Source organism: Henckelia pumila, chromosome 2, assembly GCF_033568475.1.
Source record: "Henckelia pumila isolate YLH828 chromosome 2, ASM3356847v2, whole genome shotgun sequence".
Taxonomy (NCBI): domain Eukaryota; kingdom Viridiplantae; phylum Streptophyta; class Magnoliopsida; order Lamiales; family Gesneriaceae; genus Henckelia; species Henckelia pumila.
The window spans coordinates 22,027,517-22,099,605 of NC_133121.1; the positions used below are offsets into that span (position 1 = coordinate 22,027,517).

General features: G+C 36.9%; 3 protein-coding genes across 4 annotated transcripts; 1 reads left to right on the plus strand and 2 right to left on the minus strand.

Annotated features, from left to right (window-relative positions):
- Nucleotides 1-13,119: 13,119 nt before the first annotated feature.
- LOC140883395 (copper transporter 6-like) lies at nucleotides 13,120-13,869 on the minus strand. The gene has a single exon (XM_073289841.1). It carries the CDS (start codon nucleotides 13,790-13,792, stop codon nucleotides 13,322-13,324), a length of 471 nt encoding a protein of 156 aa, XP_073145942.1. The 5' UTR covers nucleotides 13,793-13,869; the 3' UTR covers nucleotides 13,120-13,321.
- Nucleotides 13,870-27,679: 13,810 nt separating this feature from the next.
- LOC140881181 (UDP-glucose iridoid glucosyltransferase-like) lies at nucleotides 27,680-33,950 on the plus strand. 2 transcript variants are annotated; one of them, XM_073286281.1, is made up of 3 exons: nucleotides 27,680-27,803; nucleotides 32,047-32,733; nucleotides 32,857-33,950. In XM_073286281.1, the coding sequence occupies exons 2-3, from the start codon at nucleotides 32,262-32,264 to the stop codon at nucleotides 33,771-33,773; spliced, it is 1,389 nt and encodes a 462-aa protein (XP_073142382.1). In that variant the 5' UTR covers nucleotides 27,680-27,803; nucleotides 32,047-32,261; the 3' UTR covers nucleotides 33,774-33,950. The 2 variants fall into 2 exon arrangements, with proteins under 2 accessions (XP_073142382.1, XP_073142384.1); XM_073286283.1 differs by having other exon boundaries at nucleotides 27,703-27,803; nucleotides 32,065-32,733.
- A 194-nt stretch (nucleotides 33,951-34,144) lies between these two features.
- LOC140883409 (vacuolar protein sorting-associated protein 20 homolog 1-like) lies at nucleotides 34,145-37,545 on the minus strand. Its single transcript, XM_073289856.1, has 6 exons — nucleotides 37,276-37,545; nucleotides 35,779-35,931; nucleotides 35,546-35,698; nucleotides 35,257-35,340; nucleotides 34,871-35,018; nucleotides 34,145-34,531 (listed from the first exon to the last, which is right to left on the minus strand). Exons 1-6 carry the CDS (start codon nucleotides 37,375-37,377, stop codon nucleotides 34,506-34,508), a joined length of 666 nt encoding a protein of 221 aa, XP_073145957.1. The 5' UTR covers nucleotides 37,378-37,545; the 3' UTR covers nucleotides 34,145-34,505.
- Between the last annotated feature and the right edge of the window lie 34,544 nt (nucleotides 37,546-72,089).

Genomic DNA, 72,089 nt, shown 5'->3' on the forward strand with positions numbered 1-72,089 from the left:
AAAAGGTGTCATCCCAATGCTAGTATGATAGATGTTGTTGTACGCGAACTCGATCAATGGCAAATGATCCTGCCAGGCTGAACCAAAATCCATAACGCACGCTCGAAGCATATCCTCCAAAGTACGGATAGTGCGCTCTGACTGACCATCTGTCTCCGGATGATAGAGAGTACTCAAACTGAGAGTAGTACCCATCGCACGCTGAACACTCCCCCAGAACCTAGAAGTGAACCTGGGGTCTCGATCGCTGACAATGCTCACAGGCACTCCATGAAGTCGAACGATCTCCTGAACATACAACCGTGCCATGCGATCCACAGAGTACTCTCGACTATAGGCAATGAAATGTGCTGACTTGGTGAGTCGGTCCACCATAACCCAGATAGCATCACAATTCCTCGAGGACATCGGCAAATGGGTCACAAAATCCATCGTGATAAACTCCCATTTCCACTCAGGAATAGGAAGACTGTGAAGCAAACCTCCAGGTCGTCGGTGTTCGGCCTTGACTTGTTGGCACACCAAACATCTCGAAACATATTGATACACGCTGCGTTTCATCCCCTTCCATCAAAATCGAGTACGTAGATCCTTGTACATCTTGTTGCTTCCCGGATGAATACTCAACTTGGTGCGATGTGCCTGAGACAAGATCTCCTCTCGCAACTCTTCATCCTGCGGAATCACAAGTCTACCAGACAAACACAGAAAACCATTTGACTGATAGTGAAATCCAGACGAGCTACCCCCGTTAGCTAGGCGAGCCAAACGCTGGGTCTTCGAATCAGACATCTGAGCATCCCGAATCCGTGAATACAAAGCTGGCTCAGATAATATCGCAAACATCTGGATACTCTGCATACCTTTCTTATGCTTGAAGGTATACCCCAAAGTACAACAGTCACTGATCGCACTAGACATCGAACAAGTCTGCAGTGCGGATAGTCGCACCTTGCGACTCAAAGCATCAACGGTGAGATTAGCAGCTCCCGGATGGTACTTAATCTCGCAATCATAGTCCTTAAGCAAATCCATCCAACGTCTCTGCCTCATGTTCAATTCCGCCTGAGTGAACAAATATTTGAGACTCTTGTGGTCGGTGAAGATCTCAAATTTCTTGTCATACAGATAATGACGCCAAATCTTCAAAGCGAACACAATGGCTGCCAATTTCAAATCATGAACTGGATAGTTGTCCTCGTGAAGCTTTAGATGTCTAGAAGCGTATGCGAACATGCCCATTCTGAGTCAGGACACAACCTAACCCCTGAAGATAAGTATCAGTGTATAACACATACCCTCCAGATCCTGATGGTAATGCCAACACCGGCGCAGAAGTCAACTGCCGTCGAAGCTCACATAAATTCTCCTCACACTCGGAGAACCACTCGAAATAAACACCCTTGCGGGTAAGCTGCGTCAACGGTCGAGCTAGCTGAGAGAAGTTCAAAATGAAGCGTCGATAATATCCTGCTAGACCCAGAAAACTACGGATCTCAGCAACCGTCGTTGGACGCGACCAATTCAGCACAACCTCAATCTTGCTTGGATCAATTGAAATCCCCTCCCTGGATATGATATGGCCAAGAAAGACCACTCGATCCATCCAGAACTCACACTTGCTCAGTTTGGAGTACAACTGCTCATCCCGAAGAGTCTGCAGTACCACTCGCAAGTGAGAAACATGCTCTTCCGCATTACGCGAATACACCAAGATGTCGTCAATGAAGACCACGAAAAACTTGTCTAAATACTCCCTGAAGTCACGGTTCATCAGATCCATAAATATAGCCAGCGCATTAGTCAATCCAAATGGCATCACTAGAAACTCATAATGCCCATAGCGAGTACGAAATGCAGTCTTGGCTACGTCCTGATCTCGGACTCTCAACTGATGATAGCCAGATCTCAAGTCAATTTTGGAGTAAACCGAAGTACCCTGCAGCTGATCAAACAAGTCATCAATGCGAGGCAACAGGTACTTTTTCTTCACAGTAACTCGATTCAGCTGCCGATAGTCAATGCACAACCGCATAGACCCATCCTTCTTCTTTACAAAAAGAACAGGAGCTCCCCAAGGATATACACTAGGACGAATGTACCCCTTGTCCAAAAGATCCTGTAACTGATTCTTTAACTCACGCATCTCTGACGGAGCCAGACGATACGGTGCTCGAGAAATAGGCGAAGTACCCGGCATCAACTCTATGCCAAACTCGACTTCCCTAGCAGGAGGAAAACCCGAAATCTCATCTGGAAATACATCTGGGAATTCATCCACAACAGGAATACTCTCTATCCCAATACTCACAGTGGACAAATCAACTGCATAGATAAGGTAGCCTTCTCCGCCAGACTCTAGAGCTCGACAGGCTCTCAAAGCTGATACCAAAGGCATCGGGGGTCGCGCTCCCTCACCATAGAAAAACCAGCTATCAGTCCCATCCGGATGAAAGCGTACTAATCTCTGATAGCAGTCTACTGAAACTCGATAGGTAGTCAGCATATCTATCCCTAGAATACAATCGAAATCGTCCATCGCAAGGACCATGAGATTCGCCAACAGAATATTTCCTTCGAACTCTAATGGGCAACCCATCACTAAACGCTTGGCCAAAGCAGATTGACCCGTCGGAGTAGAAACAAAAGCTACTACGTCTAGTGCAATGCATGGTAACTTATGCCTTTTAACAAAACGTGCAGAAATGAAGGAATGAGATGCACCAGTGTCAATAAGTACGATAGCAGGTATACCATAAAGTAGAAATGTACCTGCAATGACCTTCTCATTCTCCTCCACAGCCTGATCATGCCTCAAGACAAACACCTGACCAGAAGCCCGCGGCCTCAAATAAGAACTTCCAGCAGGCTGTCCCTGCGACCTCTGCTGAACGGTGGCTTGAGAACCTGATCCTGAACCAGAACCGCCTCCCCCAGATAGTGGACAATCCCTCCGGATATGACCAACCTCTCCACATCGAAAACAATCTCCAGAAGCTCTACGACACTTGTATGACGGATGGTTCTTCCCGCAATGGTCTCACTTGTCCTTCTTCCCAAAGCGAATAACACCTCCAGAACCAGAGGAAGAAGTAGATCCGGACTTCTTGAAAGATTGGGCACGGGGACCCAAAGAACTAGCAGGCCTCGATTGAGAGAAAGACCTGTTCCGCCGAATGCTGTCCTCTGCCTGGTGACAACGGCTCACCAAACCCTCGTAGGACATGTCATCACCGACCGCCACACGGTCATGGATCTCAGGGTTAAGGCCCTGAAGGAACAGATTATACTTCATCTCAGAGTTGTCAGCAATCTTGGGGCAATAGGATAGCAGATCAAAGAACTTCTGCTGATACTCGTCAATAGACATGGCTCCCTGTCGCAGACTCAGTAGCTCGTCCGCCTTCGACTGGCGGAGTGCAGGAGGAAAATACAGCTTCTGAAAAGTTGTGCGGAACTCGGCCCAGGTGGCCACTCCTCTCGCCGTAACAAAGGGTGCAGAAGTAAACCTCCACAACCTACGAGCTCGCCCATCCAGAAGATAGCCAAGGGTCTCCATCTTCTGCTCCTCGGTGCAGTGGAAAGTCTGAAAAGTCATCTTCATGCGGTCTAACCAGTTCTCCGCATCCTCCGGAGACTCATCTCCAACCAAGGGCTTAGGACCCATCTGCAAGAATCGGCGCATGCTAAAACGGTCCTCATCACGACGACGATGATGACGGTCCCGACGACGCTCACGATCGTCATCTCCCCAGCGTCCACCTCCACTACCATGGCTACTCTGGTCATCGTAGTTCCCCATCTACAAAAGTACCTCACGGTTACCTTATGTAGAATCTAAATCCCAATAATACTATGCATGCTCTGATACCATAAATGTAGTGACCCTTACCCGGATCACCTACTAAACAGAACTTAGGCATGCAATTAACTTAATTAAACAGAAATCAGATTTCAACTGCGGAAACCATACCATTTATACAATCCCAAGAAAATGAATCTGTAAATATCCAAAATAATATACAACCAAATCGAATAGCTGTATAAACCCAAAACAACAGGATAAAAACCTAAACGAAGCTCCAGCTGATCAACCACTGCCTAGCCCCTCTTGGATCCACCCGCCTTATCCAATCGCAAACCTGCCCCATGGAAATAGGGTGTCCAGAAACACAGAGTACGAGACGTGAGCATAAAACACTCAGCACGAGAGTATGAGTATACATGCATGCAAATTAAACTCCCTATAAACTCGAGGTCAAGGATCAGATAACAGAAACAGACCGGGCCCTAGTATGTAGCACGCTGTTCCGTCGCTTCAGGAGGTGGCTCCCATACCAAAATACCAGTGGATATGCCCACCCAAATCGATGGAAGTCCAATTACTAACAGGATAGGGTAAAACCCTACTATAGACATCTCGAACGAGATAGCTCAATATGCAAATTTATACAGCATAAATCAATGACATATAAATCATGCAGTCACATAATACATGCATACTCAGTCAGGATATCTCGAACAGTACTTTCGTACCTCAAATACTAGGCAAGTGCTATCAGCCCTAGGTCCACGCCTATAATCCGCGCTACACTGCCAAATGATACTAATATCATTATAGCGCTCTAAAATCCTTAACTAAGCTAAAACATACTCCTAAATATTTTTAGGAAGCAAAAGCTATACCTTCGTCCGTCGTTAGCCCTTTGCTGTCGATTGCCTCAAAACTAGGCCAAAGCTCCGCTACGACGCCTGGATCGCTATGCCACTTCCGGATTCCCGATGGGAGCCTAGAATTCCCTAGATCTGAGTTAGAAGGCTAAGGAATCGAGAGAGAAGAGGTGATTGGTGCGTCTAAATCTGAATCTCGGCCCTCCTATTTATAGACGGAGTTCGGATCGTCCGAACTGGACTTCGGAGCATCCGAACACGATCGGACCGTCCGATCTCGACTTCGGGTCGTCCGAACCCAAAAATACGTCATTGCTTACGTCAGCACAATGACATCATCCATGACGACTGTCGGCAGCACGTTCGGAGCGTCCGAACCACTCTTCGGATCGTCCGAACCCTGACTTCGGACCTTCCGAACCCTGACTTCGGAGCCTCCGAACTCGACGACCCTCGAACCATTTTCGAGCGTTCTGAATCCATTTCCAAACTCTATTAATCCATCTCGGACTCCCTTAATCATGTTTTATTACATCTAAACATGATCGTATTATTAATTACTCAAAAATCGTTAATTCTGGATATGGGTTACTACATGGACCATCCAATTAATCTAATTGAGGTCAACCAAAGTCTTCATATATATATAAAATTTTGATCACTTGCAGGGTTTTTCGTGTGCGATGTAAAAAAAAACACTAAAACCCGATATTGGGTTTTAGTGGTCGCACACGAAAAATCTTTCATCCTAAGGTGCATATGATCATTATTGTATATATATATATACACAGATACAAAAACTAAATCAATTTCAATCAATGATATAGATCATGTTTCTTTAATTTCAATTACAAGTAATATAGATCATGTTTTCCCCTTATTCTAAATACAGGACTTGCATTATATATATTTAGCAATAATTTCCATACTCTTTTACTAATCACAAAAACTGCTATGAGGTAATATCAACTGATCAAAAGTATTATTTTTCATTGTAAATATGCGTCAGATCGATTCGTTTTAAGGATATAAATATATAAGGCAGTCTAACAGAAAACCTATACTTTACGAATATACCTTATTACTACGTTTTGAAAATGAAGGAACTATTTTTTATTGCATTAAATAGAGATAAAAATAAGAATTTTTAATATAATTAATTTTTCCAATGATTTTTCTTAATCTGTAAGGTAAAAAAAAAACAAATCTATGTAATCGAGACAAATGAAATATATTATTTCTGAAACAATAATTTTAAATAAAAAAAAACATAAATCAATAAACATGAGTAGGGGAATTAAAATATGGAATTTTCAACAAACCAGGGGAACATAGGTTTCTGGCTTTGTGCAAATTGAACTTGTGAATCAAACGTATATATCAAACTGCTACTTGGACAAATCACGGGTAACTCAAAAGATGTGTAGTACTCTTAAGTTGTCGCGTCCTCACAACGTGTAACTTTTCAAAGGAAATAAAACTCACGTTTATTCTCATATTTTTTACTCGATCTATAAATAACACTTTCGAACAGATCTCATGAATATATAATGTTTTGTTCATTTTGAGATCATCCAAAAACTACTCAAATATCCCGACCACGTGCACATTTTAAACTTTAATTAACCCTTTTGAGATCATGGCAATGTTTTAATGACAACCTTGAGAGAATATTTAGTTGAAATAAAATAATCTTTATAAATCGCAAATCACATTCCATAATTTGAGCCCCATCAAATTAATCTTGAGCCCACAGCTCATTGATTATAGCCGGCTGGCCAACAATCCATTGATTGAAGGTGATAATTTAATTTGCCACGGCTCAAGCATGTGTTGGATCATAAATCCAACGTTGGGCTTATATGTAAATAATTATGTATTGTGGACTGTCAAATAAAGTTAGCCCATAAAAGTGATCTAAATAAGGTTTCAGTTTAATTGGGCTTTAATGTATCTAATATGATGTGGCCTTTAATGTGTAGATACTAGTGGGCTTTTCTATTTGATTGATGGGCTTAAATAGAATCCCAAAATATAAATATAGGGTTATAGTCCCCAGATCACACGACGTCTAAATCGACATAGTCATTCTATTCTATTCTCATCGATAGATAGAGAGCGTGAGAAAACTGAAGGAACTCTCAAGGCAAATCGTGTTGATCTGGAAGGTCAAACCACGCAGATCTACATCAGTCAATTGTAAAAATTAAGGTACGCTTCCGCTTAAGTTTATAGTATTTAATCTTAATGATTTAGCATGATGATTCTGTGTTTAAGTTTACTGGGAATTTTTCCCTAACAAGTGGTATCAGAGACACTCATGTTTAAATCATTGAGATACGGTTTATATTCGATTTGGTCTAATCGAAAATAGAAAATCGAATTCGAATTTTTTCAGTCCATATTATTATTATTATTATTATTTTTTAATTTTCGGATTAATTTTCGAAATTTTTTTAAAAAAAAAATTCGAATTCCCGATTAGGGTTTCAGGGCCGCCGGATTTGGCTTAAATCGGCCGACTTACAGGCCGATTACGGCGGCATATGATGGGGCGTTTTTTTGCTCATGTCAAGGCGTCTCACATGGTACTGTTTATTGGCCAAAAAACGCCGCGAAGTGGTCGAATTTGTATGCCGAAGTTGCGCCTGGAATTTGTGCGCGAAACAGAGCAATCGGGGCCGAAATTCCGGCCGTTCTCTGGGCAATCGGGGCCGGTGTTGGTTCAGTTGTGGTCGCCGCCCTGTGTGCTGTCACTGGCCGGTCGGAATTTGTCCGGGAAGGGGCGGCGGCGGTGGCGGCGCGGATGAAGATGATGATGGGTTAGGGTTTTTCATTTTTTGGGCCATTTTTTGAATTTTCGAAAAAAAAAAAATTTAAATTAAGAAAACGAAAATATTACAAATTTTAGGAAAATTTTCTAACCCATCACACATTTTTTGATAAAGTTTAATTTGGTTATAAACCCAATATTTTATTTTGGGTTTAAAGATTTAAATTTTCAATTATTCAAATAATGATAATGTTATTTTTATATATTTTAAAATGAGTTGATTAAAATCAATTTATTTTGAAATATAAAAAGTTTTGTATATGTAATTTTTATTAGTATTAATCGGCCCAAAGGAAGATTAATATTTAATATGATTACATATGTGTTTAAATAAGGATAAAATTGTGATAGTTATTCAGTTTTTATGTGAATAATAATCGGCCCAAAGGAAGATTATTATTTGGCATTTATTTACTATCAATTTTCGGTATCCCTTATGAGGTTTGCATTATTTGAATTAATTGATTATTTTCTATGGATTAAGTTTATCGGGTCAATATACATGGGTCAGTTAATTTTTTAATATACGGAAATTCAACCCGAAAAGATCACTCATGACCAGTAAATTGCCTGATTTGCCCACCAGTCGGCATTGATCGTACGATCAATGGTTAAATAATTGAATTTGACCAAAATACTTAAAATTTATTTTTTAAGAAAAAGGTCAATTTTCTTTGATATTAAATTTGAATAAAGGAAAATTTAAGGTATATATATTTTGGGATAAATTTATTGAAGCAATATGTCGCCAAAGTGACCTCTATTGTGGAAATTAGTTTGTTTTGAAATATAAAACGTTTTGTACATGTAACTTATGTAAATAATTAATCGGCCCAAAGGAAGGTTATTATTTAACAGAATTACATGTGCAGTTGTGGTAATAAATATGTGATTATTATTTGGTTTTACATATGAATAATAAATCGGCCCAAAGGAAGGTTTATTATTTGATATATTCTTATGATCAGTATTTGATTACTACACCAAGATATCATTTACTAGTTAATATTTTGTCCAAAGATGAAATATTAATGGAGTGCCCGGTATCTTGAGATGGGGATTGCCTTTATTTGAATTTAATACTAATTATTTGGGGCATTTTTGTGAGCATATTTAATTTACTGATAATTTTCTGTTCAGTTATTATTTGAATATTTCTGCTAGTTTTATTGTCCACATCAACATTATTCTGACTTTCAAAGATTATCGTTACTTTCAGTTATGAAAAAGTAAACATCTTGATAGTTTTTGGAATAATGATCAAAGATATTGCAATAAAGATTTATTTAAGCATACCTTTTTTGAATCAGAGTACCTCTTTTAAAAGGAGGAAGATAGAAAGATATGAGAAATTAAATTGCATGTTTGATGATCATTAAGGTAGTCATTTAAGAATCATTAGGGCAATATGTCGAAGAGATATAACTACAGTTAAGAATCATCTTAAGAATATTAAAAATGAGGGTTGTCAAGAATGAAAGGGTGAATTTTGTACGTTCTTGACAACTTCACTTTCAATGAGGTATAAAGATAAATGATTAAGGATAAAGTAAGCTGCAGATGTAGCACTTCAAAAGAAACCGAGTTAATCGGAAAATAATATTGTTTCTTTTGTAGAGCTAAAAGGCTCATGAAAATAAAGTTTCTAAATTTGGTTTGTTTTAAGGTTAATTTATCTTTGATGTCACATATGATGGATAGATTTTGGTGCTATCATCAGTGTGTCTATGTGGGGTTATTATTATTATTGCTAAAGTTCAAATGATGATGAAAGATTCATCGGTGTACAATGGCAAAACAGTTAAAGTTGAAATAATTTAAAATTTTAGATTATTGTTAAAACCTGAGTTTTATTTGAATCTGAATGAAACATTTATTGTACCGACTTTCAGGCGAAATAATTTTTATTTCTATTTTGGGCAAATTCGGTTTATCTTGCTCATTTAGAAATGAAAATTTAGGTTGTTTCATGATTCAAAATTGGTTGGCTCTGGTTTTTCATCTCGTTACAATAATCTTTTTTCGGTTGATACAATTGTTTCATTTAATGAGTCCCTGCAATTAAATTTAAAAGTCTCAAAGATAAAATTTCAGTAAATGAGAATTCAGTTACGTCGTAACATGAGATATTATGTCATCTCCAGATGGAGAATAAAGAAACTTATGTATGACGAAATTCTCAATCCTTTAAATTTAACATATTTTGATATTTGTGTTAAATGTATAAAGGGAAAACAAACAAATTAAAGGAGATCTGAAGTCAACAAGAATTTGGATGTCTATGAACTTATAAATATGGATATTGTGGATCTTCCATATGACTTTTTGGAATGACCCAATAATTTATAACGTTCATAGATAATTATTTTAGATATGACTTTTATATCTCATTTATGGACAAACAGTAATGACTGCAGCATATATCCTTAACAAAGTTGATTAAAGTGATTCTTAAAGATCTAAGGGGTAAAAGTTTTATGTTCCCACAATTAATTTGATTTTCAGTTAGGAAAATGCTTGTTTTTTGAGGATGTCGAGTTTGTGGGGGAGATAAAGTTTGAAAATTGTCTTTAAGAAAGAATATTTTAATATTCTTACAAGTGTTATTGACATTGATCAAAATTAGTTTTTTGACTTTGTTCAACAACATAATACGGCAAGACAATTTAGGTAAATCTCTCATTCAAAAAATATTCTAAAAGAACAAACTCTTACATCTCAATAACCTTGTCATTATGGAGTTCCACTCGAGAGAGAAGAAATACAGTTTTAGGTAATTTGATTGTATGTCTCCAAGAGAATAAGGTCAACATTGACATGATAGAAAATGATTTTATCAATTTCTATCAAGTCATAAAAATTCTAACTCTCGAAATGGATTGATGTCAATATAAAGAGATAAAATCTATGAAAGACAATGACATTTGATATCTTGTCTCATTGCCTAAAGTGTGAAGTTCATTGGTTCTAAATGGATATTTAAAACCATGAGTACTCAAAAGATAGTGTGAAAAGATATAAGGTTCGTCTTGTCATTAATGAGGTTTTACACAGTAAGATGATATAATTGTACAGATCTTTCTCTTTGGTTTCTTTGAAAGACTCTTCAGGAATATATTGACATAGTACTGGATTTCAATTAATAAATGATATTTTTACATTTCATCATGTGATCATCTCGTTCGGTTTTGAGATGAATTTGGTCGATGATTGTATATATCATAAGGTCTGTGGGAGTAAATATTTTTCTGGTTTTGTATGTGATGATAGCCTACTCGTTAACAACGATATAGATATGTTGCATGACACCAAGAGATTTCTAGCTAAGAGTTTTGATACGAAAGATCTTGGTGATTCATCTTTTGTACTGGGTATCCAGATACATTGGGATCGCTCTCGATGTATTCTTGGATTATCACAGAAAAGCTATATCGAGAAAGTTGTAAAGCGATATGGATGCAAGATTGTAAACTAGTTGATACCCTAAGTTGAGGGAGACAATTTAGTCTCAATCATTGCCTTAATAATGATTTAAAGAAAATAAATACAAAAGATTCTTTATGACTTAGCAGTAGAGAATCTAATGTATTACTAAGGTATATACACGTAAAGCTTTTATATACGTGAATAGGATGTTGGACAAATATTCAAATAATTTAGGAGTAGACTATTGAAAAATAGTCAATTACGTATTATGAAATTTACAGAAAATAGAAGGAATTATATGCTCACATATCAGAGGTCAGATCGGTTTTGAGATCATTTGGTATACTGACTCTGATTTAAGGGATGTCTAGATAGTGTGAAAACTATGTTGGACTATTTAAACTACTGCCAAAAGGTGTTATCTCACAAAAGAGTACTAAAAAGTCACTTGTTATAGTCTCTTTTGTAATGACAGTAGATTTTATAGTGTGTTATAAAGCATCCAATCAAGTTTATGATTATTGAAGAAAGAGTCCAGGGTGAATAGTTGTCTATAAAGCACTTCACTACAAACTCCATGTTTGTGGATCCATTTGCTAAGGGACTATCACCCAAAAGATTTTGTGTGCACATTATTTATATGGGTGTTAAGTCAATTAAAGATATTCAGTTTTGTGGGAGTTTGTAATTTTAAATGCTTTTATAGACATATTTCAGTGATTCGGTTTTTGGTTTATGGATACATAAGGAAAAGTTATTTCTGCAGAAATAAAGGTTTTGGTTTATTCACACTCTGACTCTGTTTTGGTTGATCTCACTAAAGTTAAGGGTGGACCAGTTGGAAATAGGCATGTTAAGATCACGTTACATAAAATTTCCATGCTACACATCCACATCATAATCCATGTCGTTCAGTTATCTGACATATGTGACCATTGATGGGTCGAGTTACGATGAATGTGACAAAAGCCTCTTTGATCCTATGTTAGTATGATTGATGGACCGGATTAGCAGTAGATACATTTCGGTAATGACAGCGAAGTTGAGCTCATTTGGTTATTTTGCAAAACATAATTATAAAGTTTCACATATAGCCCAGTGGGAGATTGTTAGATCATAAATCCAACGTTGGGCTTATATGTAAATAATTATGTATTGTGGACTGTCAAATAAAGTTAGCCCATAAAAGTGATCTAAATAAGGTTTCAGTTTAATTGAGCTTTAATGTATCTAATATGATGTGGCCTTTAATGTGTAGATACTAGTGGGCTTTTCTATTTGATTGATGGGCTTAAATAGAATCCCAAAATATAAATATAGGGTTATGGTCCCCAGATCAAACGACGTCTAAATCGACACAGTCATTCTATTCTATTCCCATCGATAGATAGAGAGCGTGAGAGAACTGAAGGAACTCTCAAGGCAAATCGTGTTGATCTGGAAGGCCAAACCACGCAGATCTACATCAGTCAATTGTAAAAATTAAGGTACGCTTCCGCTTAAGTTTACAGTATTTAATCTTAATGATTTAGCATGATGATTCTGTGTTTAAGTTTACTGGGAATTTTTTCCTAACAGCATGTGCTTGTATTAAGCAAGTTAATTACCTTCCAACCCTTTAAAATTGCACATTGCTACGTGAGAATTAATGCATTTTCTAGGTTGATTACTTGATTTGAGGAAATATGTAAGGCGGTGTTGTTTAGAAAAAGAGATTTCAAATGTATTTTTGTTATTTAGAAAATAAAAATCATAAACTTCAAATACACTTATTTCATGTCTATATAATATTTTATGTTAATTAGAATAAATTTTTATTTTTACGTATCATTTGAATTCACTAAACTCGATCTGTGCTATCAAATATCAATGTGTAAAATTATTATGTATTCAAGATTTGATCTATTATTTTCCTCATTAATCTAAAGATAAACTTATAATCAAAATCCAAGATTTGAAATCCATAACACAACCACAATCGAATGGTTGGATTTCAAATTACTCCAATCGATCCAAACACATACAAAATGTTGCGTCAATATTCAAATGAACATATTCCAGATGCACACAAATCAAGGACTAATTTGAGAAACTAGTGGCATCACATCACCAAACCTCATTCTAACTCCAATCTCCCCAAGTAGCATACCATACATGTGATTGATTTTCTCTATAATTTTTTCATGATCCAAATTTGGTAAGAAAAAATCAATATATATAATAGAGAATCATATGAAAAAGGTTTCAATCTTTTCAAGATAAAACAATATGGGAAAGGTATGCTAATTAATAAATTATACACTTTTTATTCACACAACACTTTGGCACAATTAAATTTAGTTAAACATGCATGTGATCGCAAAACAAAATACAAACCACCGCCATCGAGAATCAACAAATGGGAGGCCGGCCCGCCGCCTTTCCTCCGTCCTCCGGCGGCGGCCTCCTCCCGAACAAGAAAAACCCCAAGGCGTGGCCGGCAACTGCAACCAGGAAAACGCCGCCGTTGAAAGACATAACCGCCAGCATAACCAGATAAGCCAAGCCAATCCTCAAGGCGTGCACGGCAGTCTGCACCAACCCCGCCGCAGCCCCGCCGTGGCCCGACGATTCTCGGAGAATTCTGCAATGAGACAGCCACTCCACGAAGAGGGCCAGAAGAAAGACAACCGCCAGGGCGAGAATGTACATGCCCAGCCGATCGTAGCCGGGCCACCCGTCGAAGAGGATCTCGGCGTTCTTCCCCCAGAAGAAGGTCATGTGCGTCATCATGTGGCTGGGATTCATCGTCGCCATGCTGTCGTTGGAGGCGCCGCCGCTGGCCGGCGGAGACATGTCGTGCATATGGCCGCCGTCGTTCATGTCTGCCGCGTGGCTTGTAAGCTGTGAGGGCTTTACTTTGTGTGGCTCATATTTCTTAACATATATAGGACAGACGTGTTTCGTTTTAGTACAATAAATTTTGGGATAGTACAAGGATTATATTACTTTGGGAATTAAGAAATTTTAGTCTTGATATTTACATTTATGTTTTTTTCTTATTTTCTTCGTTACTTAAATTCGATATAAAATATGTCTCAAAATTATAATTTGTAAGTTACATAATTTTGATTTAAAAAAATCCGAGAGGTACATACGTATCACAAGATTAATTCGTAAAGCATTCTCACAAAAAATTGTATAAACAATAGGGTGGTTTTTCGGTATATCGTATTAAAAATATTGATATTAAAAAAAATTCATACCGATACGGATAACGAAATTCCGAAATTTTGGTATGGAAAAAATCCATATTGATACCATATAGATACTGAAAAAAAAATTATATACCGAAAAAATGCTTGTATATCGAAAAAAATTTGGTACGGTATGCCGAAAATTCGGTATTTTGGTCCGGTATGACAGCCCTATATAAACATAGAGCAATGCTGCATGTACAACCAAATTTGTACAATAATTTTTACACCACAAAAAATTCAATACAAAATTTTAATTTATCAAATCTCACGATACATTGAATGCAAAATCTCACGATATCATATCAAAATATCACGAGATAATAGCAAAATATCACGACATAATTGTTATAAATATCGTTGTACGATATTTTGGTTAAAGATTGCGGGTATCCTTATTTTGTAGTAATTTTAAAAAAAAACTATAACAGAAATATTATGATCTGCCAACAAATTTCATTTAAATTTTGTCCCCACCTAAGTTTGAAATCCTTGTTTCATACCATGGAAATACGATACGTATCAATAAGGCAATTATTAATTTATTATCAAACCGTGTATCTCTATTGTTCAAGACTCTTACAAATTTAGACATGTCTATATATCGTGAAAAATATTACAATATTTTTAACTCAAGTTAGCATGTATTACTTAATATATTTTTAACATAAAAAATAATATTTTTACCCAAATAAACATGATAACTTATAATATAACTAACAAAAAATGTTATTTTTATAGTTTGATAATATTTTTGATCGATATTTTTCATGGTTCAAGAAGTTCGAAAATCCGTTTAAAAAATATTGACCATAAAACGGTTTCACAATAATTTTTATGATTAATGTTTCAAACTCAAATCTTTGAAACATATAATAACTCAAAAATCACGTTCTATTGTTATAGTAGCATAGATTATTATTGCTCCATGATAATCACCTAATAAAATATATCTTATCTAGACAATAATTAGAAAATGACCTTTAAATTAAAATAAATAAATATTGACATGATTGACCAGTCTCATGAATAAATCGTGTCACAAAAGACCTATTCAATCTTCTAAAAAAAAAGAGACCTACTCAACCAATGGCGGAGCCAGAATTCCTAAACTATCCGAGCTAAAATTTTAAACTCTAGAACTATTTAAACTTTTGAATCGAATCACCCGGGCTACTATCAAATTAATCTAAAATTTTTTCAAGATCAATATATATAAATTTTTTTTAAAAAATCGGGCCAACCGGGCTAAAGCCCGGGTGAAGCTATATGTGGCTCCGCCACTGTACTCAATAATGAATAATACTGAATATACGACAAATATCATTTACAACGATATTTACAACAATTATATCGTGAGATTTTTCTATTATTTCGCGAGATTTTGTATTAATATATTATGAGATTTTGATAAATGAAATTTTCTATTAAATTATGTTGTACAAATTGATGTACAAATTTCGTTATATTTATAGCATTACTCATTCAATAATATTTATCTTATTGAATGTAGCACAAGTTTTAAGGGTGTGTGTGTACGTTTTTAGTAAGATATATCATATATATATATATATATATATGTATATATGTATATATGCATGCAAATTTTATTTGACGCGGACAATTAATGATTATGTAATTTGATTTGTATCTACAATATTACCAAATTATATTTGTTTAGCATTTCGATAATGTCTAAAGAATCATTTTTTTTTTTTTAAAAGAAAAGAAAAGCAAAGCAAAGAAGAAGAATCGTTCAAATAATTGTAATAAAGAATATTTACAATGCGTACTATCAACGATCATTGACTTTCATTTTATTTTTTTTGGTTTCTTTCACCTTTTTTTTTAAAATGATCATTTCATGTTTTCCAATATCAATTCTTGATTTTATTATATTTTAAAGTAGAATAATAGTGCAGGAAATTAAGTTTTTGTAGGATCGAACGCTCGTCGCTTTACCAAAAGTTATAGCTGGTGGTAATGATGCAACTCAAATCTTTTAAACCGCACAGCAGTCCAAGCGTCATGGTTCTATCGCTCTACCAGCAGGTATAATTATTGAACCCCAACAATATTCTTCCTCCCAATAATTGCACTCCTTGCAATCAATGGGAATCGAACTCATGACATTGACTCTGATACCAATAGTAGGACCGAACGCTTGCCGCTTTACCAAAAATTATAGCGGATGTTAATAGTGCAGCTCAAATATTTTAAACCGCACAACAGTACAAGCGTCATGGTTCGATTGCTCTATCAACAGAGATAATTATTACACTCAAACAGTTTTCAATTTTACTTGAACTGAAATTGAAGGTGTAATTACTAATAAAAATTCTTACAATTCCCATGAATTAAACTCGTTCAAATAAGACAGATAAATTTGGAACCATTTTTTTTTCCTATCCAATTTTTTTTCTTGCTCATTTTATAACAACAATTTTTTTTCCAACAAACTTTAATTCGGTGTGGAAACAACAAAGCAACATTATGCATATTTAGCCAATTAATGTCTCTAGTTGATACCCAAATTATTAATTAAATTTACTGAAAAAGGTAAACGAATGATAAAGGTTATATTTTAATAAAATACGATTCCAACTATCAAATCACAAACAAAATAATTTATGCATTGCGTTTACTTCGACATTGGTAATTGAAACGGCAAGCTTCATGCAGTTTCAAGTTTCTTCATTCGGCGCCCCACGAGACTCTTGCACAAATTAATGATTTAGATCATAGCTTGTGTAATTTTTTTAAAAAAATATTTTTCAAAAATTGTTGGGATTGGGTGTATGTGTAGAGGGGATGAATACATACTTTTAAAATATTTTGAGCTACAATAACTCATTCTTGAAATGTCCAAAAATGAACCGAACACCGAGAGATTATATTGAGTTTGGTTACAACACCAAACGGAAGACACTCAACATAATCCTCTAAAAATCGATTAAGCATTTCGGAAATCGTTTGAATAAATTGCAAGTTGAGATAGTAAAAGAATTTTGGTTGAAGAATTTTATCAAACATTTTGTATGCAACATTTTGGTATTTTAAAGAACGCATAAAATGTTTCAACAAACCATCCAAAACAGCAACAAAAAGTAAATGCGATAAATTAAAGATGCGCAAATTTTTTTATGGATGTTTGAAGCTCAATCTCCTACGTCACCCCCTTCTTCTTTATAAAGAAAGATACACTAGAAGACTTTGGCTATTACTACGTCTTGTAATATACTCACTCCAACCTTAGGACTTACCCCGCTGCCAAATTCGAAAATCCTAGTTTATTAATCTCTCTCCAATGACATAACACTGAAGATACAAAATTTACACATATTTAACGTCTTTGTGCAAAAAATCTCACTCAACTAATCTATACAAACCATCTAACAAATGTGTTTGAGTGAATTGGGTGGGAACTTTACTGTGAAAGGTCAAGAAATCTGTTGTGTTCTTCACACCAAGCGCAAGCTCTTGTCTAAGCTGAATAATCTGTTTTGACGTTCTCTTAATGTGGAAAAGCTCTAACTTAGCTGAATAATATTTTGGTTGTCCACTCTCTCTTTTCCTCAATCTCCGGATCTTGTATTTATAGCCTTCAAAAATGATAAACTTTAGACACAAGAATATCAAGTTCTTCAATTGTTGATTCCAGGCGATGAAATGTATTCATAAAAGATCTCTCCTCAGAAGACGATGACGCGCATTATCCTTCACTCTTATTCCCTTGAAAAGAGACGACTATATGACTGTTGAAAATAACATAACGATCATATTTTCACTTCTGGAAAGTAACATTGACCGGTTGACTAGATCTGGAACTGGTGCAGTCAACTTGTGAGAGCACCTCGACTGATTGTGTTGCCATCTGTTTAGATGCCTATAATTCTTGTTGTGTAGATTTTTGGGCAAAGTGATAAACAATAAAGTTGGATCTCTTGATCTTTGCTTTCCAACGCCACAAGAATCACTCCATTTGGAGTTCATATGCAAAAGTTGTGTTCCAAATACTAGAGCTGCTCAAAACAGTCGAGTAGAGCTTCACCGGTCTAGGATATCTCAATGGTCGAGCGACTCTTGACCGGTCAACTGCTTATAGATCTTGATGCGTTGATTTCTATGAAACATGGCTAACATAAAAGTTGTAGCTCTTGTTCTTGGATTTCCAAAGCATCAAGAATCATTCAATTTGAATTTCATATGAGAGAGATATGTTTGAAATACCAGGCATGCTCCAAAACAGTCGAGGACAAAGCAATCGAGCGCATATAGTCTGTTCGAGTGATTATATCTCTTGATTTATCGATTTATAGGCAAAGTGATAAACATGAATGTTGTATCCATTTCTCTTAGATTTCCATGGAATTAAGAATCACTCTATTTAGAGTTGGTATGAGCGAGATATGCTCGAAATACCAGATTGCATATAGACTTAAGTTCTGTCATCAACCTATACAAAACCAGCAACTTCAACTCAATATATCAGCAACTTAGGCTCTTATTCAAACTTCGACTTGTGAAAATTATTTTTTATTATTTCCAACGCATACTGAATCATTTCATTTGCATAAAGAAACTGAGATATATGGTCATTAAACCAGAGCTGATCTGTCAATCCATCCGCTGCGTCAAGTTCGCATCAAACTCTATCTTGAGGCGATGGTTTGGCCTAGATATCATCCGAATTGGTCCACCTGGCATTAGATATGACTTGTATACTTTTGCATTGGTTGTACGATGGTTTTGACGGCTGGTAATTTGAATCATCGAGCTATGAGATATGCTTGAAACAATGAGCTGTGCCAAATACTATGTTGAGCTAAGATCATATTCCAACAACTTAGCACTTCTAATTTGTGATATATCAGATTCACACTTAGTAAATATGTTAAAAACGCCAATGAGATCTTGACCTAGTGGTCAAGACTGAGGCCCTGAGACCAAGAGGTCTCAGGTTCAATTTTCGCTGACTTCGGGTTAGTTTCTTAATTTATTTAAGTGTATTTAGTTACTTTCTTTGCTCGAGACAAGCACGTCTCGAGTCCATGCTCAAGTTTTGTCGGTTGTGCGGACAATTTCATTCTTTAGTGTTACAATTTGATGCAATTTTATATCCGATGTACTTGACTAAAAAAAATATTTGTTAAAAATACAATAACAAGTTTTGTTATCATCAAAATACAAAAATATTTTTTAAAATTTTTATCTAAACACATACTTTAAGTTTTTTTTACTTATAAAATGCTAAAAATATTTTTAAAGTATATGTTTAAATGAAACCTTAATAATTTTTTTTCTTTTTTTAGTTGATACTCATTAAATTAGACGCTCCTCGATCTTCCAGTATGCTCAAACTATAGCGGGATGATTTATAAGTGAGAAATTAATTTACATCAATGTGAGATTTACAAAACATTTGTAAGTATTTATTCTTTAAATGTTCTAGTGTTGGGTCAATATTAGGATTAGCACTGTGGATTGGGAGCATGGTTTATAATTATGTGCGATACTGAAATATTATTTAAAAACTAGCATAATCAATAAATAAAACTCGACAAAAACATACCAGTTGATTTATTTAAAAAGATTAAACACATTAAAATATTATGAACTTGCCTCCTTAGCATATCTAGAAAAATTAGATATAATCAAGAGAATTCATAGAATAAAATATAACTTTATAGATACAATTACGCTAATTATCAATTATCATTAATCAAATAAATTGTAAAACCAAATCTTAGTATGATTTATGAGCCATTTACCATAAATTACTTGAACTGAGAATTTTGTTACAACTAAGATATTTTAAAATATAATGTTTTAAATAAATCGTAATGAATTTATATGGATAAAAAGACAAATATCTAAATTCTAGAATGATATACTATGACGGTTAATATATATAGTGATCCGTACGAGATCATCTTATTGGGTTGTGAAACACAAGAAATCTTGATTTTGATAATAACAAAACTTTTGATTGTGTTTCTAAAAGAGCTGTCAAACGGGCCAACCCATAGTGGGGCGGGCCGGCCCACCAAAAACCCACCTTTTGGCGGGTTGAAGGCGGACCAACCCACCATCCTGGCGGGCTCAAAATTCTCAACCCAACCCAACCCAAGGTGGGTTGCGGGTTAGGCGGGCCGGCCCGCGGGTTGAATCACGACAAATAAAAATAAATAAAAAATATTATAATTAATTATAAAAATCATTTCATAAATAAATATTAATAGAAACATATTAATAAAAATTTTAATTATTGATTTTATGTGTGTAAATTTTATATAAAGTAATTAATACAAAAAAAATTCATAACTTTTATTAAAAAATACATATACAACAATAAAAATAAAAATAAATTATTAATTCTCTAGGCCAACGGGCCAACCCGCACAGGTCGCGGGCCTAGGTGGGTTAGCCCATCTAGGCCCACCTTTTGTTGGGCCAACCCACTTAAATTGTGTGGCGGGTCAGGCCGACCTGACGGGCCTAGCCCAAAGTGACGGCTCTAGTTTCTAATATATTTAATCAAGTGTATAGTTGGTAGATCAATTTGAAAGTTTTGAGAAGCTGCACTCGAATTTATTCAAGCTGAAATTCTGGTGCAGTTGATTGCTTCAAACATATCTCATGTTAGCATATATCTTGCATATATTCTTGAAGATTTGTCTACGTATTTTATACATAGTATCACTCTGTATATATCAAAATATTATTTTCCATATCTTTAGATTGATAGGTAGTTATCTCTTGTATCTTGTATATATATTGCACAAAGTCATCAATACAATGTAAGTCATTATTCTCCAAACATTATATGGTATCAGAGCGCCATTAGGCTCACGCCTCCTTTCCTCTTCGTCCATGGCTTCCACTGTTTCAACAGTAACAACACCCGCCGTCAACCCTCCGACCCTCATCTCTTTCAACATTGCCGCCCAAGCCCCTCTTAAACTCACCTCCAACAACTACTCCGTCTGGCTCCTACAGTTTCGCTCCCTCTTTATTGGATACGACCTTCTTGGCTTCGTTGATGGATCCAAACCCTGTCCACCTCCTACCCTCACCACCAACAACGTTCAAGTACCAAACCCTAAATATTCCTTTTGGATCTTGCTCAACGCTATTATCAGCGCTCTATCACCCACCCTTATTCCGTTTATCGCCTCGTTCAGCACATCTCTTGAAGCATGGTCTATGCTTGCCAAAACTTATGTCTCTCCAAGTTGGGGTCGCATTATGCAACTCAAGTCTCAACTCTCTCATCCAGTCAAGGGCACGAAGTCCATCACTGAGTTTCTTCAGGGCATCAAAGCTCATATCGATGCCCTTGCTCTCATGGGCGTTCTAGTTGATACTGAGGATCTCACCCTAAAGATCCTCAATGGCCTTGACGACACCTACAAAGAACTCTCTCTTGTGATTCAGGCACGTGACACCTCTATCACGTTCGATGAACTCCATGAAAAACTGCTTAACTTTGAAGCCCAGATCTTGGTCTCTAAGCAAGTCTCCTCCAGTCCTGCCACTGCCTTCCCTGCACATCGCTACCAACGATCCGTACCCCCTGGCCCCTCATGGTCCACCACTGCATCTCATCCGAGGGACTATCGACCTCCTAACTCTTAGAGTCCTCGTTCACCCGCTCTGGCCTCCCTATTGGCGCCCAAACCCTATCTGGGTTGCTGCCAGTTGTGTGGTACGACTGGTCACACTGCTAAACGGTGCCATAACTTCCAATACATGCCCTCCAACTCATCTTCCTCCTCTGGACCGTCTCGTCCAACTTATGTCATACCTAGAGCACTCACAACACCTCATCCAATGGCTAACCCCACTCCAAATGAATGGCTTCTTGATTCTGGCTCCTCTCACCACGTCACCACGGACCTCGCCAACCTTTCCCACCATTACCCATATGATGGCCCTGACTCCATTGTAGTAGGCAATGGAACTGGTTTGTCTATTTCACATATTGGCTCTCTTGTTTTACCCACTACCTCCATTCCTTTATCACTTAATAATGTTTTATGTGTTCCATCCATGTCCAAAAACTTAATCTCTGTGGCTCAACTCTGTCGTTCTAATAATGTTTATGTCTCCTTTTTATCCTCGTGTTTTCAGGTGAAGGATCTCAGCATCGGGAATCTACTTCTCACGGGACCGTGTAACCAAGGAGTCTATGTGTGGCCACTCTCTACCCTCTGCCCTCACTCGCCTTCGGCCTATCCAGCCATGTTCGAATCCATACTGTTATGTCATGCTCGCCTCAGTCATCCTTCTTCTGATATTTTGCGTCACTTAGTGTCTTCTAAAGTACTACCAGTCTCTGTTCGTTCTACTTCTAGTTTTCATTGTAATTCCTGCAAAATTAATAAAAGTCACAAACTTTCGTTTTCTCACTCTTCCCTTACCTCTTCTGCTCTTTTAGAATTAATTTACTCTGATGTATGGACTTCCCCGATACTCTCCATGGATGGATACAAATATTACGTTATTTTTGTCGATCACTTCACTAATACATATGTCTATACCCACTTCGTCGCAAGTCCGAGGTTGTCTCCGTCTTTTCGGCATTCAAACCACTTGTCGAATCCTATTTTCACCATAAAATTATCACCTTATACACTGATAATGGGGTGAATTCCTTGCCCTCAAGTCCCTTATTGTTGACCATGGTATATCTCATCTTACCACGCCACCACATACACCTGAACACAATGGTTACTCATAGCGCCGACACCCTCACATTTTTGAAACGGGTCTCACGCTCCTTCACCAAGCCTCCCTGCCCTCCACCTTCTGGTCGTATGCCTTCGGTGCTGCCACCTATTTAATAAACCTCATGCCCAAATCCAATCTCTCCATGCTCTCCTCCTTCGAGAAACTCTTTCATCGACCACCTAACCTCCTTAAACTTCGTACAATAAAATTTTATAAGAAAATTTAACAATATTCATTTTTTTTAAAAAAATTAGGTATGTTCAATAAACAAAATTATTTTAATTAAAATTCAAAACCAAAGCGACCTAACCAATATTTTTAAAATCTAAAATCGAACTTCTGAATTAACTGAACCGATTTTTCAGATGAATTCAACTTGGTAGGTTATTTCGATTGAAATTGATATTTTATGCTCACTCTAGATTATAATTGATGTCTACCTTTGATATGTCGATATATATGCTCTTTCAGTTTAAAAATAACTTTTAAAATTTTATTTTCTTCATTTCAGGAAATAACTAACTAGAAAATTTCAATCATTCCAAAAATTTACAACAAACGGTCATTTTCCAAATCTCATAATCATTGAATTTTCAGTTATTCTAACTAAAAAAATCACAATACAAGCTCAATAATAATTGCAAAGTCAATAATTCTCAAATATTTCAATTTTTAACCAATTGATTATTTTTTATAAATATCGCAACAATAGTATTTTAGGGTAAAAATCCAAACTTCAAAAGTCATATGTATCCTAAATCAATATTATCGCAACTAAATATTCGACAAAAATTTAGAGTTATCGAATTTATCTCAAAATCGCATAATTTCAAAACTTACAACAGTAAATCAACCAAAAAATGTAATAGAGTGTTCTATTTTTAATTTTTTTTTACATGGGGCTGAACATTTTTTTTAAAAAAAATTTAAACAACTAATTTTTTTTTTAAATGGGTGGGCAACACAAGGTGGCTCCGCCCCTGCACTACATGCAAGCAAGCTCCATACTTGTGTATCTCATGCCAATATCTGTCATTTCTGGCTACAAACAGCTACGATGTGAAGCAGATACCTAGAATGAAAAATGAGTCAGCGGACCGCCTGGCCTAGTTAGCAAGCTCTTTGGCCAATATTGATAACATGAAAATAACATTCCTAACATATGGAAAGGAAGAAACTGATGGAAGTAATGTTACAATCTTCTGTGCTGACAGTGAAGAACCTAGTTGGAAAGATGAAATAATCGACTATTTGATGCGGGGTAACCTACCTGCTAACCAAGTCGAAGCTCAAAAACTTAGAGTGAGAGCTGCTCGGTTCACAGTCATTGACGAAGAACTGTATAAAAGAGGTTTCTCGTCACCTTACCTAAAGTGCTTAACGCCAGCCAAAGGAAACTATATGCTCCGTGAAATTCATGAAGAAATACAGGCAGAGCTCTCGTGGGAAAAGCATTACGCCAAGGGTACTTTTGGCCAACGATGAAGCAAGACGCTATTGAGTTAGCGAAACATTGTCACGCATGTCAAGAGCATGCTAACTTCCATCACCAGCCAGCTACAATCTTGCAGCCCCTAGAAATTCCTTTATCTTTTGATCAATGGGAAATGGATTTGATAGGTCCTTTATTTCCCCAAATGGGTCGAAGCTGAACCATTGGCCAAAATATCTGAAAGGGAAGTAATCAATTTCTTATGGAAGAATATAGTATGCAGATTTGGCATTCCTCAAACCTTGTTTTCGGAAAATGGAACTCAATTTTCTGGAGCGAAGATAAACTTAAAATCTCCGAGTCGTCCAAAACGTGCTCGCTCACTCCCCCCGTAAAATCTTGGGAACCACTATTCTCACAAGAATTCGAGTCACAAACAATATCTAAACGAGGTGATCTCTTCATGTCACATGATACCGCCGTTTTCAAATTATTCAAAGGTGATAAACACTCGTCAATTTCACTGTCATCACCAGACTCCGCTGACGATGCGGGATAAATATCTCGGTTAGCAACCAACACCGAAAGTACCTTACCCCGTGAGGGATGCCCTGCAATGATTTTTTAAATAAATTATACCAAAAAATAATAGCACATAAATCAAATCAAAAATAATAACAAGTAATAGCATCAAACACTTGACATAATAATTAATTACATATTTCATAACATGGTTATATGTATCTACGTATGTATATATGTATATATCCATCATAGACCGGGTTCATCATCACCAACATCGTCCACCGCCTGCGTTATCATCGCTTACCGCCCCCCATCGGCAGCAGCTCTCTCCGGTGAGCCGTCGATGATCGTCCATTGCTTATGCACCATCGTCTCCGATCAATCACCTCCCTCGCGTAGTCACGCCACCCCCATCTCCGACAGCCACCACCAACCATGCAGTGGTCACCCTAGCCCCGTCGAGTCCAGATCTGGACATCTTAGACGCTAATCCATGGCTGGGTCGTCGATGGGAGTCCTTCACCGGGACATCACCCTCCATCACGCCCTCGCAAACCCTCCTTCTTTCGATTTCAGATCTGGGTGCTTTCAAGCCCGTGAAAGCTGTCCCATGCCTGAACTTTGAAAACCCCTCCGCCTTTTACAGCCCTGCCCGAGTCCAGATCTGGGCCCCTCCAAGAGCAATGGATGAGGTCCCATGGCTGGCACTCGACGCCTCGGCATCACCATCCCACCGCCGCCGCCTATCATGTACGCTACCGACCACTCGCCGTCTCAATGAAGAAGATGATAACCCATAGACAGGGATGTAATATAACACATATACATATTGCTACAAAACCAACGTGGGAATATAGGTTAGAGGGGAGCGGGATGAAGACATATACACACGTTGACAAAGACCACAACAATTCCAAAAAGTCACGTATATTCTCAGCCTTACAAAAATAATTAATACCTGTCATGTGAATCCGATGAATTATATCTCCTCTAACAATTTGGGGAATGCGACCTAGCAAATACTGCAAGAAAAATTCAGAAATAATGCTATGTTAGTACGTTGATGAACACATATTGCGGTGCTGAATTTATAATGACAGTAGTTGATAGAGTTCTACTGGGTTTCTACAATTAATATTCTGGAAGGACTTTGATTCCTATCCAATTACACTGTAATTAGTATTCTGGCAGGACTTCGATTCCCGTAATTTTCGCAGTGGCACACATTCTTCATTCTCGGCGACTAAAGTCCTGAAAATATTCTAACAAGGTTTCCTACTCTCGGTCTTCTTGACACACCCGACATGCCCGAGAGTGGGGGGTCTATGATGGATTACACCTAAAAATTCAACTGGGTGTGAGCCCTAATCATTAAGCTCCACTCAAAATATTTTTGAGGCCCAAGCTTATTTAAATATTATATATATTTAATTCAAGCAGACCCTGAATTCTACAAAAGCCCATAAGAGGCTCAAGCTCGTGGAACTCTCCAAATATCTATAAATAGCTCAAGTCACCTTATTATTAAGGTACACATTTTTTTAGCACTATAACGCTCTACTTTTGATTATTATTTTTTGAGTAATCACTGACTTGAGCGTCGGAGTGCCTTCACCGAGAACCCTTCCGGCTCCTCTGACTTTGTTTTGTGACGTAGGAACGACCCACTGAGGATCTCCACAAAGAACATACAAGGATTTGTTGATACTTCAAACTTTGCGAAAGCAACGTGTTGGGTACAAGTGATTTTTGGTTACATCAAGTAATATAATACGTAATGTGGTATGCTGACATTATAAATATAAAAATTTTATCCAAGCTGTCATTGTGATGACATTGAACAGAGGTGTTTTTTATATATATAATATGATTATGTAGGAAAAGAAGCAGATGTGATTTAATTAGAGTCTTTGTTTAAGTATTGTTATAAAGAAACGAATAAACGTAGCTACAGTTATTTTATGTAGATTAATCTCAATCCCGAGTATCTTGATTTGTTCATATAAAGATGCTTTAAGAATATGTTTATTACTTATTTTGGATCATTGGATGTATAGATTATGATACAATTATAATTTTCATTGAAGTTTTACCAACAAAACTCTCTACTTTTAATATATATATATATATATATATATATATATATATATATATATATATATAATAAAGTAGGTCTCCTGTGAAATGATCTCGTGGATCTATATCCATGAAACGAGTCAACCTTACTAGTTTATATCTACAATGAAAACTAATATATTTGGCATAAAAATTAATATATTTCATAGGTTGGGTTGAATAAAAGATATAGCTCACAAAATTGACTTATAAAATCGTCTCATATAAATTTTTGTGTATAGAGTATATATGATAAATCGTTACTTCTCAAATATTGATTAAATTTTTATTATTTAGTTAAAAGAGTACAAATATTTTTTTGTAAGTTGATTGTTTTGATAATTTAGATATTTGATAATTATTATTTGAAAGTTAAATAATTTCTAATTATAATTAGATTGGTTACTTAATTCTTATAAATTTCGAATTTAGACATTTGATTATTATTATTTTTTTAAAACCAATTTACATATTTGGTTGTTAAAATAGTGAATATCAAATATCATATATTTGATAATTATTTGAAAATCAGTCAAATAAAGTCGAATCACCGAATGAGATTGCTTTCTTGATTTTGGTGACTTTTGTCCTTGAGTGAGTAAGGAGTGTGAGGTCCATATTTTAGTTCAAATATTTCAAATACTATCTCAAATTATATTGATTTGATTTATTAATTTGGTCTATAAAAATATGGCCTTTTACATTGAAATTGATAACATAACTATTTTTGAGTAAAAAACAGGAAATACAATTCTCTCTCAAGACTCAAATCATGGAACTGAAAGTATTCTAGTGACCGGCGAAGCTTAGCCATGATCCCAAACTTCAAAAGGTAATAATTTCAATCTATCTTTAGAATTTTGAAAGTATTATTATGTTTGTATGTTTAATTATAATCATATATTTTTGAAATTTTTATAATTAAATTTTTCTTTGTTCCATCTAAATAAGATTTTTATGACAGATTCTAAAAGCTTGTTGCTCTAATTTTTCACATATATCGTTGTGAATCGAACAAAAAAAAACACCTAGAGATCCATAGTTGGGAGCTTGTCTATGTGAGGCTAGTTGCTTAGCATGACACCAAAACCCTCATTAGTTAAATTTTCAAATTAATTAACCGTTTGATTATGTTAAATCTCACATATATCCTTTAAATCATTATCCCTTCTCTCACCAATGTCACCATCAATATCTCATTAGATTCCATCACAATCCTATAGATAAGAGAATTCTGAAAATAAATGTCTAAAAAGTAAAAATATAGATGCAGGAATTGCAGCATCAAGAACTCACAAAATGTGGTTTTTGCAATTTTTATTTTTTTTTACTTCAAATGTATTTTAAATAATGATAATAAAAAATTTTATTTTCTCTATTCGATTTATATATGTAATTACTTATTTCTCTAAACAATTTTAATCCTCTTTCAAAAGATGTTATTCCAAGTTCAGTGTTTTTTATTCAAACCGTTTTTACTCTTTTGACTAGATGGATTTATTTTTTTTACTAGATGGATATTGACTTGCTTTGCTTCGTAGTCTAAATGATAAATAATAATTTATTGGTTAACTAAGTATCATTAAACATTTTAATGGACGCCATATTTAATTAAGCAATTGCCAAATGTATGGTAACAAAAAATTCAATCATATTCAAATTGGGGAAAAAAAATTTGGAATGAGAACCTAAGGTTTTGTTTGGACAAATACTTTAAAAACATTTTTATTGTTTTATAAATAAAAAAAATTAAAGTATGTGTTTGGACAAGATTTTTGTAAAATATTTTTAAAAAAATGTTATCAAATTATAGTTTTTAAAGAACAATATAAAGTTGTTTTTAGATGTTTTTAAAATGGAAGATAAATGGTGTAAATCAAAACATATTACTTTTGAAATGTTAAAATATTTTTACAGAATAGTTTTCCAAACACATATTTATTCTTAAAACAACTCTTAAAAAATTTTATAACATTTAAAAAAACAATTGTATAAAAATATTTTATAATTATTTGTTCAAACAGAACTTAAATTTTACCAAGTATTATGGTATTTAGATTGAGAACATGGCAGAAGAAAGAGCATTTTAGGATTTTATAATTATGCATTGTATAATATACAAAAAAAAGGTTGTTTTTAAAAAGAAAAACTGAAATTTTAATTCTGTATGTTTGTCACTTTGCGATTTGGGTCTTCTATGTTTTCATATTTCAGTTTTAGTCCTGCATATTCCGATTGTGGCAATTTTAGTCTTTTTTTTCGAAAATGCTTACGTGTCATTATACACGTCAGCTCCACATTAGCACTACATTGATGCCACATCAGCGCCACATCGGAAAAAAGACTAAAATTATCAAAAGAACAAAGATAGCGAACTAAAACTAAAATATGAAAATATAAAGGACTGAAATCGTAAAAAGACAAATATACCGGACCAAAAAAAAAAATTTCTTTTTAAAAATACAACTATGGAATGGTCTGGAATAATATAATTCTTGTTGTAAAAAAAAATTTACGATAAAAAGCAAAATTCTCAAAATCTTAAAATATATCAAATTTCACACTTCATAAAATTTTCTTCACTCAATTGTATCCTTCTTCACAAATAAAAAGGCCTATTTATAGAACTTCATTTGAGAATAATCCAAAAATGCACATTTAATAATTTTACTATTTACTTTGACTTTTACTACACATCTTAATCATCATATACTTATTTTCAATATTTCCAACTCTTATTTTCAACACTCCCTCTTTTGATGATGATCGTGATACAATGAATGTCTTCATTACATGTTTTTATACTACCTCGTTAAAAACTTTACTAGAAAAAACTCATTAGGATAAAAATCATAGTAAGAAAAAAAAGCACAGTCACGTAAACTCTCCCTCATGTTAACACGAACGATTCTTCATATATTTCGTAGATTGCGCATCTCAATGTTATATATATGATTTCTGAAAATTGTCGTAGAAAGTGTCTTTGTGAATAGATCTGACGAGTTTTCACTTGATTGAAAGTAAACGAATATCAATATCTTTATTATTTTCAAACTCTTGGGTGAATGAGAAGAACTTAGGGGGAATATGTTTAGTTCTGTCGCTTTTGATGTATCATTCTTTCATTTGAGTAACACATGCAACATTATCTTCGTATAATGTCACAGACTTGTTGTTGAATGATAATCCGCACGTGATTTGGATATGTTGGGTTATTGATTTTAGCCACACACATTCACGGCTTGCTTCATGTAGTGCAATAATCTAGGAGTGATTTGATGAAGTTGTTACGAGTGTTTGTTTTTGTGAACGCCAAGAAGTTGTAGTGCCTCCACGAGTAAATACATATCCAGTTTGGAAATGTGTCTTATGTGGATCAGATAAGTATCCAGCATCAGCATAACCAATTATACTTTTATTGGTATCTTTTGAATACAAAAAGTCCCAAATCTATCGTTCCTCGTAGATAACGGAATATATGTTTAATTCTGTTCTAGTGTCTCTTTGTTAGATATGAGCTAAATCTTTTCAATAAATTTATAAGATTTATATAAATAGAAAAAAATATATATTTATAATAGTTTGAAAACTAAATAACTATATAAATATATTTAAAATATCAATTATAGTATATATTTTTTAAAATATTAATTAATTAATTAAAAAAACTCTAGTATTACTAAAATAATATTTTTAACGAAATATAAATTCCAAATAATCATTTATATATAAAAAATAAAATATTAAATTTAATGCTTAAAAAATTTTAAACAATAACAAAATTTTCAAAAAAAAAATTCGAAAAATGGGTTCAACTGATTTTTCGGATCTTGACTAGTTCAACCATTAAAACGATTTTTGAGAGTGTTTCGGACCGGACCTATGACCAGTCCCGATCGAACCGGATGGTCCGGTCCGGTTTTGAAAAGATTCATCTGTAGAACATTCAAGACCTTGGAACCTCAACAATTTACACCATGTCTCACTCTGAAGGTGAGCTGTTTTACAACTTCAAGAACGCAAATTCGTGATAAATTTATCAAACTTTTATTTTATGATCAGTGCTAGCTGCTACAAATATTTTACATATGGACCTTCGGTATTTTTCTTTTTTCTTTTTAGTTTCCAATGGAAATGATTTTGTGGTGGTAGTTTATGTGAGGGTGACGTAAATGAGATGTGGTCATGAGTCTTTATTGCACAAGCTTTTTAATTGTCTTCGCTGTCTAAAATTGTTCTGTTTAGCATATGGGTAATACCCAAATCATGCATTCAACGGTTCGTATTTTTACACATAAACGTAATTAATTATATATTGTTGACGTGACAAATCATGAGACATTAGATCTATCATTGGGGTATTAGCCATATGCTAGGTTGAAATCTACCGTTCTTCAATGACCCATACTGTGTAGTTTTCGTACCAAAAGTTGGTGGCTTGGGGCGGTTTTGTGTGGGGCCCTTGGGGGTGGGGCTCACCCTTTTTTTTTAAAAAAATAAATATTTATATATTAATGTGTGTGCATCGTATAATAGTTATATATAAAACTTGAGACATCTATACTAAATGATTTGGTTCATCAATATGACAACGATGTCAAATTATATATCTAACTTATAAAAAAAACTATATTCATTTATATTGTTAAAGGACAAATACGTCGAAATAAAAACAGTTCTCCACTATTGATAAAATATATTATCATGTTCAATTTAAAAATTATAGAAAACGTTTATAACTCATTTTCACTTCATTTATTTCTTTATTTCTTTATTTTCCTCAAATTTTAATTTAAATGGTTCTTATTTACTATGTTTATACATACATCACATATGTCTCGATATCTCTAATGTTGATAATCTCTATCGTCTATAGATGTCACTCATTTTCCTCCGTTTTGGGGTAAATTTTGATGCGAAACTAGTTAAGCAAAGAGCAGGCCAAGCTCGTCAATCTACTACATTGGCGGCTCCAATGCTAAGATACAAAAACAAAATCTTTAAATACAACCGATTGTATCAGTAAAAAACAAAATAAACAGTGTATTTTTTTTTTTTTATTATATTATATTCAGATGAAATTTGCGTTGAAGGCACATGAAAACTTCCATCTCTCGACAAAGTTTCAAGTTTGATTGCTGTCTCCAGCGCCTCTGCTAAAGCCAGCATTGTTTTCATCACAAAACTTTGATGAATCCCAGGTTTCTGGAACATATTTATACCGACAAAACTTACCAAGAATCAATCTCCTAAGTACCTAAAACATTTCTCAAAATCCAAGAAAACTTGTATGGGATCCTTACAAGAGCAAAGATGGAAAAAGGTGGTCCTAGTCCCATTCCCTTTCCAGGGACACATAACACCCATGCTCCAACTCGGCTGGCTCCTTCACTCCAAAGGCTTCTCCGTCGTCGTCTCCCACACGCAATTCAACGCCCCTGATCCCGCAGACCACCCTGAATTAGTGTTAGTTCCATTGCCAGACGACGTAGCGGACTTAGACATGTCGTTCGACAACATGTTGAAAGTGATCTCGGTTATGAACACCAACTGTGAGGCGCCGTTTCGCGATCATATGGAGCAGATGCTGCAGAAAGATGAGGTGGGGTGTGTGATTCATGATTCCGTAATGAAGTTTGCTGATAAAGTGGCTAATGATTTGAGGATTCCCAATATTGTGTTGGCCACTTCCAATGCTACTTACTCGAACTCTCTATATGCCGTGTTGGAATTACTGGACAAAAAACTTCTCCCCTTGCCAGGTATGTAAAGTTGAGTATCTTTAACTATTTTTTAGATATATTGTCAGAAATATCAAAATTTTCTGCTCAAAATTATGACAACAAAAGATTTATGACAAGTCATATATATGTTCTCAAACACAGAGTCCCAACTCCAAGAACCTGTACCAAATGCTCCCCCTCTAAGGTACAAGGACCTTTGTCTTTCTGTATCAGTAGAAATCCCAGAAATCGTCGTAGATTTCACTCGCGGTTACGTCGATAAAAAGTCAGCTTCTGCATTCATTTGGAACACAGTGGACATGCTGGAGCATCCATCATTGCAGAAACTTCAGCACCATTACAATGTCCCATTCTTCACAGTAGGTCCTCTCCACAAAATGGCTCCCCCGTCCCACACCAGCTTGATCAAGGAGGAAACCGCCTGCCTAGCATGGCTCGATAAACAAGCTCCACGTTCCGTGGTTTATGTGAGTTTAGGCAGCTTAGCGACGATAGAGGAGGAGGAACTAATAGAGATGGCATGGGGACTAGCCAACAGCGAGCAGCCATTTCTGTGGGTGATACGCCCCTCGTCGGTTAATGGGACGGAGTGTAACAAGTGCTTGCCTGAAGATTTTGAGGAAAAAACTCGAGACAGAGGGTGTATCGTGCAATGGGCACCCCAGAAAGACGTTTTGTCACATCCGGGAATAGGAGGATTCTTGACTCACTGCGGATGGAATTCGACGTTGGAAAGTATTTGCGAAGGGGTTCCGATGATATGCAGGCCGTGCTTCGCTGACCAGCTGGTGGATTCGAGGTACTTGACACATGTTTGGAGAGTTGGGCTCGAGCTGGAGAAAACTTCGGGGAGGTCGGGTGTTGAGGATGCTGTGAGGACGATCTTGACTAGTGAAGAAGGCGAAGAAATGCGAGTTAGAGTGAGCAAAATGAAACAAGAGATGGAACGTTGTGTGCTCAGAGGAGGTTCTTCTCACAATTCGCTATGCGAATTGGTCGAGTTCATCAGTACACTTCCAGGGAAAACAAGACAAGGTCCCCTATCTTACAGAGATTAAATTTTACAGCTTCCTCCTTGTAATAAGAGCATGTGTCATGAGATTACAGTAGTCCTTCAATTAGACAATCTATCTAGATAGTTGGATTTATAGGATCTACTTTTCGAGGGGTTCTCCCAGCCCCGTCAATATCGCTTATTCTAGTGGTTATGAGCTGCTGATATATGAATAATTTACTGTTTGGATAAAAATCCTTTCTAGCATGATCTCTTTCCGAAGAGTCGAAGACTCACAGAAATACCATGGGTACACTGATGATAATATACTAGGTACTTGAGCCAATGATATCCGAAACATTTCAATGGACACAAGTTGATGACCAAAATAAATGCAGTCTAATACTGCTGACAACAGAAATGAGTAAAAACAAATCACAGACATTTACTTCTCTGAATAGACTGAGAAGTCCACTCTTCATAATCCGCATGCACTCATTAATAATACTTGTCTTGATTCTAGTTTTCTCATGCTTGACCACATAGATTTTAGACACTTAAATAAATACATAAAATAAATTCAACATTTTTTTGAAATATACATATTTATGTTGTTTGTTTCCAAAAAAAATATTTATGTTCTTTCATCACAAATCTTGGACAAGCATTTCCATATTTAAACCAAACAGTGTGATGTCGACCACATGCATTCCTGTCAAATGCACCCATAACAGGAATTTTTTTGCAGTTATAGTTGTTTCGGATTGCAAATGGCAGCCAGCACTCTGTTTCCACGTCAAGCAGGCAATGGTTCCTCCATGACTGCATGATGAATACAGGTGACAAACCATCATAATACACCAAAAAAAAAAAATAATGCAGGGGTGGAACATGATCGAGTATTTGCATTTGCTAGTGTGTTGGTCCGTCGGAGATGGACCGACCCAACCAAACCAATGCTTATTGTACTACTTCACATCTGGCCTCGTCTTGCACAAAATGATTAGCCAAGTTGATATAAACGTTCACTGTATAATATTCGAGTCCATTCACACCTTTCCACGGTCTGATATGAAATGGAAAATCCAAAATAGAGCACGAATGGGCGGACGACTACTTATGCTTACACCCACAAGTTATAAGCCTGCGAGAGAGAGATACCTTTTGATCGGGATTCAGATGAAGAATCTGTCACTCTTTCGGGGACCCCTGGTGCTTTTGTTGGCACGTCAGGAAGATCGAGCTTCTCTTCTTGTTCTTCAGCGGATGATACTGCAGAAGGAACTTTTGGAAGATCTTGAAGCATAATCTGTAAAACAATAAAACAGGATCCGTTGAATTTGATCACAACAGTTTCTTTTGAAGCATGCGTACAAATTGATCACACTTGTTTATCATGAATGATAACTTCAAGACATGGCAGCAGGGAACAATCACAAGATGAGCTGGTATTACTGATCCATGTCATGAAAATGAAAGATTACTTATTCAAAAGTATAACTCCAAGAAGTGTGGTTTAATTTCATGCAAATAAAAAAGAAAAAGACCTGTGTCTCTAGATTTTCAAATTCTGCTAAAATTTCCTCTTCATCTTCGGCAGACAGCTTCTCTCCCAAGATCGCATTCATTTCCTGTAAAAAAACAATGCAAAGAACACTAAATTGCGCCGAGATCGAGTTGATAGCATACCCAACCATTTGTAAACGTCTCCAGTAGAAGAAGAAAAAGTTGATGATGAGTGGTTAGCATCTATATCTATACCATAATACACTGTGGAGCAAACAATATTTATGAAGCCACTCCAATAAAGAATTGGAGTAGCAAGAGGGAATTTACATCTTGATAAGCTTTTGCCTCGGCAGTATCATCCATCAGCTTTTGAACATCATCCATGTTTATCTCACTTTGTATTGCTTTCACTGCATTATTTCCAGCCTTCAAACTCTCAAACACAGCTTTCTGCTTGCTGGCTAGTTCAACATCTGCCAACTAAACAACACTTCACACTTACAAACCAGGAGGTTTTGTTTCAAAATTAGGGGGGGCGAATCTCTGGAAAATAAACATACTTGCTGCTCGACGTTGATCAGCCAACCATCCACTTGCTTTAATAGCTCTTCTTGGACTTTCTTTTTCTTTAGTGCCAACAATGCTCTGTCTTTCTTCTTTTCCCGAAGCAAGTCTTTTGCAGCTTGTTTTTCAGCTTCAATGACATTATCTAGCTGAAAGTATTGAGGATGGAAAAGATCTGTGTCAAAAATACCATGGAACATTGACACGGTACTCTGTCATTGCAGTACAAGATAAGACAGTTTGGAATTCACTTTGTTAAATAGTTTGTTGGTGGTGCGCCAAAATTTGTAGCTTATTGCGATGTCTGGTGGGTTTAAAGAGTGCACCCTTTCAAATTATTATCTAAAGTTGAAGCTTTCTCTTCGATTCATTTAGGTATCTGACAAATAATAGAACTTATAGGCAACAAGTAGCATATTGAAGTCTGATTGCACAACGATAATATGACATTTAATTCCTTCGAAAGAACCAGATACAAACTAGCTCATGACTCATGACTCGCAGTGACTTGATGATGCATGGTTTACCTCTGCTGAAAATTAATGAATTAAAAGAAAAGAAAAAATAAACATAAATTATCATGGATTGGCTAGATAAAAGAACAAAGTCCTGGAAAAAAATATTAAATATTATATGGTCTGATTAAGCACCCATTACCTTGATTCTATGGGAACAAAAACTTTATGAACACCACAAAAATATTATGGCACATGTTGGAGCAATCATGACCAGAATCAAGATAGTTTTGATCATGTCCATAGTGTAAATGTTGATACAACTTTAAGAAATGCCTGTAGAGCATTCTTAAGAATGCTGAGCACACTAACTAACAAATTTGTGGGATAACCAAAGAACATTTTACCAATGAACTTGGTGAGATAATATACCGAACATGGTCAATGATCATCAATAAATGCTATCTCTGAAGAACATTCATATTTACAGAAAACCGAAGATTATAACAATTAAATGATGCGAAAAAGTACCAAAGTGATTAAGAAGCTCGACATACCGAACTCTGGTCATTCAAATTATTATGAATGCAATCTAAGGTTGATTGAAAATGATTATAGCATGAAATTTTATATTGTCATATTACATAGAATGATCTTAATCTCAGCCATGTTAAAACAATCAGAATATCATTGCATACATAAAACCTATAATAAAAACGCCGTTTGCAGCAATTTGAACTCCAACCCAAACCCAAACCGCAAAACTGTTGCCTGATCAATCTCATAAATGGCCCTAATTAAGATATCACAGCAATCATAATAAAATGGGTAAATATCAGCATTGACTTCAATAATGACACATACCCAACTCCTAATTCTTTTTCTTTTTCCAGCTGATAGATTGGTTTCATTATCTTGCTTCGGGCTAACCAACAGGAAATTCAATCTTAATAAATAAAATTCATGAAATAACAAATCACCAAATCATATTAAAAACCACAAAGAGTATTTAGAGATAATGATAAAGAAGAAGGGCACCTGTTGCTGGTATTGTGCAAGCTTTCGCCTTTGAGTTTTCAGAGAAAGAATGGCTCTATCCACTTCTGTGATCTTTGGTTTCTTCACAAATACGTTTCCCATTTCCCAGAATCCTCTATTTGTTAACCAAAACAAAAGAAAAATACAAACAAATTATACGGCCGTATTATTCAAACTCTGATGGTCCAATTACATTCAAGCCTCCGAATCTCATCGGCTTGAGAGCTGGAGAGAGGGAGGGGATTTTCGATGGTTTTGGGCAAAAGGGGAGAAAACGATGAACACATTGAGAATATCTCGGGTCGGGCCGGTTCTTATTTGTACCCGACAATATTGGGCCAAGTCGGGTACAAAAATTGGACCATATCAAACGCCGATTTAATTTTTTTAAAAACATTTAACAATTATTTTTATCTTTGTAATTAATTATTTTGTGATTGTGTGAAATTTGAAAGATTTTGTTTTCTACCTACAATGGGATTTACTTGTCTTTATAGCATTTTTAAAATTAAACTAAGAGTATGTTTGACTAAATTTATTAAAAACAACTTATAAGTTGGTTTATGATTTTATAAGTTGTCACGACTTATATAAAAAATAAGTTATTAAAGTTTTTGGATGAACTTCTTTTAAACGAATTAAAGATGTTGATGTGTTTCGCATTATAATATTTTTTATTGTCAAATATCAAAAAAATGGTATAATACTATGAATGTTATTTTAAAATAGTTTTAAAATTTTATCATAAATATTAAATCTATATTACAAAAAAAAATAAAAATATCATATTTTAATTTAGAAAAATTGATATTCTATGGAATTTTATTTTTTAAAAAAATATTTATTATTTAATAAGTGGAGGACATTGCGAGGATTTATGGAAATATATAAGGCTATTTTGGAGAAGTAAAACTTTAAAATAAATTTTTTAAAAGAAAAAAAATAGGTTCACCTCATCTTTTTTAAAAATAGCTTATAAGCTGTCAAACAACATATTTTGTCCGCTTGTGAACTCTTTGATAAATTGTTATCAAAAAAATTGAAAGAGTTTATAAGCTCTACAAAACAGCTGTTTTTATAAGCTCAACCAAACATCATCTAAGTGTTAAAAAAAAAACAAATAAAAATAAAGTATGAGCTTATATGGTACGCAAAAAATATAATAAAGAATATAACTCGTTACTGACGAGTTATTAAGTTATTTGGTGCACAGTATTTTCTTTTAATGAAAATTTTTATTTTTGCAAAAAAAATTTAAATAAGATAGTATGTTAGTAGCGTTCTCAAGTTTTGGGACGTTAAAAGTATTCTTATCAAACTTAACAGGTGAATCATCATCACACAGTTGACTCATAATTATCAAGTTTGTGTTAAGTCCCTCAACATGTAGCACATTGTGAAGCTTTAGGAGTTCTTCCATGTTCAGTGTTTCCTTGCCAACAATTCTTCTTTTTGCACCACTTCCATAAGTAATTTTCCACTTCTTTGTTTACTGTAGTCCGTAAGATTCTCTTTTGATCCTGCCATGTGACGTGAACTTTCACTATCGAAGTATCAGTAACATGTAGTGTTAGTTTAGTTTTCAATGAAGTATAAACAACATAGCACTGAGATTTAGATTTTGGTACCCATATTTTATTCACTGTGGGTCTCTTATTCGAGGCGTTGTGCTTGGTGTTGTGCAACATGGGGGGCAGCATCCGCTTCGACTCCCAATGCATGTAGTCATTTTTGAGTTTGAAACAAAATGACCTGATGTTGATGCCCCGCTAGCCAAGTTGTGGCTAAGGGCTTTGAGAGTCTCTTATTATAAACAATCTTTGTTTAATATAATTTACATTCATTAATGTCATTTTCTCTATCTTTTTTCATAATATTATATTGTGATATACTATTGTTGTTTTGATAAAGACCTTGAATATACTATAGTGTAAGTAAGATGAGATAGTGAATAAAGAGAGATCACTATCATGAAACACATCTTATAGTCACTGTATATTCTAAACAGTTCCTAGTCAATTGAGCCGTCTGCAAATAAGGATAAGGATCGCTCGAGATTGAGACTAGCATTTGCGATGCCAAGTACCACGTTTCATTGGTATGGAACATAGAGATGTTCAAAGCATGCAAATGGATATTCATATGATGAATGATCGAACTACCCTATTCGGACTTTCCAAGTGGTTATTATTAATTGAGTGGATAAGTCCGCGGTTTTGGTTGTACACCATTAGTTCTTAACTACTTGAAACATCATTGAGACTCTATATGCTAGTACTGTACTTTGACTCGTTTACCGACTCTATGAGGGTCATCAGGTGTCGGGATAAGGTACAGTTACGAGACATATAGGAGTCTATGCTTTGTTGTCAAGGATTCACCACACGCTTGTGAGCATGGATATCCTATGCGATATGAGGAGATATTAGTGTGACAAATCTCTGGCCAGAGTACTCGATGTGATTTAGGTTACTTGGTTTCCTAGTAGCACATGCGATGTCACTATTTGATCTTCAAGATGCATTGCATAGTTATCGAATCTCGAACGACTCTCGATGTACCAATGGTTGTTGATTCGATCGGGATATATGGATGAAAGGACCGTACTGTACGCTAACCAAAATCTACTGGTTCTTGCAGGCACTATCAGTGATACCTAGGGAATCATGGGGCGATGTTGCTAGGCGCTCTTACCATGATTCGATGGGTAAGTCGGAAATTGTTGTTCTGAGTCACAAGGAGTTGTGAGCCCACGGCTAGCTGTATCCCTGAACCATTGAGGGTCACACAAGTAATGGATTACTAATCCCCATTGAGATAGTTAAATTTAAAGAGTTAAATTTAGTGAAAGAGAAGTTGGACTTCTTAACTAAAGGGAGTGGAATTTCCTAAAATGACATAGGGATGGGCATTTTTGGAAATCACTGAATTCGGATTCAGAAAAATTATCTTGACTTTAAAAGGTGCAGAAATGGTTTCTGTGCACATTGGTGAAATCGGTTTATCAATCGGAGTCAAGATGAATTGTATATTAATTTCTATAATAACAGGCTTGGCTTGTTGGGCTTAAGTTATGGATAATGGGTCCTAAGGAGTTTGTGTCCTATTAGACATATAACTTAATCCAGTACAAAAATTATATATAGTAGATGGTGCAGTTTTCGATAATCACTAATTGATTTTCTTGCAATTTTCGAAAATACTGCAACACACACAACCTCATAATTGACAGAGCAATTTTCGAAAATCCTAGAAGAGTTCTAAGGAGAATTTGAAAATCTTGTCTCCCTTTTGAGAGAGAATTCAGTCTTTGATTTTTGGAAAATTACATTCTGAATTGACAGATCAAATCTGTAAATCTCTTCGATAAACATCTGATTGATTTCTAGTACAATCAATCAGAGGGTTTTAGTTTTCTGTTCGTGGACCTAATTCAGGAGATTGATCGAGCGAGTCATCAGTTTTGGGATTTACAACAAGAGCAGATTAATCTGTTGGTGTCCATAATCAAGCCATAGCTTGAAGAGGTAAAATATTAATTGTTATTATTATTTTACATGTTGATTTTAATCATTAGGATTTGATACCCATGATATGGAATTGTTCCATATAAGAAAATAAAAAATTTTAAACTTCCGCTGCTCCGGGTATCATATCACACTGATCTGAAAACGTGTTCCAACAGTGGTATCAGAGCCAGGTTGCTCTTAGATCAAACGATTAAAATTTATCGATTGTACAAAATTTTTAAGCCTCGGGTTTTTAGAAACAAAAACAAAATTTTTAAAAATAAATTTGAAGGGCAACACGAGCAGCGATCGTCGCTGCCCATGCCCGGGCCCCACGTGGGGGCGGGGCTGCCCGGGAACGTCCCGGGCAGCCCGGAAAATTAAAAATTATTTTTAAGAATTTTAAATTTTTGAAATTTTAGTTTTGGTCCGATCGAAAATTGTTTTTGATTGGTCCACGAGGCATCGGGTCAAATTGTTTGAGTCCGAAATTTTAAAATTGATTTTTGGATAAATTTGAATTTTTGGAAAATTTATAAATTTTATCCGTTAAATTAGATTTTATAAAATTAATTATTTTGATACAATTGATGATAAGATATGATCTTATGAATATATTAGATAAAATTTGATTTTATCTTTTTAATTAAATTGACATTGCATGTTATCCAATGATTTAATTATTGAATTAAATATTGGATAAAAGGATGATCGATTGCCATGACCAATTTTATAGGTGTATGTTAGGTTCTTTACATTTGGTTTTTATTATTGTTGTTGGGTTTTATTAATGGGCTTGGTTTATGACCCAATTTGATTTGTCATTTGTAATAAAAAGTGGGCTTTGTTTATGGCCCGTTCCCACCTTTAAATATGTATCCCCTACTTGTCATCGAAATTTATTGTATATTTATTAGACTTAGTGGGAGATAAAGATTTGAAGACAATGGTGGGCCCAGCAAACAATAAAGACCGAAGAAATGTAAATTGGAAGCTCAATGTAATAGGATTGCATTGCATACTTGCATATCACCTAGGATTGGACTTAGACTCGTGATTGGAAACCATGGGTCGATTAGTTATTGGGTCGATCATCCTTTATATAATATATGATATTATTGTTGTATGCATGTTTAGACTAAATTGCATGAATCCCGCAAGCATACAAATTATTTAAAGATGAGACAACTTTCAAAATTAAAATCCCTCATTTTAAATATGATTAAAAATTGATATCAAGATAAACAAAAGGGAATTTAAATATTGTTTAAATGTTCCTACCTTCTATCAACGATCAATGTATGAGATGCTACCCGCGGGCACGGTCCGGCTCATAATATTGGGGGGGGCCCATTTGTCGGAAAGCTGTACATTGGATCGACACATGTTGTAAGTTGGATGGAACTCCCATGGGATTGGCTCATATTATTGGGGATCCATATGGCGACCGTCCATCACAACTTAATATTGATGGGTCATCTTGACATGTCACAATAAACGACGTCATATTATTGGGTCCTTATTGGACATGAGGTAAAAGCATGGGGGTTGCTTTGGAAGCAATTGGGCTCTAACTTTTGAAAATTATGGTTGGCTGATATTATTCGGGACTATGATTTGTCAATTGGACTCCATGTTTCCACTAAGGAAACCAGTTTCTCGTTTTCACTAGAGGGTAGTGAAATCGTTAAAATAGTGGGAGTAAAATTCATAAAATAAATCTCGCCATATTTTATGTCTTAGTAAATTAATTAAGCAATCACTGATTATTGTCTGTTTCTTTTCAGTATTTCATTACAATGAATTCGCGCAATCCACAATTCTCGATTCTCAAACAAAACAAACTGACTGGCGCAAACTATACGGAATGGTTCCGTAAGTTAAAGATAGTTCTAAGTTCGGAAAAGGTTTTCTACGTGTTAGAAAAGCCTCCTCCAAAAGAAGCCCCGGCTGATGTGAGTCCGGAAGAATTGGCCAAACTTGACAAATGGTGGGACCATGATGTCAAGGTCAAATGTTACATGCAGGCTTCGATACTCTCAAGGAATTTTTTGGAGCTCAGTCAAGATCGAAGAGGTATGCCACCGTCAAAGAGCTCATGACATGTCGCATGCGATATGGGACTTCGGTCCGTGAGCATGGGGTACACATGATTGGGCTCATTGAAAAGTTGGTAACACTCGATTTGACATTGGAGCACGAACTGAATGCGGACTTGTTACTTCTTTCACTTCCTTCGTCGTTTGACATTTTTGTGATGAACTTCAATATGAACAAGATAGAGGTCACCCTTGAAGATATGGTCAATATGCTTGTCACATATGAGGCCACATTAAAGAAGGATAAACCGGTATTTTTTGTTGGTTCCTCTTCTAACTCAAAGAAGGGGCCAAGTGAAAAGGGTAAGAAACGTTCTGCCCCACCCAAGAAAACTGTGCCAAAGAAGAAGAACAAAACAAAGGCTTCAAACGTGAACATATCTGAAGACGTTTGCCATCACTGCAAGAAACCCGATCATTGGAAACGTAACTGCAAAGAATATCTCAAGCAGTTGCGAACTGCCAAGGGTATGTTTTACATTGAAATAAATGTTTCACTTAATACTAATTTTTGGGTATTGGATACCGGATGTGGATCTCACATTTGCAATGATTTGCAGGTGATGACAAGAAGTCGTAAGCTTAGGATGGGTGAGACCCAGCTAAGGCTCGGAAATGGTTCTAGAGTTGAAGCCAAAGCTGTGGGAGACGTTTATTTAGTTTTGCAGAACAATTTTAAGTTACTTTTGAGAGATGTTTTATTTGTCAGATTTGGTTAAAAACATTATTTCTGTTTCTATGCTTGATAGAGATGGTTTTTTTTGCAGTTTTGTGAATGAGATTTGCAATATTTACAAGAATGAATGTTTGATTGGATGTGGACAACTTGAAAACGATCTATATAAGTTAAAATTAAAAGACGTACCAATTAATTATGTTGATAAACCGGCAACAACAAATAAAAGGAAAAACGATAGTCAAAACCCGGCAAACCTTTGGCATGCTAGGCTAGGTCATATTTCCTCAAGGAGGATGAACAAGCTAGTGGGAGAGGGCATGTTTGATATGTCTGATATTAACTCTCTACCAACTTGTGAGTCATGCCTAAAAGGGAAAATGACTAAAACTCCTTTCAAAGGAAAACCTGAGCGTAGTCAAAATCTGTTGGATTTGATCCATACAGATGTTTGCGGCTCATTTAGTATTGGTACTTAATTTGGTCACACCTACTTCATTACCTTTACTGATGATTATTCTAGGTACGGGTATTTATATTTGATGAAATATAAGTCTGAATCATTTGAAAAGTTCAAAGAATTCAAGGCTGAAGTAGAAAATAAACTAGGTAAAAGTATTAAAGCACTTCGATCGGATCGAGGTGGAGAATACTTAAGTACCGAGTTTTTGGGCTATCTAAAAGAGAATGGGATTCTCTCTCAGTGGACTCCTCCTATGACACCTCAGCTAAATGGTGTTTCGGAGCGTCGCAATCGAACATTGTTGGACATGGTTCGATCTATGATGAGCTTCACTGAGCTTCCACCTTCGTTTGGGGCTATGCACTTGAAACAGCGGTATTTTTGTTGAACAATTTCACACTAAAGCAGTGAGCAAAACTCCATATGAATTATGGACTGGCAAAACTCCTAAGTATTCGAACTTAAGGATTTGGGGATGTCCTGCTTATGTGAAGCAGACAGTGGGAGATAAGTTGGATAGTCGATCCACCTTATGTTATTTTGTAGGGTATCCGAAGAATTCAATCGGATATTATTTCTATCATCCTACTGAAACAAAAGTTTTTGTTTCGAGGAATGCCACCTTCATGGAGAAGGAGTTCTTACTTGATAAGAAAGGCAAGATGATGGAACTTGAAGAAATTCGAGAAAAACCTGAGATACAAAATAACGATCTCACGCCTCAGGAACCATTAAACGACACGCCTCTTTTTAGAAAATCCGAGAGGACTTCTAGACCTCCTATTCGATATGGTTTACTTATTGAAGAGGATCAAAGTGAACCCGACATTGGATGTGATCCAAGAAACTTCAAGGAAGCAATTTCTGATGCGGATTTGAATTTATGGCTTGAAGCTATGTAGTCGGAAATAGACTCGATGCATACAAACCAAGTTTGGTCTTTAGTAGATCCTCCCGATGGAATTGTTCCAATAGGGTGTAAATGGATATACAAGAGAAAACTTGGGCCTGATGGTAAGGTATTGACCTACAAGGCACGATTGGTGGCAAAAGGTTATACTCAAAGACAAGGTGTTGACTATGATGAAACCTTTTCACCAATCGCAATGTTCAAATCCATAAGAATCCTTATTGCAATAGCAGCTTGGTATAATTATGAGATATGGCAAATGGATGTGAAGACTGCATTTCTTAATGGAAACATTAAGGAAGAGATTTATATGATGCAGCCTGAGGGATTCACATCCATGGGAAGCGAGCATAAGGTATGCAAGCTTCAGAGATCAATTTATGGTCTCAAACAGGCATCAAGAAGTTGGAACCAAAAATTTGATGAAACAATAAAGGACTTTGGTTTCATCAAGAACCCGGAGGAACCATGCGTGTACAAGAAAGTAGTTAAGGATGCTGTGACGTTCTTAGTGCTTTATGTTGATGACATCCTACTCATTGGGAATGATGTAGGGATGTTTCAGTCAACAAAGATATGGTTATCAGGTAGATTCTCGATGAAGGACTTAGGTGAGGCGTCCTATATTCTAGGAATACAGATCTATAGAGATAGATCTAAGAGAATGATAGGACTCACTCAAGCTACCTACATCGACACTATATTGAAGAGGTTCTCTATGGATGAGTCCAAGAGAGGACATCTACCTATGTGTCATGGAGTTTCTCTATCCAAGTCTATGTCTCCCAAGACTGACGAAGAGATAGAGAAAATGACACACATACCATATGCGTCAGCCATAGGTAGTATCATGTATGCGATGATATCTACCAGACCGGATGTGGCCTATGCTCTGAGTGTCACGAGCAGATACCAAGACAATCCCGGTCAAATGCATTGGAAAGCTGTGAAGGATATTCTTAAGTACTTAAGAAGGACTAAGAATGTATTCATGGTTTATGGAGTAAGAGAATTGAAATTGGAAGGCTATACTGAATCTAGCTTTCAAAGCGACGTGGATGACTCGAAATCAACCTCTGGATTTGTATTCATGCTCAATGACAGTGCTGTCTCTTGGAAACGTTCCAAGCAGGACACCACAGCGGATTCCACCACTGAGGCAGAATACATTGCAGCATCAGCTACTGCTAAAGAGGCCGTTTGGATGAGGAATTTTGTCCAAGAGTTGGGTGTAATTCCTGAAGCTGTTGGTCCAGTCCCGGTGTACTGTGACAACACTGGTGTCGTTGCTCAGGCAAAGGAACCAAGGTCTCATCAAGGATCCAAACACGTACTGAGGAAATACCACATCATCCTGGAGATCGTGGAAAGAAGAGACATCACTGTCGAGAGAGTGACCTCTGCAGACAATATCGCTGATCCACTTACTAAGCCCTTACCAGGACTATTGTTTGACAAACATCGCGAAGCAATGGGACTACGTAGTATGACTAGTAGGCTATAGGGAAAGTGGGAGATTGAAAGAGTTGATGCCCCGCTAGCCAAGTTGTGGCTAAGGGCTTTGAGAGTCTCTTATTGTTAACAATCTTTGTTTAATATAATTTACATTCATTAATGACATTTTCTTTATCTTTCTTCATAATGTTATATTGTGATATACTATTGTTGTTTTGATAAAGACCTTTAATATACTATAGTGTAAGTAAGATGAGATAGTGAATAAAGAGAGATAACTATCATGAAACACATCTTATAGTCACTGTATATTCTAAACAGTTCCTAGTCAATTGAGCCGTCTGCAAATAAGGATAAGGATCGCTCGAGATTGAGACTAGCATTTACGATGTCAAGTACCACGTTTCATTGATATAGAACATAGAGATGTTCAAAACATGCAAATGGATATTCATATGATGAATGATCGAACTACCATATTCGGACTTTCCAAGTGGTTATTATTAATTGAGTGGAAAAGTCCGCGGTTTTGGTTGTACACCATTAGTCCTTAACTACTTGAAACATCATTGAGACTCTATATGCTAGTACTGTACTTTGACTCATTTACCGACTCTATGAGGGTCATCAGGTGTCGGGATTGGGTACAGTTACGAGACATATAGGAGTCGATGCTTTGTTGTCAAGGATTTACCACACACTTGAGAGCATGGATATCCTATGCGATCTGAGGAGATATTAGTGTGACAAATCTCTGGCCAGAGTACTCGATGTGATTTAGGTTACTTGATTTCCTAGTAGCACATGCGATGTCACTATTTGATCTTCAAGATGCATTGCATAGTTATCGAATCTCGAACGACTCTCGATGTAGGGATATATGGATGAAGGGACCGTACTGTACGCTAACCAAAATCTACTGGTTCTTGCAGGCACTATCAGTGATACCTAGGGAATCATGGGGCGATGTTGCTAGGCGCTCTTACCATGATTCGATGGGTAAGTCGGAAATTGTTGTTCCGAGTCACAAGGAGTTGTGAGCCCACGGCTAGCTGTATCCCTGAACCATTGAGGGTCACACAAGTAATGGATTACTAATCCCCGTTGAGATAATTAAATTTAAAGAGTTAAATTTAGTGAAAGAGAAGTTGGACTTCTTAACTAAAGGGAGTGGAATTTCCTAAAATGACATAGGGATGGGCATTTTTGGAAATCACTGAATTCAGATTCAGAAAAATTATCTTGACTTTAAAAGGTGCAGAAATGGTTTCTGTGCACATTGGTGAAATCGGTTTATCAATCGGAGTCAAGATGAATTGTATATTAATTTCTATAATAACAGACTTGGCTTGTTGGGCTTAAGTTATGGATAATGGGCCCTAAGGAGTTAGTGTCCTATTAGACATATAACTTAATCCAGTACAGAAATTATATATAGTAGATGGTGCAGTTTTCGATAATCACTAATTGATTTTCTTGCAATTTTCGAAAATACTGCAACACACACAACCTCATAATTGACAGAGCAATTTTCAAAAATCCTAGAAGAGTTCTAAGGAGAATTCGAAAATCCTGTCTCCCTTTTGAGAGAGAATTCAGTCTGTGATTTTTGGAAAATTACATTCTGAATTGACAGATCAAATCTGTAAATCTCTTTGATAAACATCTGATTGATTTCTAGTGCAATCAATCAGAGGGTTTTAGTTTTCTGTTCGTGGACCTAATTCAGGAGATTGATCGAGCGAGTCATCAGTTTTTGGGATTTACAACAAGAGAAGATTAATCTGTTGGTGTCCATAATCAAGCCATAGCTTGAAGAGGTAAAATATTAATTGTTATTATTATTTTACATGTTGATTTTAATCGTTAGGATTTGATACCCATGATATGTGTTGGAGAACGGCGATCAGATCAATCAGAATTGATACCCGGTGCAGCGGAAGTTTAAAATTTTATATGGAACGATTCCATAATGGGTATCAAAACTTTACGATTAAATTGTGTGTGTAAAAATTAAATAACAATTATAAATTTTTACCTCCAATCTCGAATCGAGATTATGGACACCAACAGATTACTCTGCTCTTGTTGTATATCCCAGGAACTGATGGACGAACTGTTCTTCAATCAGGTCCACGAACAGATATTTAATCCCTCTGATAGATTGCACTAGAAAATCTATCAGAAGTTTCTACGAAGAGAATTAACGAATTTGATCCGTTAAACCAGACTGTAAATTCAAAATTCACAGGCTGGATTTTCCCGAGCAGAGAGGGAGGGGGTCGGCCACTTTAGAGAGAAAAATAACTAGGTTTTCGAAAATTGTGACCTCTGTTGTATAATTTCTGTACTGCAATAACTTATTTATAATGTGGGCTGCTAACAGCTTAGGGCCCATTAGTCATAAGTTCAAGCCTGACAAGCAAAGCCCGCATGTTCAGAAATTAATATAAAATTCATCGTGACTCAGATTGATAAACCAATTTCACCAATGTTCACAGAAACCATTTCTGCATCTTTTAGAGTCAAGATAAATTTTCTGAATCCGAATTCAGTGATTTCCAAAAATGTCCATCCCTATGTCATTTTAGGAAATCTTACTCCCTCTACTCTTAAATAAGAAGTCCCACTTCTTTGTTCATTAAATTTAACTCTTTAAATTTAACTATCTCAACGGAGATTAAAAATCCATTACTCTGTGTGACCCTCAATGGTTCAGGGATACAGCTAGCCGTGGGCTCACAACTCCTTGTGACTCGGAACAACAATTTCCGACTTGCCCATCGAATCATGGTAAGAGCGCCTAGCAACATCGCCCCATGATTCCCTAGGTATCACTGATAGTGCCTGCAAGAACCAATAGATTTTGGTTAGCGTACAGTACGGTCCCTTCATCCAAATATCCCGATCGAATCAACAACCATTGGTAAATCGAGAGTCGTTTGAGATTCGATAACTATGCAATGCATCTTGAAGATCAAATAGTGATATCGCATGTGCTACTAAGAAACCATTTCTTAAAACACATCATGTACTCTGGCTAGAGATTCATCACACTAATATCTCCTCAGATTGCATAGGATATCCACACTCGCAAGTATGTGGTGAATCCTTGACAACAAAGAATCGACTCCTATATGTGTCGTAACTGTACCCAATCCCGACACCTGATGACCCCAATAGAGTCGTTAAACGAGTCAAAGCACAGTACTAGCATATAGAGTCTCAATGATGTTTCAAGTAGTAAGGACTAATGGTGTACAACCAAAATCGCGGACTTTATCCACTCGATAAGTGATAACCACTTGGAAAGTTCGGATAGGGTAGTTCGATCATTCATCGTATGAATATCCATTTGCATGCTTTGAACATCTCTATGTTCCATACCAATGAAACATGGTACTCGGCATCGCAAATGCTAGTCTCAATCTCGAGCGATCCTTATCCTTATTAACGGATGACTCAATCGACTAGGAACCATTTAGAATATACAGTGACTATAAGATGTGTTTCATGATAGACATCCCCATGTACTACCACATCTTACATACACTATAGTATATTCAAGGTCTTTATCAAAACAACAATAGTATATCACAATATAACAATATGAAGAAAGATAAAGTCATTGCCTTTAATAAAAGTGTAAATTATATTAAACAAAAGATTGTTTATACAAAGAGTCATCAAAGCCCTTAGCCACAAGTTGGCTCACCGGGCACCCACTCTTTAAATCTCCCACTTGCCCTAAAGCCAACTAGTCATACTACGTAGACCCATTGCTTCGCGATGTTTCTCAAATAATGGTCCTGGCAAGGGCTTAGTAAGTGGATCAGCGATATTGTCTGCAGAGGCCACTCTTTCGACAGTGATGTCTCCTCTTTCCACGATCTCCCGGATGATGTGGTATTTCCTCAGTACGTGTTTGGATCTTTGATGAGACCTTGGTTCCTTTGCCTGAGCAACGGCACCCGTGTTGTCACAGTACACCGGGACTGGACCAACAACTTCAGGAATGACGCCCAACTCTTGGACAAAATTCCTCATCCAAACGGCCTCTTTAGCAGCAGCTGATGCTGCAATGTATTCTGCCTCAGTGGTGGAATCCGCTGTGGTGTCCTGCTTGGAACTCTTCCAAGAGACAGCACCGCCATTGAGCATGAACACAAATCCAGAGGTTGACTTCGAGTCATCCACGTCACTTTGGAAGCTAGAGTCGGTATAGCCTTCCAATTTCAGTTCTCTTCCTCCATATACCATGAACATATTCTTAGTCCTTCGTAAGTACTTAAGAATGTCCTTCACGGCTTTCCAATGCATTTGACCGGGATTAGCTTGATATCTGCTCGTGACACTCAGAGCAAATGCTACATCCGGTCTGGTAGATATCATCCTATACATGATACTACCTATGGCTGACGCATATGGTACATGTGTCATTTTCTCTATCTCTTCATCAGTCTTGGGACACATAGACTTGGATAGAGAAACTCCATGACACATAGGTAGATGTCCTCTCTTGGACCCATCCATTGAAAACCGTTTCAATATGGTGTCGATGTAGGTTGCTTGAGTGAGTTCTATCATTCTCTTAGATCTATTTCTATAGATCTGTATCCCTAGAATATAGGATGCCTCACCCAAATCCTTCATCGAAAATCTACCTGATAACCATATCTTTGTTGACTGCAACATCCCTACATCATTCCCAATGAGTAGGATGTCATCAACATAAAGTACTAAGAATGTCACAGCATCCTTAACTACTTTCTTGTACACGCATGGTTCCTCCGGGTTCTTGATGAAACCAAAATATTTTATTGTTTCATCAAATTTCTGGTTCCAACTTCTTGATGCTTGTTTGAGACCATAGATCGATCTCTGAAGCTTGCATACCTTATGGTCGCTTTCCATGGATGTGTACCCCTCAGGCTGCGTCATATAGATCTCTTCCTTAATGTTTCCATTAAGAAATGCAGTCTTCACATCCATTTGCCATATCTCATAGTCATACCAAGCAGCTATGGCAATAAGGATTCTTATGGACTTGAACATTGCAACTGGTGAAAAGGTTTCATCATAGTCAACTCCTTGTCTTTGAGTATAACCTTTCGCCACCAATCGCGCCTTGTAGGTCAATACCTTACCATCAGGCCCAACCTTTCTCTTGTAGATCCATTTACACCCTATTGGAACAATTCCATCGGGAGGATCTACTAAAGACCAAACTTGGTTTGTATGCATCGAATCTATTTCCGACTGCATAGCTTCAAGCCATAAATTTGAATCCGCATCAGAAATTGCTTCCTTGAAGTTTCTTGGATCACATCCAACATCGGGTTCATCTTGATCCCCTTCAAGAAGAAGACCATATCGAATAGGAGGTCTAGAAGTCCTCTCGGATCTTCTAGGTATAGGCGTGTCTATCAATGGTTCCTGAGGTGTAGGATCATTATTTTGTATTTCGGGTTCTTCTCGAATTTCTTCGAGTTCCATCATCTCGCCTTTCTTATCCAATAAGAACTCCTTCTCCAAGAAGGTGGCATTCCTTGAAACAAACACCTTTGTTTCAGCAGGATGATAGAAATAATATCCGATTGAATTCTTCGGATACCCTACAAAATAACATAAGGTGGATCGACTATCCAACTTATCTCCCACTGTCTGCTTCACGTAAGCAGGACATCCCCAAATCCTCAAGTACGAATACTTAGGAGCTTTGCCATTCCATAACTCGTATGGTGTTTTGTCCACTGCTTTGGTGTGGACGTTGTTCAACAACAACACCGCCGTTTCAAGCGCGTAGCCCCAAAACGAAGGTGGAAGCTCAGTGAAGCTCATCATGGATCAAACCATGTCCAACAAAGTTCGATTACGACGCTCCGATACACCATTTAGTTGAGGTGTCACAGGAGGAGTCCACTGAGAGAGAATCCCATTCTCTTTCAGATAGTCCAAAAACTCGGTACTTAAGTATTCTCCACCTCGATCTGATCGAAGTGCTTTAATACTTTTACCTAGTTTGTTTTCTACTTCAGCCTTGAATTCTTTGAACTTTTCAAATGCTTCAGACTTATATTTCATTAAATATAATACACATACCTCGAATAATCATCAGTAAAGGTAATGAAGTAGGTGTGGCCAAATTGAGTACCAATTCTAAATGGACCACAAACATCTGTATGGATCAAATCCAACAGATTTTGACTACGCTCAGGTTTCCCCTTAAAAGGAGATTTAGTCATTTTTTCTTTCAGGCAGGACTCACAAGTAGGTAGAGAGTTAATATCAGACATATCAAACATGCCCTCTCCCACTAGCTTGTTCATCCTCCTTGAGGAAATATGACCTAGCCTAGCATGCCAAAGGTTTGCCGGGTTTTGACTATCGATTTTCCTTTTGTTTGTTGTTACCGGTTTATCAACATAATTTATTGGAACGTCTTTTAATTTTAAGTTATATAGATCGTTTTCAAGTTGTCCATTTCCAATCAAACATTCATTCTTGTAAATATTGCAAATCTCATTCACAAAATTGCAAGAATAACCATCTCTATCAAGCATAGAAATAGAAATAATGTTTTTAATCAAATCTGGAACAAATAAAACATCTCTCAAAAGTAACTTAAAACCGTTCTGCAAAATTAAATAAACATCTCCCACAGCTTTAGCTTCAACTCTGGAACCATTTCCGAGCCTCAGCTGGGTCTCACCCATTCTAAGCTTGCGACTTCTTGTCATCACCTGCAAATCATTGCAAATGTGAGATCCACATCCGGTATCCAATACCCAAGAAGTAGTATTAAGTGAAACATTTATTTCAATATAGAACATACCCTTCGCAGTTCGCAACTGCTCTAGATATTCCTTGCAGTTACGTTTCCAATGACCGGGCTTCTTGCAGTAATGGCAAACATCCTTGGACTTTTCCATGTTTGAAGCCTTTGTCTTGTACTTCTTCTCGGGTTCGGTTTTCTTGGGTGGGGCAGAACGTTTCTTACCCTTTGTACTTGGCCCCTTCTTAGCAGAAGAAGAGGAGCCCACCAAGAAAGCCGGTTTATCCTTCTTTAAAGTGGATTCATATGTTACAAGCATATTGACCATCTCTTCAAGGGAGGCCTCTATCATGTTCATATTGAAATTCACCACAAATCCGTCAAACGAAGAAGGAAGAGATAGAAGAAATAAGTCCACGTTGAGTTCATGCTCCAACACCAAATCAAGCGTTACCAACTTCTGTATGAGCCAAATCACTCGTACCCCATGATCACGGACCGAAGTCCCTTCACGCATGCGACACGTCATTAGCTCTTTTACAGTAGCGAACCTTTCAGCTCTCGATTGAGCCCCAAAAAGTTCCTTGAGTTGTACGTGAATGTCAGCAGCATTCACGGTGTCCTCAAATCGCCTCTGGAGTTCATCAGACATCGAGGCTTGCATATAGCATTTGGCCTTGATATCATGGTCCCACCATGTATCAAGTTTGGCCAACTCTTCCGGACTTACATCAGCTGGTGCTTCCTTCGGAGGAGATTTTTCTAACACGTAGAGCATCTTCTCCGAAGTCAAGACAATCTTCAACTTACGGAACCATTCCGTATAGTTTGCGCCAGTCAGTTTATTTTGTTCGAGGATAGAGAATAGTGGATTACGCGAATTCATCTTTATGAAATACTGAAAAGAAACAGAAAATTATCAGTGATTGTTTAATTAATTTACTAAGACATAAAATAGGCGAAATTTATTTTATGAATCTCACTCCCACTATTTTAACGATTTCACTACCCTCTAGTGAAAATGGGAAACTGTTTTCCTTATTGGGAATATGGAGTCCAATTGACAAACTATGGTCCTGAATAATATCACCCAACCATAATTTTCAAAAGGTAGAGCCCAATTGCTTCCAAAGCAACCTCCACGTTTTTACCTCATGTCCAATAAAGGCCCAATAATATGACGCCGTTTATTGTGACATGTCAAGATGACCCATCAATATTAAGTTGTGATGGACGATCGCCATGTGGATCCCCCAATAATATGAGCCGATCCCATGGGAGTTCCACCCAACTTACAACATGTGTCGATCCAATGTACAGCTTTCCGACGAACGGGCCCCCCCAATAATATGAGCCGGACCGTATACGCGGGTAACATCTCATACATTGATCGTTGATGGAAGGTAGGAACATTTAAACAATATTTAAATTTCCTTTATTTATCTTGATATCAATTTTAAATCATATTTAAAATGAGGGATTTTAATTTTGAAAATTTGTCTCATCATTTTAAAATTTGTATGCTTGCGGGATTCATACAATTTTGTCTAAAACATGCATACAACTATAATATCATATATTATATAGGATGATCGATTCCATTTCTAATCGACCCGTGGTTGCCAATCACGAGTCTAAGTCCAATCCTAGGTAATATGCAGGTATGCAATGCAATCCTATTACATTGAGCTTCCAATTTACATTTTTTCAGTCTTTATTGTCTGCTGGGCCCACCTCCGTCTTCAAATCTTCATCTTCCACTAAGTCTAATGTATTTACAATAAATAACCATGACAAGTAGGGGATACATTTCAAGGGGTGGGAACGGACCATAAACCAGACCCACTTTTATTACATATGACAATTCATATTGGGCCATAAACCAGGCCCATTAATAAATCCAACAACAATAAAAACAAATGTAAATTTCTAACATACACCTACAAAATTGGTCATGGCAATCGATCATCCTTATCCAATAATATTTAATTCAAAATTAATTTATTGGATAACATGCAATTGCAATTTAAATTAAAAGGATAAAATCATATTCCATATATAAAATCTTATTTTACATACAAAATCATATTTTATCTTTTTATCAAATAAAATCATATTTTACATATAAAATCCAATTTTATACATAAAATCATATTTTACTCAATATTTCCATAAGATCATATCTTATCATCAATTGTACCAAAAATAATTAATTTCATAAAATCTGATTTAACGGATAAAATCTATAAATTTTCCAAAAATTCAAATTTATCCAAAAATCAATTTTAAAATTTTCGGACTCGAACAATTCGATCCGACGCCTCGTGGACCAATCAAAAACAATTTTCGATCGGACCAAAAATAGAATTTTAACATATTAAAATTTTAATTTTAAAATTAAAAATTAATTTTTCGCGGGCCGCCCGGGACGCTCCTGGGCTGCCCGCGCTCCAAAGGGACTCGGGTCGGGCAGCCCGTCGCTGCCCCTAGGGCAGCGACGATCGCTGCCCTGGGCAGCGCCGTGCGCTGCCTGGGGCAGCGACCCTCGCTGTCCCCCCAGGCAGCGATCCAATCGCTGCCCGGGTTTTGCCCGAAAAAAAAAAATTTTATTTTAAAAATTTATTTTGTTTCAAAAACCGAGGCTTAAAAATTTTTTTGTACAATCGATTAATTTAATCGCTTGATCTGAGCAACCTGGCTCTGATACCACTGTTGGAGAACGGCGATCAGATCAATCAGAATTGATACCCAGTGCAGCGGAAGTTTAAAATTTTATATGGAACGATTCCATAATGGGTATCAAAACTTTACGATTAAATTGTGTGTGTAAAAATTAAATAACAATTATAAATTTTTACCTCCAATCTCGAATCGAGATTATGGACACCAACAGATTACTCTGCTCTTGTTGTATATCCCAGGAACTGATGGACGAACTGTTCTTCAATCAGGTCCACGAACGGATATTTAATCCCTCTGATAGATTGCACTAGAAAATCTATCAGAAGTTTCTACGAAGAGAATTAACGAATTTGATCCGTTAAACCAGACTGTAAATTCAAAATTCACAGGCTGGATTTTCCCGAGCAGAGAGGGAGGGGGTCGGCCACTTTAGAGAGAAAAATAACTAGGTTTTCGAAAATTGTGACCTCTGTTGTATAATTTCTGTACTGCAATAACTTATTTATAATGTGGGCTGCTAACAGCTTAGGGCCCATTAGTCATAAGTTCAAGCCTGACAAGCAAAGCCCGCATGTTCAGAAATTAATATAAAATTCATCGTGACTCAGATTGATAAACCAATTTCACCAATGTTCACAGAAACCATTTCTGCATCTTTTAGAGTCAAGATAAATTTTCTGAATCCGAATTCAGTGATTTCCAAAAATGCCTATCCCTATGTCATTTTAGGAAATCTTACTCCCTCTACTCTTAAATAAGAAGTCCCACTTCTTTGTTCATTAAATTTAACTCTTTAAATTTAACTATCTCAACGGGGATTAAAAATCCATTACTCTGTGTGACCCTCAATGGTTCAGGGATACAGCTAGCTGTGGGCTCACAACTCCTTGTGACTCGGAACAACAATTTCCGACTTGCCCATCGAATCATGGTAAGAGCGCCTAGCAACATCGCCCCATGATATCCTAGGTATCACTGATAGTGCCTGCAAGAACCAATAGATTTTGGTTAGCGTACAGTACGGTCCCTTCATCCAAATATCCCGATCGAATCAACAACCATTGGTAAATCGAGAGTCGTTCGAGATTCGATAACTATGCAATGCATCTTGAAGATCAAATAGTGACATCGCATGTGCTACTAAGAAACCATTTCTTAAAACACATCATGTACTCTAGCCAGAGATTCGTCACACTAATATCTCCTCAGATTGCATAGGATATCCACACTCGCAAGTATGTGGTGAATCCTTGACAACAAAGCATCGACTCCTATATGTGTCGTAACTGTACCCAATCCCGACACCTGATGACCCCAATAGAGTCGGTAAACGAGTCAAAGCACAGTACTAGCATATAGAGTCTCAATGATGTTTCAAGTAGTAAGGACTAATGGTGTACAACCAAAACCGCGGACTTTATCCACTCGATAAGTGATAACCACTTGGAAAGTCCGGATAGGGTAGTTCGATCATTCATCGTATGAATATCCATTTTCATGCTTTGAACATCTCTATGTTCCATACCAATGAAACGTGGTATGAAAGAGTAGGTGTCCGGTGAGCCAACTTGTGGCTAAGGGCTTTGATGACTCTTTGTATAAACAATCTTTTGTTTAATATAATTTACACTTTTATTAATGGCAATGACTTTATCTTTCTTCATATTGTTATATTGTGATATACTATTGTTGTTTTGATAAAGACCTTGAATATACTATAGTGTATGTAAGATGTGGTAGTACATGGGGATGTCTATCATGAAACACATCTTATAGTCACTGTATATTCTAAACTGTTCCTAGTCGATTGAGCCTTCCGATAATAAGGATAAGGATCGCTCGAGTTTGAGACTAGCATTTGCGATGCAGAGTACCACGTTTCATTGGTAAGGAACATAGAGATGTTCGAAGCATGCAAATGGATATTCATACGATGAATGATCGAACTACCATATCCGGACATTCCAAGTGGTTATCACTTATCGAGTGGATAAAGTCCGCGGTTTTGGTTGTACACCATTAGTCCTTACTACTTGAAACATCATTGAGACTCTATATGCTAGTACTGTGCTTTGACTCGTTTACCGACTCTATTGGGGTCATCAGGTGTCGGGATTGGGTACAGTTACAACACATATAGGAGTCGATGCTTTGTTTTCAAGGATTCACCACATACTTGCGAGTGTGGATATCCTATGCGATCTGAGGAGATATTAGTGTGACGAATCTCTGGCCAGAGTACATGATGTGTTTTAAGAAATGGTTTCTTAGTAGCACATGCGATGTCACTATTTGATCTTCAAGATGTATTGCATAGTTATCGAATCTCGAACGACTCTCGATTTACCAATGGTTGTTGATTCGATCGGGATATATGGATGAAGGGACCGTACTGTACGCTAACCAAAATATATTGGTTCTTGTAGGCACTATCAGTGATACCTAGGGAATCATGGGGCGATGTTGCTAGGCGCTCTTACCATGATTCGATGGGCAAGTCGGAAATTGTTGTTCCGAGTCACAAGGAGTTGTGAGCCCACGGCTAGCTGTATCCCTGAACCATTGAGGGTCACACAGAGTAATGGATTTTTAATCCCCGTTGAGATAGTTAAATTTAAAGAGTTAAATTTAATGAACAAAGAAGTGGGACTTCTTATTTAAGAGTAGAGGAGTAAGATTTCCTAAAATGACATAGGGATGGGCATTTTTGGAAATCACTGAATTCGGATTCAGAAAAATTTATCTTGACTTCAAAAGGTGCAGAAATGGTTTCTGTGAACATTGGTAAAATCGGTTTATCAATCAGAGTCACGATGAATTTTATATTAATTTTTGAACATGCGGGCTTTGCTTGTCGGGCTTGAACTTATGACTAATGGGCCCTAAGCTGTTAGCGGCCTACATTATAAATAAGTTATTGCAGTACAGAAATTACACACAACAGGTCACAATTTTCGAAAAAACCCTAGTATTTTTCTCTGAAGTGGCCGCCCCCCTCCCCTCTGCTCGGGAAAAATCCAGCCTGTGAATTTTGAATTACAGTCTGGTTTAACGGATCAAATTCGTTAATTCTCTTCGTAGAAGCTTCTGATAGATTTTCTAGTGCAATCTATCAGAGGGATTAAATATCCGTTCGTGGACCTGATTGAAGAACAGTTCGTCCATCAGTTCCAGGGATATACAACAAGAGCAGAGTAATCTGTTGGTGTCCATAATCTCGATTCGAGATTGGAGGTAAAAATTTATAATTGTTATTTAATTTTTACACACACAATTTAATCGTAAAAGTTTTGATACCCATTATGGAATCGTTCCATATAAAATTTTTAAACTTCCGCTGCACCGGGTATCAATTCTAATTGATCTGATCGCCGTTCTCCAACAGTGGTATCAGAGACAGGTTGCTCAGATCAAGCGATTAAATTAATCGATTGTACAAAAATTTTTAAGCCTCGGTTTTTGAAACAAAATAAATTTTTTAAATTAAAATTTTTCGGGCAAAAACAAGGGCAGCGACCCCGGGCAGCGACCCCGGGCAGCGACCCCGGGCAGCGAGAGTCGCTGCCCAGCGCAGCGCAGGGCGGCGCACGGCGCTGCCCAGGGCAGCGATCGGCGCTGCCCTAGGGGCAGCCCGGGAACGTCCCGGGCGGCCCGCGGAAAAATTAATTTTTAATTTTTAAAATTAAAATTTTAATATGTTAAAATTCTATTTTTGGTCCGATCGAAAATTGTTTTTGATTGGTCCACGAGGCTTCGGATCGAATTGTTCGAGTCCGAAAATTTTAAAATTGATTTTTGGATAAATTTGAATTTTTGGAAAATTTATAGATTTTATCCGTTAAATCAGATTTTATGAAATTAATTATTTTTGGTACAATTGATGATAAGATATGATCTTATGGAAATATTGAGTAAAATATGATTTTATGTATAAAATTGGATTTTATATGTAAAATATGATTTTATTTGATAAAAAGATAAAATATGATTTTGTATGTAAAATAAGATTTTATATATGGAATATGATTTTATCCTTTTAAATTTAAATTGCCATTGCATGTTATCCAATAAATTAATTTTGAATTAAATGTTATTGGATAAGGATGATCGATTGCCATGACCAATTTTGTAGGTGTATGCTAGGAATTTACATTTGTTTTTATTGTTGTTGGATTTATTAATGGGCCTGGTTTATGGCCCAATATGAATTGTCATATGTAATAAAAGTGGGCTTGGTTTATGGCCCGTTCCCACCCCTTGAAATGTATCCCCTACTTTTCATGGTTATTTATTGTAAATATATTAGACTTAGTGGGAGATGAAGATTTGAAGATGGAGGTGGGCCCAGCAGACAATAAAGACAGAAGAAATGTAAATGGAAGCTCAATGTAATAGGATTGCATTGCATACTGCATATTACCTAGGATTGGACTAAGACTCGTGATTGGCAACCACGGGTCGATTAGAAATGGAATCGATCATCCTATATAATATGTGATATTATTGTTGTATGCATGTTTTAGATAAAATTGTGTGAATCCGGCAAGCATACAAAATTTTAAAATGATGAGACAAATTTTCAAAATTAAAATCCCTCATTTTAAATATGATTTAAAATTGATATCAAGATAAATAAAGGAAATTTAAAATTGTTTAAATGTTCCTACCTTCCATCAACGATCAATGTATGAGATGCTACCCGCGGATACGGCCCGGCTCATATTATTGGGGGGGCCCGTTCGTCGGAAAGCTGTACATTGGATCGACACATGTTGTAAGTTGGGTGGAACTCCCATGGGATCGGCTCATATTATTGGGGGATCCACATGGCGACCGTCCATCACAACTTAATATTGATGGGTCATCTTGACATGTCACAATAAACGGCGTCATATTATTGGGCCCTTATTGGACATGAGGTAAAAACGTGGAGGTTGCTTTGGAAGCAATTGGGCTCTACCTTTTGAAAATTATGGTTGGCTGATATTATTCGGGACCATAGTTTGTTAATTGGACTCCATGTTCTCACTAAGGAAAACAGTTTCCCGTTTTCAGTAGAGGGTAGTGAAATCGTTAAAATAGTGGGAGTGAGATTCATAAAATAAATTTCGCCTATTTTATGTCTTAGTAAATTAATTAAACAATCACTGATATTTGTCTGTTTTTTTTCAGTATTTCATAAAGATGAATTCGCGTAATCCATTATTCTCTATCCTCGAACAAAATAAGCTGACTGGCGCAAACTATACGGAATGGTTCCGTAAGTTGAAGATTGTCTTGACTTCGGAGAAGATGCTCTACGTGTTAGAAAAATCTCCTCCGAAGGAAGCACCAGCTGATGTAAGTCCGGAAGAGTTGGCCAAACTTGATACATGCTGGGACCATGATATCAAGGCCAAATGCTATATGCAAGCCTCGATGTCTGATGAACTCCAGAGGCGATTTGAGGACACCGTGAATGCTGCTGACATTCACGTACAACTCAAGGAACTTTTTGGGGCTCAATCGAGAGCTGAAAGGTTCGCTACTGTAAAAGAGCTAATGACGTGTCGCTTGCGTGAAGGGACTTCAGTCCGTGATCATGGGGTACGAGTGATTTGGCTCATACAGAAGTTGGTAACGCTTGATTTGGTGTTGGAGCATGAACTCAACGTGGACTTATTACTTCTATCTCTTCCTTCTTCGTTTGACGGATTTGTGGTGAATTTCAATATGAACAAGATAGAGGCCACCCTTGAAGAGATGGTCAATATGCTTGTGACATATGAATCCACTTTAAAGAAGGATAAACCGACTTTCTTGGTGGGCTCCTCTTCTTCTGCTAAGAAGGGGCCAAGTACAAAGGGTAAGAAACGTTCTGCCCCACCCAAGAAAATCGAACCCGAGAAGAAGTACAAGACAAAGGCTTCAAACATGGAAAAGTCCAAGGATGTTTGCCATTACTGCAAGAAGCCCGGTCATTGGAAACGTAACTGCAAGGAATATCTAGAGCAGTTGCGAACTGCGAAGGGTATGTTCTATATTGAAATAAATATTTCACTTAATACTACTTCTTGAGTATTGGATACCGGATGTGGATCTCACATTTGCAATGATTTGCAGGTGATGACAAGAAGTCGCAGACTTAGAATGGGTGAGACCCAGCTGAGGCTCGGAAATGGTTCCAGAGTTGAAGCTAAAGCTGTGGGAGATGTTTATTTAATTTTGCAGAACGATTTTAAGTTACTTTTGAGAGATGTTTTATTTGTTCCAGATTTGATTAAAAACATTATTTCTGTTTCTATGCTTGATAGAGATGGTTATTCTTGCAATTTTGTGAATGGGATTTGCAATATTTATAAGAATGAATGTTTGATTGGAAATGGATAACTTGAAAATGATCTATATAACTTAAAATTAAAAGACGTTCCAATAAATTATGTTGATAAACCGGCAACAACAAACAAAAGGAAAATCGATAGTCAAAACCCGGCAAACCTTTGGCACGCTAGGCTAGGTCATATTTCCTCAAGGAGGATGAACAAGCTAGTGGGAGAGGGCATGTTTGATATGTCTGATATTAACTCTCTACCTACTTGTGAATCCTGCCTGAAAGGAAAAATGACTAAATCTCCTTTTAAGGGGAAACCTGAGCGTAGTCAAAATCTGTTGGATTTGATCCATACAGATGTTTGTGGTCCATTTAGAATTGGTACTAAATTTGGCCACACCTACTTCATTACCTTTACTGATGATTATTCAAGGTATGAGTATTTATATTTAATGAAATATAAGTCTGAAGCATTTGAAAAGTTCAAAGAATTCAAGGTTGAAGTAGAAAACAAGCTAGGTAAAAGTATTAAAGCACTTCGATTGGATCGAGGTGGAGAATACTTAAGTACCGAGTTTTTGGACTATCTAAAAGAGAATGGGATTCTCTCTCAGTGGACTCCTCCTATGACACCTCAGCTGAATGGTGTATCGGAGCATCGTAATCGAACTTTGTTGGACATGGTTCGATCCATGATGAGCTTCACTGAGCTTCCACCTTCGTTTTGGGGCTACGCGCTTGAAACGGCGGTATTGTTGTTGAAAAACGTCCACAACAAAGCAGTGGACAAAACACCATACGAGTTATGGAATGGCAAAGCTCATAAGTATTCGTACTTGAGGATTTGGGGATGTCCTGCTTATGTGAAGCGGACAGTGGGAGATAAGTTGGATAGTCGATCCACCTTATGTTATTTTGTAGGGTATCCGAAGAATTCAATCGGATATTATTTCTATCATCCTGCTGAAACAAAGGTGTTTGTTTCAAGGAATGCCACCTTCTTGGAGAAGGAGTTCTTATTGGATAAGAAATGCGAGATGATGGAACTCGAAGAAATTCGAGAAGAACCCGAAATACAAAATAATGATCCTACACCTCAAGAACTATTGATAGACACGCCTATACCTAGAAGATCCGAGAGGACTTCTAGACCTCCTATTCGATATGGTCTTCTTCTTGAAGGGGATCAAGATGAACCCGATGTTGGATGTGATCCAAAAAACTTCAAGGAAGCAATTTCTGATGCGGATTCAAATTTATGGCTTGAAGCTATGCAGTCGGAAATAGATTCGATGCATACAAACCAAGTTTGGTCTTTAGTAGATCCTCCCGATGGAATTGTTCCAATAGGGTGTAAATGGATCTACAAGAGAAAGCTTGGGCCTGATGGTAAGGTATTGACCTACAAGGCGCGATTGGTGGCGAAAGGTTATACTCAAAGACAAGGAGTTGACTATGATGAAACCTTTTCACCAGTTGCAATGTTCAAGTCCATAAGAATCCTTATTGCCATAGCTGCTTGGTATGACTATGAGATATGGCAAATGGATGTGAAGACTGCATTTCTTAATGGAAACATTAAGAAAGAGATCTATATGATGCAGCCTGAGGGATACACATCCATGGGAAGCGAGCATAAGGTATGCAAGCTTCAGAGATCAATCTATGGTCTAAAACAAGCATCAAGAAGTTGGAACCAGAAATTTGATGAAACAATAAAGGATTTTGGTTTCATCAAGAACCCGGAGGAACCATGCGTGTACAAGAAAGTAGTTAAGGATGCTGTGACATTCTTAGTACTTTATGGTGATGACATCCTACTCATTGGGAATGATGTAGGGATGCTGCAGTCAACAAAGATATGGTTATCAGGTAGATTCTCGATGAAGGATTTGGGTGAGGCATCCTATATTCTAGGGATACAGATCTATAGAGATAGATCTAAGAGAATGATAGGACTCACTCAATCAACCTACATCGACACCATATTGAAACGGTTTTCAATGGATGGGTCCAAGAGAGGACATCTACCCATGTGTCATGGAGTTTCTCTATCCAAGTCCATGTGTCCCAAGACTGATGAAGAGATAGAGAAAATGACACATGTACCATATGCGTCAGCCATAGGTAGTATCATGTATGGGATGATATCTACCAGACCGGATGTAGCATTTGCTTTGAGTGTCACGAGCAGATATCAAGCTAATCCCGGTCAAATGCATTGGAAAGCCGTGAAGGACATTCTTAAGTACTTACGAAGGACTAAAAATATGTTCATGGTATATGGAGGAAGAGAACTAAAATTGGAAGACTATACCGACTCTAGCTTCCAAAGTGACGTGGATGACTCGAAGTCAACCTCTGGATTTGTGTTCATGCTCAATGGCGGTGCTGTCTCTTGGAAGAGTTCCAAGCAGGACACCACAGCGGATTCCACCACTGAGGCAGAATACATTGCAGCATCAGCTGCTGCTAAAGAGGCCGTTTGGATGAGGAATTTCGTCCAAGAGTTGGGCGTTATTCCGGAAGTTGTTGGTCCAGTCCCGGTGTACTGTGACAACACGGGTGCCGTTGCTCAGGCAAAGGAACCAAGGTCTCATCAAAGATCCAAACACGTACTAAGAAAATACCACATCATCCGGGAGATCGTGGAAAGAGGAGACATCACTGTCGAAAGAGTGGCCTCTGCAGACAATATCGCTGATACACTTACTAAGCCCTTGCCAGGACCATTATTTGACAAACATCGCGAGACAATGGGTCTACGTAGTATGACTAGTTGGCTTTAGGGCAAGTGGGAGATTGAAAGAGTAGGTGCCCGGTGAGCCAACTTGTGGCTAAGGGCTTTGATGACTCTTTGTATAAACAATCTTTTGTTTAATATAATTTACACTTTTATTAATGGCAATGACTTTATCTTTCTTCATATTGTTATATTGTGATATACTATTGTTGTTTTGATAAAGACCTTGAATATACTATAATGTATGTAAGATGTGATAGTACATGGGGATGTCTATCATGAAACACATCTTATAGTCACTGTATATTCTAAACTGTTCGTAGTCGATTGAGCCGTCCGATAATAAGGATAAGGATCGCTCGAGTTTGAGACTAGCATTTGCGATGCAGAGTACCACGTTTCATTGGTAAGGAACATAGAGATGTTCGAAGCATGCAAATGGATATTCATACGATGAATGATCGAACTACCCTATCCGGGCTTTCCAAGTGGTTATCACTTATCGAGTGGATAAAGTCTGCGGTTTTGGTTGTACACCATTAGTCCTTACTACTTGAAACATCATTGAGACTCTATATGCTAGTACTGTGCTTTGACTCGTTTACCGACTCTATTGGGGTCATCAGGTGTCGGGATTGGGTACAGTTACAACAAATATAGGAGTCGATGCTTTGTTGTCAAGGATTCACCACATACTTGCGAGTGTGGATATCCTATGCGATCTGAGGAGATATTAGTGTGACGAATCTCTGGCCAGAGTACATGATGTGTTTTAAGAAATGGTTTCTTAGTAGCACATGCGATGTCACTATTTGATCTTCAAGATGTATTGCATAGTTATCGAATCTCGAACGACTCTCGATTTACCAATGGTTGTTGATTCGATCGGGATATATGGATGAAGGGACCGTACTGTACGCTAACCAAAATCTATTGGTTCTTGTAGGCACTATCAGTGATACCTAGGAAATCATGGGGCGAAGTTGCTAGGCGCTCTTACCATGATTCGATGGGCAAGTCGGAAATTGTTGTTCCGAGTCACAAGGAGTTGTGAGCCCACGGCTAGCTGTATCCCTGAACCATTGAGGGTCACACAAAGTAATGGATTTTTAATCCCCGTTGAGATAGTTAAATTTAAAGAGTTAAATTTAATGAACAAAGAAGTGGGACTTCTTATTTAAGAGTAGAGGAGTAAGATTTCCTAAAATGACATAGGGATGGGCATTTTTGAAAATCACTGAATTCGGATTCAGAAAAATTTATCTTGACTTTAAAAGGTGCAGAAATGGTTTCTGTGAACATTGGTAAAATCGGTTTATCAATCAGAGTCACGATGAATTTTATATTAATTTCTGAACATGCGGGCTTTGCTTGTCGAGCTTGAACTTATGACTAATGGGCCCTAAGCTGTTAGCGGCCTACATTATAAATAAGTTATTGCAGTACAGAAATTACACACAACAGGTCACAATTTTCGAAAAAACCCTAGTATTTTTCTCTGAAGTGGCCGCCCCCCTCCCCTCTGCTCGGGAAAAATCCAGCCTGTGAATTTTGAATTACAGTCTGGTTTGAAAGAGTGGGTGCCCGGTGAGCCAACTTGTGGTTAAGGGCTTTGATGACTCTTTGTATAAACAATCTTTTGTTTAATATTAATTTACACTTTTATTAAGGGCAATGACTTTATCTTTCTTCATATTATTATATTGTGATATACTATTGTTGTTTTGATAAAGACCTTGAATATACTATAGTGTATGTAAGATGTGGTAGAACATGGAGATGTCTATCATGAAACACATCTTATAGTCACTGTATATTCTAAACTGTTCCTAGTCGATTGAGCCGTCCGATAATAAGGATAAGGATCGCTTGAGTTTGAGACTATCATTTGCGATGCGGAGTACCACGTTTCATTGGTAAGGAACATAGAGATGTTCGAAGCATGCAAATGGATATTCATATGATGAATGATCGAACTGCCCTATCCGGACTTTCCAAGTGGTTATCACTTATCGAGTGGATATAGTCCGCGGTTTTGGTTGTACACCATTAGTCCTTACTACTTGAGACATCATTGAGACTCTATATGCTAGTACTGTGCTTTGACTCGTTTACCGACTCTATTGGGGTCATCAGGTGTCGGGATTGGGTACAGTTACAACACATATAGGAGTCGATGCTTTGTTGTCAAGGATTCACCACATACTTGCGAGTGTGGATATCCTATGCGATCTGAGGAGATATTAGTGTGACGAATCTCTGGCCAGAGTACATGATGTGATTTAAGAAATGGTTTCTTAGTAGCACATGCGATGTCACTATTTGATCTTCAAGATGCATTGCATAGTTATCGAATCTCGAACGACTCTCGATATACCAATGGTTGTTGATTCGATCGGGATATATGGATGAAGGGACCGTACTGTACGCTAACCAAAATCTACTGGTTCTTGTAGGCACTATCAGTGATACCTAGGGAATCATGGGGCGATGTTGCTAGGCGCTCATACCATGATTCCATGGGCAAGTCGGAAATTGTTGTTCCGAGTCACAAGGAGTTGTGAACCCACGGCTAGCTGTATCCCTGAATCATTGAGGGTCACACAGTGTAATGGATTTTTAATCCCCGTTGAGATAGTTAAATTTAAAGAGTTAAATTTAATGAACGAAGAAGTTGGACTTCTTATTTAAGAGTAGAGGGAGTAAGATTTCCTAAAATGACATAGGGATGGGCATTTTTGGAAATCACTGAATTCGGATTCAGAAAATTTATCTTGACTCTAAAAGATGCAGAAATGGTTTCTGTGCACATTGGTGAAATCGGTTTATCAATCGGAGTCACGATGAATTTTATATTAATTTCTGAACATGCGGGCTTTGCTTGTCGGGCTTGAACTTATGACTAATGGGCCCTAAGCTGTTAGTGGCCTACATTATAAATAAGTTATTGCAGTACAGAAATTACACACAACATCACAAGGATTTTTCGAAAACCCTAGTTAATTTTAAAAGGTGGCCGTCCCCCCCTCTCCCTTTACTCGAGAAAAATCCAGCCTGTGATTTTGAATTACAGTCTGGTTTAACGGATCAAATTCGTTAATCTCTTCGTAGAAAACTTCTGATAGATTTTCTAGTGCAATCTATCAGAGGGATTGAATATCCGTTCGTGGACCTGATTGAAGAACAGTTCGTCCATCAGTTCTAGGGATATACAACAAGAGCAGAGAAATCTGTTGGTGTCCAAAATCTCGATTCGAGATTAAAGGTAAAAATTTTATAATTGTTATTTGATTTTTACACACACAATTTAATCGTAAGGTTGATACCCATTATGGAATCGTTCCATACAAAAATTTTTAAACTTCCGCTGCACCGGGTATCAATCATAATTGATCTGATCGCCGCGTTCTCCAACAGTGGTATCAGAGCCAGGTTGCTCAGATCAAGCGATTAAATTAATCGATTGTACAAAAAATTTTTTTAGGCCTCGGTTTTTGAAACAAAATAAATATTTTAAAATAAAAATATTTTTTTTCGGGCAAAAACCCAGGCAGCGCACGGCGCTGCCCTGTGCGGCGCTGGGCGCTGCACAGGGCGGCGCACGGCGCTGCCCTAGGGGCAGCCGGGCTGCCCGGCCCGGGAATGTCCCGGGCGGCCCGCGGGAAAAAAATATTTTTAATTTTTTTAAATTAAATTTTAATATGTTAAAATTCTATTTTTGGTCCGATCGAAAATTGTTTTGATTGGTCCACGAGGCGTCGGATCGAATTGTTCGAGTCCGAAAATTTTAAAATTGATTTTTGGATAAATTTGAATTTTTGGAAAATTTTAATATTTTATCCTTTAATTGAATTTTGAAATTAATTATTTTTGGTACAATTGATGATAAGATATGATCTTATGGATATATTGAGTAATTGAATTTTGAAATTAATTATTTTTGGTACAATTGATGATAAGATATGATCTTATGGATATATTGAGTAAAATATGATTTTATGTATAAAATTGGATTTTATAGATAAAATATGATTTTATTTGATAAAAAGATAAAATATGATTTTGTATGTAAAATAAGATTTTATGTATGAAATATGATTTTATCCTTTTAAATTTAAATTGTCATTGCATGTTATCCAATAAATTAATTTTGAATTAAATGTTATTGGATAAGGATGATCGATTGCCATGACCAATTTTGTAGGTGTATGTTAGGAATTTACATTTGTTTTTATTGTTGTTGGTTTTATTAATGGGCCTGGTTTATGGCCCAAATATGAATGTCATATGTAATAAAAGTGGGCTTGGTTTATGGCCCGTTCCCACCCCTTAAAAATGTATCCCCTACTTGTCATTGTTATTTATTGTAAATACATTAGATTTAGTGGGAGATCAAGATTTGAAGATGGAGGTGGACCCAGCAGACAATAAAGACAGAAAAAATGTAAATTGAAGCAAATGTAATAGGATTGCATTGCATACTGCATATTACCTAGGATTGGACTAAGACTCGTGATTGGCAACCACGGGTCGATTAGAAATGGAATCGATCATCCTATATAATATGTGATATTATAGTTGTATGCATGTTTTAGACATAATTGTGTGAATCCGGCAAGCATACAAAATTTTTAAAAAATGATGAGACAAATTTTTATAATTAAAAATCCCTCATTTTAAATATGATTTAAAATTGATATCAAGATAAATAAAGGAAATTTAAATTTTTTTAAATGTTCCTACCTTCCATCAACGATCAATGTATGAGATGCTACCCGCGGATACGGTCCGGCTCATATTATTGGGGGGGCCCGTTCGTCGGAAAGCTGTACATTGGGTCGACACATGTTGTAAGTTGGGTGGAACTCCCATGGGATCGGCTCATATTATTGGGGGATCCACATGGCGACCGTCCATCACAACTTAATATTGATGGGTCATCTTTACATGTCACAATAAACGGCGTCATATTATTGGGCCCTTATTGGACATGAGGTAAAAACATGGAGGTTGCTTTGGAAGCAATTGGGCTCTACCTTTTGAAAATTATGGTTGGCTGATATTATTCGGGACCATAAGTTTGTCAATTGGACTCCATGTTCTCACTAAGGAAAAAAGTTTCCCGTTTTCACTAGAGGGTAGTGAAATCGTTAAAATAGTGGGAGTGAGATTCATAAAATAAATTTCGCCTATTTTATGTCTTAGTAAATTGCTTAAACAATCACTGATATTTGTCTGTTTTTTTTCAGTATTTCATAAGATGAATTCGCGTAATCCACTTTTCTCAATCCTCGAACAAAATAAGTTGACTGGTGCAAACTATACGGAATGGTTCCGTAAGTTGAAGATTGTCTTGACTTCGGAGAAGATGCTCTACGTGTTAGAAAAATCTCCTCCGAAGGAAGCACCAGCTGACGTAAGTCCGGAGGAGTTAGCCAAGCTTGATACATGGTGGGACCATGATATCAAGACCAAATGCTATATGCAAGCCTCGATGTCTGATGAACTCCAGAGGCGATTTGAGGACACCGTGAATGCTGCTGACATTCACGTTCAACTCAAGGAACTTTTTGGGGCTCAATCGAGGGCTGAAAGGTTCGCTACTGTAAAGGAGCTAATGACGTGTCGCATGCGTGAAGGGACTTCGGTCCGTGATCATGGGGTACGAGTGATTTGGCTCATACAGAAGTTGGTAACCCTTGATTTGGTGTTGGAGCATGAACTCAACGTGGACTTACTAATTCTGTCTCTTCCTTCTTCGTTTGACGGATTTGTGGTAAATTTCAATATGAACAAGATAGAGGCTTCCCTTGAAGAGATGGTCAATATTCTTGTGACATATGAATCCACATTAAAGAAGGATAAACCGGCTTTCTTGGTGGGCTCCACTTCTTCTGCTAAGAAGGGGCCAAGTACAAAGGGTAAGAAACGTTCTGCCCCACCCAAGAAAATCGAACCCGAGAAGAAGTACAAGACAAAGGCTTCAAACATGGAAAAATCCAAGGATGTTTGCCATTACTGCAAGAAGCCCGGTCATTGGAAGCGTAACTGCAAGGAATATCTAGAGCAGTTGCGAACTGCGAAGGGTATGTTCTATATTGAAATAAATGTTTCACTTAATACTACTTCTTGGGTATTGGATACCGGATGTGGATCTCACATTTGCAATGATTTGCAGGTGATGACAAGAAGTCGCAGGCTTAGAATGGGTGAGACCCAGCTGAGGCTCGGAAATGGTTCCAGAGTTGAAGCTAAAGCCGTGGGAGATGTTTATTTAATTTTGCAGAACGGTTTTAAGTTACTTTTAAGAGATGTTTTATTTGTTCCGGATTTGATTAAAAACATTATTTCTGTTTCTATGCTTGATAGAGATGGTTATTCTTGCAATTTTGTGAATGGGATTTGCAATATTTACAAGAATGAATGTTTAATTGGAAATGGACAACTTGAAAACGATCTATACAACTTAAAACTAAAAGACGTTCCAATAAATTATGTTGATAAACCGGCAACAACAAACAAAAGGAAAATCGATAGCCAAAACCCGGCAAACCTTTGGCACGCTAGGCTAGGTCATATTTCCTCAAGGAGGATGAACAAGCTAGTGGGAGAGGGCATATTTGATATGTCTGATATTAACTCTCTACCTACTTGTGAATCCTGCCTAAAAGGAAAAATGACTAAATCTCCTTTTAAGGGGAAACCTGAGCGTAGTCAAAATCTGTTGGATTTGATCCATACAGATGTTTGTGGTCCATTTAGAGTTGGGACTCAATATGGCCACACCTACTTCATTACCTTTACTGATGATTATTCAAGGTATGAGTATTTATATTTAATGAAATATAAGTCTGAAGCATTTGAAAATTTCAAAGAATTCAAGGCTGAAGTAGAAAACAAGCTAGGTAAAAGTATTAAAGCATTTCGATCGGATCGAGGTGGAGAATACTTGAGTACCGAGTTTTTGGACTATCTAAAAGAGAATGGGATTCTCTCTCAGTGGACTCCTCCTATGACACCACAGCTTAATGGTGTATCGGAGCGTCGTAATCGAACTTTGTTGGACATGGTTCGATCCATGATGAGCTTCACTGAGCTTCCACCTTCGTTTTGGGGCTATGCGCTTGAAACGGCGGTATTGTTGTTGAACAACGTCCACACTAAAGCAGTGGACAAAACACCATACGAGTTA

Bases quoted from the DNA above. Each gene is read 5' to 3' on its own strand.
- LOC140883395 (XM_073289841.1), bottom strand. From the start codon at position 13,792: ATGAACGACGGCGGCCATATGCACGACATGTCTCCGCCGGCCAGCGGC.
- LOC140881181 (XM_073286281.1), top strand. From the start codon at position 32,262: ATGGGATCCTTACAAGAGCAAAGATGGAAAAAGGTGGTCCTAGTCCCA. The intron at 32,734-32,856 runs GTATGTAAAGTT...TCTCAAACACAG, and splicing joins AAAACTTCTCCCCTTGCCAG to AGTCCCAACTCCAAGAACCT.
- LOC140883409 (XM_073289856.1), bottom strand. From the start codon at position 37,377: ATGGGAAACGTATTTGTGAAGAAACCAAAGATCACAGAAGTGGATAGA. The intron at 35,341-35,545 runs GTAAATTCCCTC...GTTTTTTTACAG, and splicing joins AGGCAAAAGCTTATCAAGAT to GAAATGAATGCGATCTTGGG. The intron at 35,019-35,256 runs GTCTTTTTCTTT...ATTGTTTTACAG, and splicing joins TTGAAAATCTAGAGACACAG to ATTATGCTTCAAGATCTTCC.